The 72089-nt window shown below is 42.5% G+C and overlaps 2 protein-coding genes across 3 annotated transcripts in view; both read right to left on the bottom strand.

The window, feature by feature from the left end:
• The window catches only part of kcnj2b (potassium inwardly rectifying channel subfamily J member 2b), a 3134-nt gene extending 1271 nt beyond the window's left edge, over positions 1 to 1863 (bottom strand). The window contains exons 1-2 of one of the 2 annotated variants that reach the window (XM_067429019.1): positions 1746 to 1863; positions 1 to 832 (exon numbers count right to left, since the gene is read on the bottom strand). The exon at positions 1 to 832 is cut by the window's left edge and continues 1271 nt beyond it. In XM_067429019.1, coding sequence (XP_067285120.1) covers positions 1 to 594 — 594 coding nt within the window. In that variant the 5' untranslated portion in view covers positions 595 to 832; positions 1746 to 1863. The remainder of the gene's footprint in view (positions 833 to 1745) is intronic. The other variant, XM_067429020.1, reaches the window with a different exon arrangement.
• Positions 1864 to 18137: 16274 nt separating this feature from the next.
• Positions 18138 to 61126, bottom strand: LOC137049037 (uncharacterized). The gene is made up of 21 exons (XM_067427436.1): positions 61096 to 61126; positions 60014 to 60049; positions 58869 to 59126; positions 58395 to 58668; positions 58199 to 58323; positions 57761 to 57946; positions 57416 to 57694; positions 49793 to 50035; positions 49602 to 49701; positions 40565 to 40979; positions 38331 to 38542; positions 34950 to 35026; positions 34669 to 34841; positions 33009 to 33156; positions 23286 to 23366; positions 23086 to 23217; positions 22546 to 22713; positions 22184 to 22462; positions 21665 to 21931; positions 21493 to 21606; positions 18138 to 18268 (listed from the first exon to the last, which is right to left on the bottom strand). Exons 1-21 carry the CDS (start codon positions 61124 to 61126, stop codon positions 18138 to 18140), a joined length of 3729 nt encoding a protein of 1242 aa, XP_067283537.1.
• Between the last annotated feature and the right edge of the window lie 10963 nt (positions 61127 to 72089).

Genomic DNA, 72089 nt, shown 5'->3' with positions numbered 1-72089 from the left:
ATAGTGACTGAACACAAGGGTTCCGTTTCTTTTCTTAGGCTTAGCCATCTTAGCCATGACCGCACCAATGATGAAGGCATCAATGATGCATCCCAAGATGCTCTGGAAAACCACCATGAAGACAGCCATAGGACAGTCCTCTGTTACATACCGGTAACCATATCCAATAGTAGTTTGCGTCTCCACGGAAAACAGGAAGGCTGCTGTGAAGCTGTCGACATTTGAAATACAAATATGCTCTTGATTCTCCAAGTCCCCAGACGAAAGTGCAATAAACCAGAATATTAATCCAAAGAGAAGCCAGGACAGTAGGAAGGAGAGGCAGAAGAGGACCATCATCCAACGCCAGCGGATGTCAACGCATGTCGTGAAGATGTCAGCCAGGTAGCGTTGACCTTTTTCACTCATGTTGATAAACTGCACATTGCAGTGCCCGTCCTTGTTGACGAAGCGGCTTTGTTCTTGGTGCTGCGTGTGCACTTTGCTGCCCACATTTCCATTTCCGTAGCCGTTTTGCACGCCGATAGGGGACAGCTTCATCCCGCCTTCTTCCGAGGAAACTATGCTGTACCGGTGGGCTCTCACACTTCCCATCACTTCCGAATGAGGGGGCTGAGCCTCGTCTGCTTTGGACAACAGTCTGAGTTTTTGGAGGACGCGTTGGAGAAACACTTTCGACCTCTCACATGGACCAACACGCAAACAAAAATCAAGATTTCCTTGAAACCAAGCAAGCAATGAGAATGATGTTCCAAACAAACAATGTTTTCGTCGGGGCTACGAGGACAGCTCCTCTTCCGTGAAATGACTGGACATCATTTGCAAAACTGTGCTGAGAAAATAACACAAAGTAAGAGTCTGAAGAAATAAGCCGACAACAAAGCAAGCAGTTCAGTTTGCACAAAGATTGTGCTTGTGTTTATGAACTATGCCATTAAACTGTTTTAAAGATCAACTGTCAAGATCAAAACACTAATATATTTACATGCATGTAAATTAATTTCTCCTTTGGCCAAAATTAATACCATTAATACCAAGAGTGATGTAACACTTGGCATGACCTGACAGAGCTATCCAGAAACACATATGTATAGATTAGAGCTGCAACTGATACAACTAAAATATAATACCAGTTATATAATATATAATGACAATAAAATATTTATTTATAAATATATGGGTAGACATACACTTTTTTATATTAGGAAACACTGAGGTCAATTTTAAATGAAGATGTATATAATGTTATGTATGAATTTTAATAGTCATTGGACCACCATTATATACAAATAAATTTTTATTTTAATTTCTACAAAATAATTAACAATATTGTCATGTGATATTCAATAGCCTACTCTCTAAATTACATGATGAGATTGAGACGAATTGAAAAAGCTGCTAATTGATAATAAAAATAATCAAGTGGCTTCATCCCACATCTAGTTTTCACGAATGAAAGTAAAAAAATATTGAATGCCAAATATTAATTTTGTCCATGTTAAGATAACAAGCTTGAGCTAGTTTTAGTCAGGTGGAATCAAGGCATTGGCAGACATTGGATATCCCCTTGATCCTCTTTTTTTCTGAGGATATAAAATTTTAATTGGACAATTGTAAAAACAAGAAAAATGCATTAAAATGGCCTAAACTGCCCTTGAGACATGTTGGCAAAAATAACTGTTAATCTCTAATGAGCAAAAGCAGTTTTAGCTACTAGTAAGCCACAAAACTAAAACGAAGCTTACCTTTTAGAGTTCAAGAACAGAAGTTTAAATCAGCACATTTCCGCAGCTTGCAGTTGTTATTATCCGGTGGGAGAGATCAGTCAAACGTGGAACTTGATGGTGGTTTCGATCATCTCACTCAGTGTTGGCCAAAGCTCAAGCCGATCGAAGAACAGTTTTAAAAAGCCTGTTAATCTCCGCCCAGGCTGTCAGGTCATGCAGCTGTGATGATGATTACAGCATCTCTCGCCGTAATCACAGGCTGCCTTCATCATAACATGATGTAAGACAATGACCAGGTCTGAATAAAAGAATTCACGAGTAGAATATCATAATGTCTTTAAATGTTTTTTTGTGAAGTTTTCAAGACAATATAATGTGTTTTGATAAGTAAAAAGGGATAGTTCACCCAAAAATAAAAATTGTGTCATCTCACCTTCTTTCCAAACCCGTACAAACGAGAGCACTCTGACCCCTCCAGGCATATAGACAGCAATGTAATTAACACTTTCAAGACCCAGAAAGGTAAACAATGTTAAAATAATAAAGTCATTATTTTTGTCTGTTTTTCCGCACAAAAAAGTATTCTCATTGTTTCATAAAATTAAGGTTGAACCACTGGAGTCACATGAACTATTTTAACATAGTTTTTACTACCTTTCTGGGACTTGGAAGGAAGTGTTCATAACATTGATGTCTATGGGGGGGTCCAAGAGCTCTCGGATTTCATCAAAAATATCATAATTTGTGATTTGAGACAGACTTGATAATAGCTCATTTTCTCACTCAAACCACTGCCACCTGCTGCTGCTTCTGCTTTTAGAGGGAAAAGCTGCCCATAACTACTTGTCAAGGATATATAATCCTCTGAAAGAATTTGTAATAATAGCGTATTATTAGCGAAAAGGAGCTTGCAAAAGATCCAGTGTGTATCTGTTTTTGCACTCGTCAAATGATTACATTTACAGCGTGTTGAAATTAACATTATTTCTTCATTTCTGTGATATATCAGGACCATTTTATGATTAATTAAAATACATTTCTTACATAAAGTTCCTTTAAGTTAACACATGCATCAATCCTCTTTAAGTGCAGACATTGGGAAAATAAAAGATTCATCGTATACCATTAACTTGTATACCATTAACTAAGCAGCAACTCTTCTGCCACTCAGCCCCAGCTGAGGGGGCGTGTTTTCCCGGCGGGAAAATGACGTCGATGCATACCCTCTATAATAGAGGGAATGCATCGAGGTCACTTTCCTGCCGGGAAAACACGCCCCCTCAGCTGGGGCTGAGTGGCAGAAGAGCTGCTGCTTATCTGGAGTTAATAAAGGAAAACGCGAGTAGTAGAGCAAACGATTTTTAGTTTAAACTAAAGTTTGGACTCGATATAGTGGTCCTTACAACTTACCAAAACTTACCAAAGATTCAGTGATCCATGGATAATTACATGCAGCCAGGAATCTTGATTTCTACATATTTATAACTGTCAGTCATCACATTTTGCGAGTGAATCCCGCATATGTGGATGGGTTAGTGTATTGAAGCGTGTATGTGGCCGCTTGTCATGAATGGAAAACAAAAGTTTTATTTAAATTCTGAATATTAATACAAAATAAATACTAATTATATTGCCCAGGCAGTGCGCAAAGAGTGCACCCTTTATAATCACTTAAAGCTGTCACTCATTCAATAAACGCAATCTCACAGATTTCCGCAATGAAGCTGAATCTCTTATTTTCAGCTCTTACAGAGACGCACTTGATAACTGAACTCAGTGCTTGTACAAACACTCGAGCGGTGAGTGGATTCCAAGTTCAAAACCTGTGATTGGCCAATTCTGTTGTAGAAATCTACAAACATGTCTGTGATTGGCTACATTACTCACCGAAGCGAAAACATGTTGGAAATATAATCATTTGATGAGTACAAATACAGATACTGCATCATGTGCTAGCTCCTTTTCGCTAATAATATGCTATTATTACGAATTCTTACGGAGGATTACAGATCCTAGACAAGCAGTTATGGGCAGCGTTTCCCTCCTAAAGCAGATTGGTTGGCTGTGGTATAAGTGAGACAATTACATGCTATTATCAAGTCCGTCTCAAGCTCAGAACAGCAATGTCCATTGGGTCCATGGACAAGCCTCCACCACCCACCCCCCTGGTTCTGTGTGTTTTTGCTGAATTCACACTGTAAACCAATGCTGCCTCTCAGTCTTTTTGCCACTCAGTATGGCGTAATCGCAGTCACTCCAGCTGACGGTGACGTCACATGCATTCCCTCTTTTGGACTTTGTAGGACTTCCAACGGCTCACTAACCACGCCCCTGGCACGAGCTCACCACGCCCTAAGAAAGTTTTCCCATCATCACATGATGAGAATGGCTCAAGGGGGTAATCTAGCGCTCGGAAAGCGTTCCACCCCTAGGGGCTGCCATTGCTAACCAAGCCATCACCTGCTGTTAGCATCCCATTGACTCCCATTCATTTTTGAGTCACTTTGACAGTGAATAACTTTACATCTGAGACGTTTAAAGACTCCATTTGTCCATTGTTTATTTCTAAAGAAACACGACAATGTATAAAAGGCTCCATTACCTTGTATCTTACACTATCGCCCCGCAGAAGCTGTTTTTGTAAAAATAGGCTAACGATTGCGTCATAACCAACGCGACCCTGTCGCACAGTTGAGAAATTACCGTATAGACCTGAGGAGACGCTCCCAGGCAATCTTTTACTGTCTATGAGGCAGTCGGGGGGACGTGGAGACATGTCCTGGAGACTAGTCTGATAAAGTCAAGGGGGAAAAATGGGGAGAAGCCCATAGTGAGCCAAAAGCAACGGGAGAAAATATTTAAACAACGTGATTCAGATTTCGCTTTCCACATCTACTAGAAGACTCACAGCTGTCAGACAGGAGGCTCACGTCACATCTACGTCGTCAAGCTCAGTCTGAGCCTGCGCAGTTCGCTCAGCCATCAGGAAGTAAGTGCCCCTAGGTTGACTTCATTATTTCGCCGTAGACGTCAATGGGGTCGCTGTGTCCATTTCTTTTACTGTCTATGGAATGGCTTTACTCCATTATGAGCACTCATGCTACATGTAGAAACATGAATAAAACTTACTTGACACTTGCTTTAAACATTCTAATGAAGAAAATACAGATAAGTAATGCAGCTGTAAGTACACGTTAAGCTTTTCTTGTGATATTTTTGCCGCCCGTCATGTCTACAGATAATTTTCATACTTCAGACGCTTTCAGACAAACCCTGACATGCAAGTGGTTGGCTTGGTAACGTACAATAATACCATGACATGCTGGCGTATATACCGGTAATCTAACTTTTATTTGAGGAAATCTGTTTATTATTGGCTATTCATTTTGATAAATAGATTGCATGTATTTGATCTTTTTTTTGTGGCATTCAATATAAGGATTTGACAGTTCAGTGTTCATAGATTAGTTAGTGGTCTCTGTTGCGCATCTGCTTTGCTAGCATGAATGAATGTGTCACAATTCACCAGTGTGAATGCCCATGTTCACCACCAGAGAGCACTCCACCCCGGACTGTCATTCCATCACAAACTACATTACCCATAACCCTTTGCCTATGACTCATTGGCTTTTTCTGATTACACCTGTGTCTCATCACCTCATTACCTCTGCTTATATATACCTTGTTCACTCAGTCATTCAGTGCGAAGTCTTGTTTAGTGTCACAACTGCATTTCTGAGCGTTTCCCTGGTTTCATCTATCTTGGTCTTTGATTTCTTGCATTCTCCATGGTTTACCCTTTTGCCTGTTCCTTCTGTTTTGTTTGCCTTTTCGGACTGCTTGCCTGTGTATGACCTTTTGCGTGTTTTATGGGCTACGACTTTGGATCACCCTTCAATAAATACTGCATTTGGATCTTCAACCCAACCCTCTGTCTCAGAGCAGTTTGTAACAAAATGAAAGCATCGTTGGCATCGGGAATTAACGCAGGTTGAGCAAGGGGCTCTATTGATAAGGCTCTGTGTCTACAGACATTTTACCGTCCTCCACTTCAGGTGAAGGTGGGGGAGAAAAGTCCTCTACTTTAGATTAACGCTTTGTTGCAAAGCTATACTGGCGTCACTCCAGTCACTCTCCACACTGTCAGGAAAAAAGGTACGTTTCTGTCACTGGGGCGGTACCCTAAGGTACAAAACCGGAAAGGTACTAATATGTACCTTTAAGGTTCTACTATGTACCTGTAAGGTACTAATTTGTACTCTTAAAGTACTGATATATACCTTTTAAGGTACTAATATGTACCATTCAGGGGTGAGTAAGGTACAAAGATGTACCTTTTCACTTTCGTACCTTAGGGTATCGGCCCAGTGACAGCACTGTACCTTTTTTTCTGAGAGTGCATCTTTGCAACAGTTGTCAATTAATATGCCCCGCCCTCGGGTTCGTCCCGCCTGTTTACGCCCATAAAATATCTCTATTTGGATCACCCTTCAGTAAATACTGCATTTGGATCTTCAACCCAACCTTCTGTCTCAGAGCAGTTCGTTACAAAAGACTTCACCAACATGGATTCAATAGTATGTATCGTCCGTCAATGCCAGGGAACTCACTCACTCGAGGACCACATCATAGACTTTCTGAACATTGCAAACTTCACCAACCTCCCGGACTTTATGTGGATTGACTTTTTTTGCCATGGACTCAACAAACAGTTACAAAGCAAACTCATCCGTGATGGTCCTCGAGGGTCCCTGAGTGAGTTCCTTACATTATGCCCTTCAGGTAAGCGGCTCTGCTTTCCCAGTGGGTGTCATGGAGGAGGATCGTGACATTTCCACTGCATCTGCCGAGCCAGTGTCCTCTGACAAAATTGCCACCGAACCTGTGTCTTTGGACAAGATGGCCGCTGAGCCTGTGTCCTCGGACAAGAGGGCCGTCGAACTGGTGTCATGGGACAAGATGGCCGCTGAGCCGGTGTCCTCTGACAAGATAGCCGCTGAGCCTGAGACCTTCCAGAGCCTCGTGTCATCTCAGCAGACCTTCCAGAGCCTCGTGTCGTCTCAGCAGACCTTCCAAAGCCTTGTGTCGTCTCAGCAGACCTTCCAGAGCCTTGTGTCGTCTTTGCAGACCTTCCAGAGCCTCCTGCCACTGACCAGAGTCCCGAGAGGGCTCCGCCTCCTGCCCCGAGTCCAGAGAGGACTCTTCAAGTCCATCTGCGCTGCTGTGGTGGTCGTCTGCTCCGCCGTGGGGGTCTTCAAGACCGTCTGCTCTGCTGTGGTGCTCGTCTGCTCTGCCGTGGGGGTCTTCAAGACCGTCTGCTCTGCTGTGGTGGTCGTCTGCTCTGCCGTGGGGGTCTTCAAGACCGTCTGCTCTGCCGTGGGGGTCTTCAAGACCGCCAGCTCCGCCCTGGTCGCCTGCACCAGTCCGCATCCGCTCCACCTCCCTCCTGGACAATTTAGGAGGGTCTGGAAGCTGCTCCTTTGAGGGGGGGGGCTATGTCACAATTCACCAGTGTGAGTGCTATTGGCTATTAATTTTAATAAATACATTGCATATATTTGATCTATTTTTTTGTGGTATTCAATATAAGGATTTGACTGTTCAGTGTTCATAGATTAGTTAATGGTCTCTGTTGCGCTGCTGCTTCGCTAGCATGAATGAATGAATGTGTCAATTCACCAGTGTGAGTGCCCATGATCACCACCAGAGGCCACTTCACCCCGGACTGTCACTTTATCACAAACTACATTACCCATAATCCTTTGCCTATGACTTATTAGCATTTTCTGTTTACACCTGTGTCTCATCACCTCATTACCTCTGGAAGGTCTGCTGAGACGACACCAGGCTCTGGAAGGTCTGCTGAGACTACACGAGGCTCTAGAAGGTCTGCTGTCTTGTCCAAAGACACAGGCTCAGCGGCCCTCTTGTCCGAGGACACAGGCTCAGCGGCCATCTTGTCCAAAGACACAGGTTCGGTGGCCATTTTAACCAATAAACATAACCAATAAACAAATTTAATTTACATTTATTTAGCCTATTGCATTTACAATTTATATTTTAAACATTTCATTATTTTACCATTATAGTTGATCACTAACTAATAACTATCAAATCAAACAAGTGCAATTACAATAAATAAATAAAAATGTAGTTTTATTCCCTTGCAGTGCCATAACATGCATCTCGAAGTTATAAGTCTCTCACGACACAATGTGCATGCGCAGTCAGAACTGCTGTGGTAAAACTATGGTTGGGGTAAAACTGTGGCTCTGAGGCTCTGCATTCAGATCCTTCTCGTTGACACTGGGCTCTGCCCATTTTTCGAGCATTTTTCAAATATTGCCAGTGGGTGGAGTTAGACTCTGAACAGGGGTTGAGTTACCCTTTAAGGGGCAATGCGAATAATTTCGGCCATGGGCGTCTGAAACAAAAAAATGTGGGTACATTTTACTGGAGTAAATGCCAGTCTCTTATTCTCACAAAGGCTGCATTTATTAGATCAAAATACATCAAAAGTTGTAATGTGAAATACTGAAATGTAAATGTAATGAAGTTCGTAGAAAGGGGAAGGAAGGAGGCAGGAACCGGCGAATGTTTAACAACTTTAATTCAAAACAAAAAACAAAACAAAAGTAACGCGGGCAGCCCCTCACGGACAACTAAACAAAACTCAACATAAAGTCCAGGCCTGGTCCTCTCTCGTCTTCCACTGTCTTTGCTCCTCCTTTTATACTCCCGTTACACCGCCGTGGTGAGACGAGACCGATGTGTCGCGCAGCTGGCGGGCATTAGCCTTGTATGATCCTTCAGACATAATTCTAATATGCTGATCTGAGAAATATTTATCATCATCAATAGTAAAAAAAATATTTGCTGCTTAATATATATATATTTAAAATATATTTCAGAAAAAGAAAGTACACTTTATTTGAAATAGGAATATTTTGTAACACAAACATCCCTTTTGATCATTATGCCCTTGCTGAATAAATCACCACTGCTGCTGGTATTAACCAATGTTAATGCACACTGTGCAGTACTAAACAATAATGGCTTATTAAAAAATTCAAATGGAAAATGTACTGGTAATTTTCTGCCAGTACATTATCCAGTCATTTTACAGAAATTTCCATTAACCCTTAAAACACAAACTAATGCAATGTGTAATTCAAAATACAGGTAAAACACCTGTAAAAAAAAAAAATACAGAAAATTCCTTTGTATTTATACAGTATATTGTGTCTCCAGTTTTACGGACATTTTTACAGTGTAATGAATAATCAACTCATTGCTTTTCAAATATTAACAAGAAGGCTTACTAAAGTTACAATAAGTTCTGGTAAATTTATCTAAGTTCTGGTAAATCGAGTGATCAGTATCACAAAGATGATAGAGCACTGATGATCCTGGTCCTTCTTCATCAATTCTCAACCTACAGTAAATTCATTAGCGTCCTGGGATTGAATATCTCTCCTCCAGGCATTCATTTAACCTGAGCATACGTCACATCACTAGATCCAGCACCTAAAAATATATCAATTAATTAAAATGCACATTTATCATTTTTATATACAGCATTTAAAGGGTGTGTGTGAAATCTCATGTCAATCTTGAGTACCTATATTAGTAGTATTGCATCCTTCATATCTCCGAAAAGCCTTTAGTTTTATTATATTTATAAAAGAAAGATTGGCTGTACCTAGTCTTTCCGGGAAAAACTGAGCGGATGGAGGCGTATCGTGTGGGCGGAGATAAAGAATCACGAGCACGCGCAGCTGTTGCATTGAGAGCGTCTGAAAGCTGACATCCTCAAGCGTGGAGAAAACGTTACCCTAAATAAACCATGGCTATCAATCAGATTCAGCTAATACATATATGATCCAGAATCAGATCCGGAGGCTGAAATAAATTAAACAGGAGAAGCAACAACAGCAGGACGTCCGTCTCTGTGGTATGTACTGTATTTAGTGGCCTGTCAACATTTGTGTGCGTTTACTCGCGGTTTATGAGGACATGATTCGGTTTATGGACTATTGTATGCGACTAAACCTTAGCAGTAGCAAGCAAAACGGTTTTGCACGTCAGACTAGTGTAACGTTATATATAGAACAACAATGGAGTAAACGTTAACGCATTTGAATGACGAAGCACGCTTTGTGAGAACGCTAAGTTTATGTTTGGGTGGTTTTACAATAAACAAACTGACACCTATATTGGTCAGCTAAACAAATGTATTTAAACCCACACCATAGATCGCATGCTCCATTGATAAATTAGCTAACGTTATACATGATCGTGTCGTTTACTGATGTTTACTTACACAACTATAGCTTACTTAAACAACAGACATTTGAAGCAGGTTTACTCACCGCCTGCTTCCAAAGCACGACCGCGAACCTTTATTGCTGGGACTGCGCCGTCAAAAACACACTTCTTTGGTAACATTGTTGATTTCGTGAAGTCCTGTGACTGCAGTGAGAGCGATGTTTATGGGCGTGCATTTTTTTTTCTCTCGCTCTGGTCACGCGCGCACCCTTCTGGGAGAAGAGCCCGTACCGTACAAGTACATTCCGCCCTGTTGACGTCAAGCTGACCCATACTCGAAAAAACCTCTCCGCAACTTATGAGAAACCGGAAGGAGTATTTTTGATCTCCATCAAACGTTCAACTTAGTTTTTGAAACTTTGTCCATGTTTAGGATAGGAACCCAAGTCTTTAACAGTGTAAAAAGCTCTGTATGCATGAAACAGCTGTTTTTAGTTTGACTCTCACCATGATCTGTTTCCAGCTTCAGTTTAGAGTAAATGTCATCAGTCTCAGTGCTATTGCCTAGAAGATGCCAACAGTTCATATCACTAGTGTTTACTGTACAGTACATCCAATGATCAGTGATTCAGTGATATGAAATATGCCATTATAACATACTAAACACATTATTCCGTTGTCTATCTTAATTTTAATTTTATTTGTAATTAGACTTTTTTAGACAAAATAACCACAAAAGAAACAATTTGCATGCAATGACCTTTTTTTTTTGATCAGGTCAGTTTCACAGCGCAGAGCCATAGAATCAGTCATGATCATAAAATCATAAGAGCAGAAACTCAGTTTACCTGTGTTTGGTTTCTTGTTATTATGTTTCTTTGTAGATTTGAGCTCAATCTCAGCATATGTGATCTCAGTTGCACTTACACTGTCTAAAATGAACAGCAGCGAAAGGAATAAAACACTTGCTTTAACTGAATTTAATGTGCAAATATAACAGTGATACAAAATATTCATAATTCTCATCATAAAGATATAAAATGACATTGTTAGTTACCTGTGCGCATTTCTTTATTAGATGTATCAACAGATACATAAACACTTGCAGTTCCTGTAATAAATTAAAACATTAATTTCCAATTGGCCTAATACATATTTTTTTTTAAATTGTCATGAATCTTACAAGTTCAGTTCTACAGAAAAATAGACTTGATGTTGACAAAAACTTAAAATAAAGCACAAGAAATAATATTTAATGCACTATTAACATTCAAAATTGCAGAAAATATTTTGTTTTCATTTTGATAAAACCAAAAGTCAGGTTCAAATATGTATACATCTATCAGGCATAACATTATGAACTAATGTTTTGTTGGTCCCCCTTTTGATGCCAAAACAGCCCTGCTCCATCAAGGCATGGACTCCACTAGACCCCTGAAGGTGTGCTGTGGTAACTGGCACCAAGATGTTAGCAACAGATCCTTTAAGTCCTGTAAGTTGCAAGGTGGGGTCTCCATGGATCAGACTTGTTTGTTTAGCTCATCCCACAGACGCTCGATTGGATTGAAATCTGGGGAATTTGGAGACCAAGTCAACACCTCAAACTTATTGTGCTCCTCAGTCCTTTCCTGAACAATTTTTTTCTATGTGGCGCATTATCCTGCTGAAAGAGGCCACAACCTGCAACAATGCTTGGGAAGGCAGAATGTGTCAAAGTAACATTCACATGGATGGCAGGACCCAAGGTCCCCTTCGTAGATGACACATCGGGGGAACGCCTTCGACGTGACGCTGCTGAAGTTTATTTAAAAAAGCCCGATCCCGATTGGTGTTGCGTCATGACGTAACGAGTGACGGCGTACCCGGAGGTATAAAGGGATGCCGGCACAACAACCCGTTCTCACTCCCAAGGCGTCAAAATCCGAAGCATAGTCAAGTGCCTTCCGCGTCACAATTAAGACGCTAAAGGTCCCCCTGGGCGTCATTTTGCGACGCGCTGGGTGCTCCATTCATTACAATGATAAACCTTTGGCGTCATAAACAGACGCATTTAATTATTTGCGTTTATAAAAGCAGACATGATTTTATTAATATTTAAAGGCTACTTTTATATTTTGTAGCAACTAACTCCACTCCTACCCTAAACCTACCCATATCTAAACAATATAAAACACATACCAGGCAAATAAATGTACAGTCACAAGTATTTATTGCAAAAACTGACCAAAGCTGTATAAAAGTATTAACTCATGTTGCATTCCAAGTCTTCTGAAGTCATACGATATCTTCATGTGAAGAACAGTGTTGATCTTGATGTTTTAATCGCTGAAATGATGATCCCGCTGCCCCGTGAACGAACTCATTCATATCTCATTCAAATAATTCAAAAGACTCCTGAGCATGACGCAATCGGTCACAAGACACACGAGAGCCAATGACATTTTACAATCAATGCTGACGTAATGACGCAATTGGTCACAAGACATACGAGAGCCAATGCAATTTCACTATGAAATCTCACGTAACGGGCGCCAATATTTGAAATTTGATGTGTTTGTTGATGATCTTCTGCGGATGGAGATGCTGATCGCTTTTGGGGATTTTCTTCATACAAATCAATCGTTTGGCCTCGGAAAACTTGGATTATTTAACTTTTTGAATAACTCGTGGATGCAGTCGTATGTTATATCCTGTGTTTTATATCATGTTCAGACAAATGGGTAGGTTTAGGGATGGGATGGGGTTGGGTTACATGTTAAGCATGTCTAAATAGCGTAAATAAAATAAATGTAAATAAAATTATGCTTGCTGATTAAATTGAAAAACACACTCCAACATGTCATAATGGCATGTCTAAATAGCGTAAATAAAATAAATAAATAAAATTATGCTTGCTGATTAAATATAAAAAACACACTCCAACATGTCATAATGGCAAAATTATAAACTAATACAATTTCACCATGACGATAACATTACTAATACCCTACTAATACGCTGAGGGTGCTGCACTCGCGGCTGGCGGTCTTTGACGAGGCCGGCCAGCCTCGCGAACCTCGCGGTTCTGGGCCCGCGGTGGCTGAGGCAGCGCGGCGTCGCAGATCGCGGGGCTCGCAAATGGATCTGTCAGCAGGAGTAGGGACTGTTGAGGCATCTTCCTCTTCCTCTGACGATTCAGAGATCCTGCCGCCACGTGTGGAAGCCCACGGTGCGGCTTCTTCCCACGAGGCGGGGGATCCGGTGCTCAGGCTGTCCAACTCTGAGGAGTCGTTGACGATGAGCACCGAAGCAGGCACAGTGGGGCAGTCGCCACCCCACTCGCAGGCTATGGAGGAGCTCGTGGAGGTCCTGACTCGCGCTGTGGTCAAACTTTGTTTAGATTGGCCACAGGAAGAAGTGGACATCCAGCCACCCAATAAGCTGGATGAACGCTTCTTCAAGCGCCGGGTTCAGCCTCCACGCCGGGGTCTGCCTTTTTTCCCCGACCTGCACAATGAGTTGTGCAGGGCGTTGGAAAAACCCTTCTCAGCGCGCTTGACTACGCCCCCTGTGCTTGATTTCACCAATGTACTCGGGGCGTCTGAGAAGGGATATGTAGCGCTGCCTAGGGTTGAAGAGGTGCTTGCGGGCCACCTCTCACCTGAGACAGCGGCTTCATTAAAGGCGTTTGGGCTCCGGGCCACATCGTTCCCCCGCGTTCGCGCACTGCTTCGGCTGTCTCATACAAAATCTGCGGCGAAGCAGCGAATGCGTTCTACGCGAAATCTACCTCGACTAGTCCCTGCCGGGTATCCACTTCAGGGGGTCGAAGGAGAGGTTCTGTTGATACCCCAGGCCAGCCTCGAGAGGCTGGTTCCCTTATCAGAGTATTTCAGCGCATGGTCATGCCTTCCGAATATCTCTGTGTGGGCCCTGCTTACTGTAGAACGGGGCTACAGACTACAGTTCAGAGTCGAAATTTGGGGGGGGGGGTAGTCTGGATGGTGGTCGTTCCCCAGCAGGTGGGGGTAAAGGGGCAGGAAGTACATTCTCTGCTGGTAAAAGGGGCGATAGAAAGGATCCCCCCGCCGGAGAGAGAGTTCGGGTTCTACAGCCGGTACTTCATAGTCCCCAAGAAGGATGGGGGGTTGCGTCCGATTTTAGATCTCAGACATCTGAATCGATCTCTGAGGAGATACAGGTTCAGGTTGCTTACCATTCCCGTCATCGTGAGTCAGATCCAGTTCGAGGACTGGTTCGTCACGATAAATCCAAAGGAAGCATACTTCTATATCTCCATCCTTTCCAGTCAAAGGAAGTTCCTGAGGTTCGCTTTCGGGGGCGAAGCGTACCAATATCGGGTTCTTCCCTTTGGCCTAGCACTTTCACCTCGCACCTTCCCAAGTGCATGGATGCAGCCCAGGCTCCGCTAAGACTCCAGGGGATCCGTGTACTAAATTATAATCGACGACTGGTTGATCATGGCCAGGTCATACGATATGGCGGTTCAGCATCGAGATGCTGTTCTAGACCATATGAGGTGCTTGGGGCTGAGACTCAACGCGAAGAAAAGCGCGTTGACGCCCTCCCAGAGGATTACGTTCCTGGGGGTAGTATGGAACTCGGTAACGATGCGGGCACACATGTCACCCACAGATATCGACACTATACTAGCGGAAGTCTCCAGAATAAGGCTGGGCCACAGCATCACTGTCAAGCAGTTCCAGAGACTGCTGGGTCTTATGGCAGCAGTGTCCAGTATAAATCCGCTCGGCCTGCTCCACATGAGACCTCTACAGTGGTGGCTGAAAACCAAGGGGTTTTCTCTGAGGGGGAATCCTTTCCGTATGATCAGGGTAACGCGCAGATGCCTTCGTTCCCTCATCGTATGGAAGAAACCTTGGAATCGGAAAACCGTTTCAACAGATGCATCTCTTACTGGTTGGGGCGCAGTCATGGAAGGCCGCGGGGCGAGAGGTCCGTGGGTAGCTCAGCATGCCTCTTGGCAGCTCAGCATGCCTCTTGGGTTTCTTCCGGACCTCCGCGGGCACCATGTCCTGATACGATCCGACAACACTGCCGTGATATCGTATCTAAATCATCAGGGGGGTCTGAGATCGCATCCTCTGTACAGACTGGTGCATCGGTGTGGTCCCAGGGGAAACTGTCGTCACTCAGGGCAGTTTACATCCCTGGGGACCAGAATCAGGGAGCAGACATCCTGTCGAGGCAGGGGCTGAGGCCCAGGGAGTGGCGTCTCCATCCAGAGGTGGTGGAGACCATATGCGAGAGGTTTGGCCAGGTGGAAGTGGATCTGTTTGTGTTTCGAGAGACGTCCCACTGCCCACTGTGGTTCTCCCTCAGGCATCTGGCTTTATTGGGCCTGGATGCCATGTCACAGACGTGGCCGAGGCTGCGTCTGTATGCATTTCCCCCGATCGCTCTGCTCCCGGGAGTTCTGGAGCGGGTCCGCCGGGAAGGCATTCGCCTGCTTTTGGTAGCACCCCGGTGGCTGTCCAGAGTATGGTTCACCGACATCATAGACCTGCTAGACGGCCTTCCCCTGAGGAGGGATCTGCTGACTCAGGCAGGGGGCACAATATTCCACCCCCAGCCGGAGTTATGGAACCTATGGGTCTGGCCCCTGAGGGGGCAGAGCTCATAGAGGAGGGTCTGTCGGCAGGTGTCGTTGAGACCCTACTCAGCTCCAGGGCTCCTTCCACCAGGAGGCTGTAAAACCTGAAGTGGAGGGTATTTTCCACTTGGTGTAGAGACCGTGAGGTAGACCCTAACTGCGCTGTGGTTTCAGTACTGGAGTTTCTCCAAGATCGGTTTTCTGCCGGGCTTACCCCGTCCACACTTAAGGTGTATGTGGCAGTGATAGGGGCTTTCCACGCACCATTAGGTGAAGGACCTCTGGGGAGGCACCATTTGGTTGTACGGTTCATCCGAGGAGCACGGAGGATGAGGCCTGTGGCTCATTCCAGGATTCCAACATGGGATCTGGCAGTGGTGCTTGAAGGGTTGGTTGAGGCCCCCTTCGAGCCGCTGGAGTTGGCAGAGGCCAAGAACCTCACGCTTAAGGTGGCCTTTCTCCTCGCCATCACTTCTCTGAGGAGAGTGGGGGACCTCCAGGCATTGGCAGTCACGCCAAATTATTTGGAATTTGCCACAGGCAAAGTTATGTACCCAAGGTGCCATCTAATACGGTACGGTTGGTGGTTCTCCAGGCATTCCATCCCCCACCTCATGTGACGGCAGATGAGGGCAGGCTTCACCTCCTCTGCCTGGTCCGGGCATTGAGGATTTATCTGAAGAGGTCTGCCCAGTGGAGGAAGTCAGACCAGTTGTTAGTGTACTTTGGTCCACCCAAGAAAGGGCTGCCTGCGGCAAAACAGGCTATTAGTAACTGGATTGTCCAGGCAATAGCCATGGCTTATCAGGTGCGCAGCTTGCCTTCACTGATAGCCGTGAGGGTGCACTCTACCAGAGGCATGGCCTCTTTGGTAGCCCTCCTTTCGGGAGCTTCTTTGCAAGAAATCTGCGAAGCGGCTGGGTGGGCCACTCCGCATACTTTCATCAGACATTACAGTCTGCAACTCCCGACTAGTGGGTACTCGTTCCCTGATGTGTCATCTACCATGACGCAGTGCGAGTTCCCTCGATAAAGGGAACGTCTCGGGTTATGCATATAACCCATGTTCCCTGAGAGGGAACAAGACACTGCGTCTCGTAGCCCCGCCTATCGACAGAGCGCCCCGCTTCATCGCAGTAAGCTGTGTATGCTTGTGCCGGCATCCCTTTATACCTCCGCGTATGCCGTTACTTGTTACGTCATGACGCAACACCAATCCGGATTGGGCTTTTTTAAATGAACTTCAGCAGCGTCACGCCGAGGGCGTTCCCCGATGTATCATCTACGATGACGCAGTGTCTCGTTCCCTCTCAGGGAACATGGGTTATATGCATAACCCGAGACGTTTCCCAGCAAAACATTGCCCAATGAATCACACTGCCTGCGCCAGCTTGCATTCTCCCCAAAGTGCTGTAACAAAGAATCATCGGATTCGGAATCCATTTGTAGCTTTACAGAGTAAAACAGTACAGGGTCGAGGCACAGCAGAAATAATGGAGAAGGCAGGGCAGAATCATAAACAAGTACAGGCTCAGTTCAAGGCAGGTGGCATACATTCACAGTCAAAAACACAGGCAGAAGACCAGGATAAGCGGCAGAGAACCAGAGTCCAATAAAAGGCAATGGTCGAGGCAGGCAGCAAAGGTTCAGATAATGGGGAAACAGTCCAGTTACAAAACAGAGTAGCATTCCAAAGTAAAATACGCAGTTATTATCATCAAGGCAAATCACGACTTTGCAATGGTGGTGTGTGCGCACCGTGGTGCTTAAGTAGTGTGTGTGTGTGTGTGTGTGTGTGATGAGTTGCAGGTGTGTGAGTAATCAGTCCCAGGTATGAAGGCCTATGGGAAATGTAGTCCGAATGATAAACAGTCAGTATTCACGGAGAGCTCCCTCTGGTGATCCGGAGCAAGTGAAGAGGAAGCCTCACCCGTGACAAGTGTATCCTGGTGCCATGTGTTCCTCAAGTAAGCGACTCAAATGCTCCCAGCCATCCATGTGATGTAAAAGAAAACATGATTCATCAGACAAGGCTACCTTCTTCCATTTCTCTGTGGTCCAGTTCTGATGTTTTCGTGCCCACTGTTGGCACGTTCGGAGGTGGACGGGTCAGCATGGACATCCTGACTGGTCTGCGGCTATGCCTATTACCCTATTGCGGTTCACCACTGTTCCTTCCTTAGATACTTTTAATAGATACTGACCACTGCAGACACAGAACACCCCTCAAAAGCTGCAGTTTTGGAGATGCTCTGACACAGTTGTCTAGCCATTACAATTTGGCCCTTCTCAAAAACTTATGCTTGCCCAGTTTTCCTGCTTCTAACACATCAACTTAGAGGACAAAATGTTCACCTGCAGCCTAACATATCCCACCCACACGCACCCAATGAAGAGAAAATCAAGAGTTATTTACTTCACCTCATAATTTTATGCCTGATCGGTGTATGTAAGACACAAAATGTCATGATAACTTTTAGAAGAGTGAAATACTATCTAGTTATGGGATCTTTCCTGTTAGTTAAAAGTTAGGTGTCTTTTATGGCTTGTGAAGATTTATGTGTATTTATAAATGGGTAAAGACTGACCGGAGAGCGGCGTGTTGTATCCGGCTTCAATCTGCTTCTGCTCTGATGTCTGACCTGTGTTCTGCTGTTGACTGACAGTAGAGGGAGATTCAGATCTTACACCTAGTCAAACACAAAATGTTTTGAGAAAAACTGATGTTTAATCTCTTTCATGCTATACTGTGCATGTTTGAGAATGACAAAGTATTTAGTGACATGTTTTTATTTATTCACATTATGTTTGTGATCCACAATCTTATATGCCTCACTGCCTGCTGTCTTCATATGCAGCAGTTAAAACCTGATAAATTACTAATTTGGAGCGCTTTTAGGCCCAATCCTATTTCTACCCCTTAGCCTTTTACTTTCCCCCACCCCTTCGTTTTGCATGTTCACATGAAGAGTTAGGGGTGTCTCGATTCTCTTTTGGCTTAAGTGGAAAGGGCCAGATAGCCCTTCAAACAAAGATTTTTCAGAATCACACTTCGAACAGAGGGGTATGAGGAATTTCCCTGCATACACCAACTACCGTGCTGCTATGAAGTGAAGTATGAAATGCATGAAGGGATGGTGCTTCTGGATCGATCACTTATGTGTTGCCTGGATACAAGTTTCGCTGTAGACAGCCATTTAATTGATGTGCACTATTAAGACAACATTAAGAAGACATTCATTAATAAATAAATAAATAATTCAGTAAAAAAAAAAAAAAAAAAAAACCTGGTCATTCTTCATAACACAAATGATGATTTATATCATGTGTTGTCTGTAAACTCTTTCATCTCCAAGGCAACAACTGCAAGGCAACAAGGCAACAACCCAAGCTCTTGATCCAGAACGCTGCGGCACGTCTTATATTCAATGAACCCAAAATTGCTCATGTCACACCTCTATTCATATCTCTGCATCGGCTACCATTCACTGCCCGGATAGAATTCAAAGCTCTGACTCTTGCTTATGGATCTTCTACAAGGTCAGCACCCGCATACTTCGATTCACTCCTACGAGTCTACACCCCCACCAGAAGCCTTCGCTCAGCTAATGAGTGAAGGCTTGTGGTACCATCACAGAGAGGCATGAAATCCCTCTCCAGGACTTTTTCTTTCGTTGTTCCTGCTTGGTGGAACGATCTTCCGTTCTTCATACGCACAACAGAATTACTCGCTTCATTCAAAAGACAGGTAAAAACTCATCTCTTTCATGAGCACTTAACCTTATCATAAAAAACCCCTCTTCCTCCTCTATTTCTCTTTTCTTCTTCCCTTTTCTGTTTTTTGCTACTCTGAGTAGTATACAAATCTTGGTATTTAGGGCACGTTTTGCGTATTCTTTGCCTCTTCTTGATGGATCGCTACTTGTACTCATGAGTTGTAAGTCGCTAAATGCATAAATGTAAAATGTAAATGTGAACTGACTTGGCTTCACCAGTCTTGTATGTTCTGTATCATTCTGTATCATTTTGTTTTATTTTTTGCTCGATAGCTCATACGTTAAACAATGTTGGGAGTGACCTAATTTGTTATATGTTCTCGTGGCTGATTTCTGTTAGATATAGCCTAAGCACTTCATTGCTGTTCATATCAGTGTTTGTATCGCTGCCTGCCTCACAGACATTTCTAGCTGGATGAAGGAGCATCAACTCAATCTTAAAAGACAAGTAAAGTAAAAGACAAAGACATAACTACTTGTGGTCTCAACCACCCCAGCACTTCATTCAGCCACCCCAGCAATTCATTCATTCTCCATTCAGCTAGGTTCATCAACCATAACTTCTTCCAGGACAGCAGAACAGGCAGCTCAACGCCTGGCCCAAGCTCTTGTTCTCTCCAGACTGGACTATTGTAATGCTCTTCTAGCTGGCCTTCCAGCATGCACTATCAAACCCTTGCAGCTGATCCAGAATGCAGTGGCGAGAGAGGTCTTTTACGAGCCGAAGAGAGCGCATATCACGCCTCTTCATCAAACTGCACTGGCGGCCAATGGCCGCTTGCATCAAATTCAAGGCACTGGTGCTCGCATGCAAAGCAACCTCCAGCTCTGCACCAATATACCTAGACTCGCTTGTTCAAACTAAAGCTTGGAACATGCTCTCATACTCACATTTCTCAAAGAAATGTGTTCGTTTTCTTGAGGTGGCAAGAACAAGAAAAAAGTTTGTTCTGGCAGTACATTCCATACTTCACGAGAAAAGCAGGTGCCGATCATCTGCATTTCTCCGCATTAACCACGCCCACTTTAAATGTATGACCAATCACACAATATTTCTCGGACACCAGCAAGAAAATAGTACTGCTCAGGCGATGTGTCAAGAACAAGCTGCGAGAACTCCCAAACCAGGGCTGCGAGAACAAATTGACATCATTTTGTTCACGCAGCCCTGGGAGCGAGAACTTTTTTCCTCTGTTCTTGTGGAGTATGTTGCAGCCTTTACACACCTTCCAGAAGATTACGTTCTGTGGTTCCTCGTGGTTCCATCCTAAAGAGGCATGAAATCCCTCTCACAGACCTTTTCCTGGACCTTTCCCACCTGATGATCTCAATTCGAGCCGCCGAGTCTGTTGCCATTTTCAAAAAATATCTTAAGATACATCTTTTCCACCTGCACCTGACCAATAAAGACTAGCAATTAACTATCCAATTAAATTTTCTGTTTGTTTGTTTATTTAAAAAAATATACACAAATTTTTATGTGTACTGTGCTTGATTTACTGAGACTTGTTAAAGCACTTGCATGTTGTTGCCCTTGTTTGTTTAGTTGCTTCTATTGCTTTCCTCATTTGTAAGCCGCTTTGGATAAAAACGTCTGCTAAATTATTAAATGTAAATGTTCAAACTGTGTAAATGTTACAGAACATTAATAAAAGAAACAAGGTATGATGAGGTGTGATGGTGTAGTAGTGGTGTCCCATTTCTCATTGGAATATTTTCACCCCTATGCCATGCCACTTACTTTCAGGGGGAAAGGGTAGGCGTAGGGGTAGGGGTAGGAGAAGGGGGTATAATATAGAATGGGATTGGGCCTAACTCTGTGCATCGCTGTATGAGTCGAATGTGTTTAAATTATTTCAATACAGATTACATAAATATTTGTATCAATACTTCTAAGCATAAGACTAATTTAAGATGGTCTCCCAGACGGACCAGCTGGAAATCCTCTACTGCCAGCAAACATACCAGATTTACCAGGTTAGTAGATGAGCTAAGACCAGAAAAATACCTTAGACTGATGTAGGTTCTTCTGATGTAGGCAACTCACAAGCTTTAGGAACAGAGTCAGTAAATCTGTCACTAAATTTTAATATGTCAAATGACTAACCTTTGTTGTTTCTATAGCACCACAGCAGGACCAAGAAGACAATGATAAAAAATACAGCAGCCAGTCCTGAAGTCACTCCAATTATCATAGGATTGAGACCATCCGATTTTGAGGCTGGAGAAATTGAGATACATGTATATTATTGCAGTTAATTGTACAGGAACATTTCAACTGTGTTTATAATTCTTCCTCTCACCTCTGACTGAGATCCAGCTCTTGGGCGACTCTCCTCTCTTTGAGTGTTTGCAGTAGTAGAAACCCTCATGAGACTTTGAGACAGCAGGGATGATCATCTCTGTAGTTTGATTCTGGATGAGTGATTCATCTTTATAGAAATCAGCTTTGAGGATTGATGGGCTTGGAAACTGATATAAACAGCGTAGAGTCAGATTATCTCCTTCAGTCACAGGTTGAACAGGACTCTCCAGAATCACACCAGCTACAGAAACACAGGGAACAAGCAATAAATGAACAAAAAATGGTAACATAAAAATGAGACAAAATGACAAACCCCAGACTTTTATTTTCCACTGCGCACTGGTTTTTGAGTGTATTGCTATGATGCTCTGGCTGTTTGCTTGCATTAGTATCTAATCGTCCACTGATGATTTCGGCTCGTGTTTAATCAACCTGTTTATGCATTGATTGTAAACTGTCAGTGAAATGAATAAATACAGAAGCACAGACTCACAGTGTACAGTGATATTAACAGGATGAGATTTCTCTCCAGATTCAGACTGACACCAGTAAACTCCAGTGTCTGATGTGCTGGTGGATCTGATTGTACATTTAGATCCTGTTTTTAATCCCCACTGTGATGAACAATATTCCAGCCCCCAAATGTCTGTGTATCTTCTCACTGTCCATCCATCAGAGTTACTCTGGTCCTCACAGCTCAGAGAGAGAGAGACCAATGTGAAGTGTTGACTTCTGTTGGTATTGATGATCAGAGACACTGGAGGAGAAACACCTGACAAGGCAATTACAGCTATGATTTGCAAATTATCTTTATTAAACATGAATCAATCATTTAAACCATATGTGCAAACTCACCAGCGACCCACAGTAGTTGTGTGTTGCTGTACCGTATTTCATAGGCTGGTTTTCTTCTCTCTGCTTTGCACCCATAGACTCCTGTGTGATTTAGTCCAGCAGAACTGACAGTGTATTTTCCTCCAGCTCCTCTGCTGCTGTCAGAAAGGTCATAACGATTTCTGCTCTCTGTAGAATGTGAGAATGTGTAGTTAACACCTTAAGGAACTACTTCTATCTGGCCCTTATAAATTACATTTGTGACAAAACTTGAACCTTGTTATATTGTTATGACCCATATATAGGTTATATTGGTATAACCCAGTGTTTTCAGGTTGTTTTAATCAGGGTTTGATCAATGCTTTTATGGTGTTACAGAGGAATGACTGGTAATGGAAGACTGGGTTCTCAAATTGGGTCTCACTGTTTGGTTCCCATGGAAATTTTTGCAACAAAGCATGTGCCATACATATCCAATCTGTGTCTAGATTCAGACATATTAAATGATATATTTAACTTCAATAAAAGCAGTTAATTCAGATGAAGCACATTGTAACTGACCTGATGAGACAGTTACAGTGAACCAGCTGAATGTCCAGCCTGTAGACGCGTAATGAACCTCACAGATCAGATTCACTGAATCTCCTTCAGTCAACCACTTCTGAGGAGAAACACTTAAAACTGCTATGGGAACTGAAATTGAGAAATCACTCATTAGTAATACGTTAAACACATGTTTATGAAGAGATGATCAAACTCACCTGATACTCTCAGTCTAACTTCATCACTGATGTTTGATCTGCGTGATCCTTCAGTCTCTGTTCTATAACAGTAGTATTTACCTATGTCAGAAAGAAGTTAAAAACAAGTTTGTACGTTTGAATATACCTTTGGGCATTTAAGACAGATTAAACGTAATCCTAACTTTTTTAATGATAAGTTTTATATGTTTTAAGAACATTCTTTTCATGATTATGAATCCTTATAAAAAATGTGGTTTGGTTGAGGGTTAGTTTCATGTAATTATGCATAATTTACTGTTCCTTTTCAGTCAGTCACGTTCGAAGTATGTTGGATGTCACCGATGACTTGGGATCACTTGTGGGAGCCCCTATCAGATTCGAGTGTATAGAGAACGGGCAAGTTCAGTCACATTCACTCACATTCCTTGCCTGCTCAATCTTGCAGCCAACGAGCTCCAGTGTTCCCGGGAGAGTGGAGACTCCATCCACAAGTGGTCCATCTGATCTGGAGTCACTTTGGGACCGCACAGGTAGACCTGTTTGCCACCCCGGACACGTCTCAATGCCAGTTGTTTTATTCCCTGATCGAGGGGACCTTCGGCTCGGATGCACTGACACACAGCCAGCCTATGCGAATATGCGTTTCCCCCCATACTGTGCAAGGTCAGGGAGGATGAGGAGCAGGTCCTGTTGGTTGCTCCATACTGGCATGGTTGTGTAGTAAGACATGGTTGTGTAGTAAGTTGTGTAGTAAGTCATGACATGGTTGTGTAGTAAGTCCTTAGTGAAGCACGATCTGAACGTCAGGTTCCTGAAGGGTACGAGGAGATTAAATCCGTCTCACCCTCACTCTATACCCTCTTGGGACTAATCTCTGTTGCTAACAGTACTACACTGAGCTCCCTTTGCATTGGCTTCCATCAAGAGGGTAGGGGGACCTACAGGCATTTTTGGTCGATGAATCGTGCATGGAATTCGGGGCGGGTAACTCTCAGGAAATCCTGAGTGCCTGGCCTTGATATGTTACTAACCATAGCTTCGGTGAAGAGTTGGTTTCTTCCCATGTGCTTGCTTCAAATAGAGAGTAACACCCGTGCGTCGGCTTGCTGTGCTATTCCCCTCCTCATGGACCGGATACGTGCACTGAAAGGCTCCAGTCGAGTTCCCCAGTGAACCCTGGCGAACCCTGTTGAGTTCCTCTACAACCCGTGGTAGTCAGACATGGCGGAGTGTCTGACACCAAGTGTAACACTCATATGTATTGGTGGAATTTGTGTTAGGCTGGGTTCCATGTGTTGTGACCCCCACGGTTGACTTTAACATTTTGTTATTTGTTTATAAAGCCCTCAGTGACCTAGCACCTCGCTATCTTACTGATCTGTTAGCTCCATATAGCCAGACAAGAGACTTGAGATCACGTGATCGTGGCCTACTGACAGTACCTAGAGTTGGACTTAAAAATTGCGGCGATCGTGCTTTCGCTATTGCCAACTTTGGAATAGCCTTCCCCCCTATATTAGGCTCGCTCCTGCTCTAAAAATGTTTAAATTTTATCTCAAGACATTTATTTTCATTGGCTTTTAACACTGCTTAGTATGCTATCTTGGCTCTACTTGTTTATTGTTGATTGTTTGTTTGCGTGCATGTTCTTGTTCTTTTACTTCTTTATTTTCTTGTTTTACTTTCTTTTCTTGTATACCTTGTACAGCACTTTGGTCAACCTTGGTTGTGTTTAAATGTGCTCTATAAATAAACATTGATTGATTGATTGATTGATTGATTGATTGATTGATTGATTGATTGATTGATTGATTGATCACAAATGTGTGCTGCATCCGTTTCCTGTTTATACCTGCAGTGTGAGATACAAATCTCGCATAGCAATGGCCATTGGCCCATTCACTATTCATTCAAAGCTGACAGGGTCTCATAAAAGTGATCCCAATTCGTCAGTGACGTCCAACATACATTTCCATTCCTCCTTCAGGGAGTGAGGGTTACAAGCAGGGGCGTAGCCATCTTTTCAGAAGTGAGGGGGACAGAAACGTCATCGAAATACCTTTTCTTTTTTTGACCGATATAATTTATCGCATCTCTTGCTTTTAATTCGGTAATATATCCAATACACTGCTGAACAATAACTACTAATATCTATAATTTTTTTCTAATATATTTTATGCCAATTGTATGATTGGTTTATGTAGCCTACTACAAACACTTGTGCATTAAGTCTCCATAGATTTTATGCAATGTAAAAAAAAAGTTATTGTAAAAATGGTAATACAGTGAAATATTATTCTGATGTAAATCAGCTGTTCTCTATGTCAATATATAGTAAAGTGCAATTAATTCCTGTGATCAAAGCTGAATTTATCATCATTACTCCAGTCTTCAGTGTCACATGATCCTTCACTAATCACTCTCATATGAGGATCTGATGATCAACACACATTTATGATGATTATCAATGTTGAAAACAGTTTTGCTGCTCATGGTGCTGCTTAATTTTTGTGGAAACCATTCAAACATTTGTGGTAAAAAATTAAAAAAAAAGAGAGAAATTAATACTTTTATTGATCAGACATGCATTAAACTGATCACAAGTGATATTTTTAATATTACAAAAGATAATAATTTATTTAATAAGTGCAAATAAATGCTGTGCATTGAACTTTCTATTCATCAAAGAATCCTGAAAAATGAAATGTATCATGGTTTCCACAACATTTTTAAGCAGCACAACTGTTTTCAACACAGATAAAAATCAAAAATGTTTCTTGATTATAAAATCCTCATATGAGAATGACTAGTGAAGGATCTTTGAAGACTGGAGTAATGATGATAAATTCAGCTTTGATCACAGGGATGAATTACACTAGGCCTACTATATATTCACATAGAAAAAAGCTGTTTTTAATTTTTAATAATATTTCACAATTACTTTTTTAACTGTATTTTTGATTAAATAAATGCAGCCTTGGTGAGCAGAAGATACTAAACATTAAAAAAGCTGTCAGTTAGCACTGCATTATTCATATGATATACTTATTGTCAATAAATAGCCTACATTGAAAAACACACAAAGCATATTGTCGCAATCGTCTGATTGTCATCGTCATGTTTCATCATTCATAACGATTGTTTTCCTTCAGCTGCAGCTCCAGCGTGACAGTGTATTACTTCTACGAATCCACTTTTGGACTTTCTGTGAGAAAGTCGCCCTCTTCATATTTAAATACGAATAAAATGACAGGTCATACATGCATTTTTTGTCCCTGAATGTGCTGTACTCACATTGGTTTCTATGTTAATACACTTGCCATGGGCCGTGTCCCAAGAAGCGCACTATCAACCGAGGTTGATGACAGCTGTCTTTAACGCCGGTCCGAATCTCGGTCGGAGCGGGTCGACTAGGATCGGTGAGACCCAGTAAAAGTGCGGGGGACGAAAATACATTATTAAAATTGCGGGGGACACGCAATGTATTAAATGTATTAATCAAATTCTCTCACCTTCAGTGTTTTCAGAGTGGATGACTGAAATCAGCACTAAAATACAAAGTATAAATAAACAAATAAATAAATAAATAAATAAATAAATAAATAAACATGAATGATTGTGTATGTCTAAATGTTTCTATAAAGATCATCAAACTCATCCATTGATATTTTTTTCTTTTATCTTATTGCAAAAGTCTCCCATGAGGCAACCCATGATGTTGTTTACTTGTTAATTAGCTTTAGGTTTAAATGTCAGAAATTTGTGTTCAGATTTTCTAAATACAAGCATCAACACTGAAGAATGTGCTGCTCTGATACCTTCAGTAAATTCTTATCTTCATAAGAACTCTGTCAAAATTATTTATTTAGAAAAATCTACTACACTGGTAAGCTACCAAAGTGACAGCTCAGACAAATACTGGAAAATGTAACATTCATTACAGTGAACATTTAGCTGATCCAACTTTGTATTATACTTAAGGTATTTTATAGATACAGGCCCTTCTCAAAAAATTACATATTGTGATAAAGTTCATTATTTTCCATAATGTAATGATAAAAATTTAACTTTCATATATTTTAGATTCATTGCACACCAACTGAAATATTCCAGGTCTTTTATACTGATGATTTTGGTATACAGCTCATGAAAACCCAAAATCTCAAAAAAATTAGCATATTTCATCCGACCAATAAAAGAAAAGTGTTTTTAATACAAAAAAGTCAACCTTATTCAGTTATGCACTCAATAATTGGTCGGGAATCCTTTTGCAGAAATGACTGCTTCAGTGCGGCGTGGCATGGAGGCGATCAGCCTGTGGCACTGCTGAGGTGTTTTGGAGGCCCAGGATGCTTCGATAGCGGCCTTAAGCTCATCCAGAGTGTTGGGTCTTGCGTCTCTCAACTTTCTCTTCACAATATCCCACAGATTCTCTATGGGGTTCATGTCAGGAGACAAATCTTCATCTCCATAAAGCTTTTCAGCAGATGGAAGCATGTAGTGCTCCAAAATCTCCTGATAGCTAGCTGCATTGACCCTGCCCTTGATAAAACACAGTGGACCAACACCAGCAGCTGACATGGCACCCCAGCCCATCACTGACTGTGGGTACTTGACACTGGACTTCAGGCATTTTAGCATTTCAGACTGGGGAGAGGTTCTCCAGACTCTGGCACCTGGATTTCCGAATGACGAAAAAAGTACTTTGGAACACTGAGCAACAGTCCAGTGCTGCTTCTCTGTAGCCTAAAAGTGGCTTGACCTGGGGAATACGGCACCTGTAGCCCATTTCCTGCACACGCCTGTGCACGGTGGCTCTGGGTCCACTGCCTACTCCAGACTCAGTCCACTGCCTCCGCAGGTCCCCCAAGGTCTGGAATCGGTCCTTCTCCACAATCTTCCTCAGAGTCCATTTTTTGCCACACTTTTTCCTTCCCACAGACTGAAGTGCCTTGATACAGCACTCTGGGAACAGCCTATTCGTTCAGAAACGATGTCAATGATGGCCTTCTGGACAGCAGTCAGGTCGGCAATCTTACCCATGATTGCAGTTTTGAGTAATGAACCAGGCTGGGAGTTTTTAAAAGCCTCAGGAATCTTTTTGTTTAGAGTTAATTAGTTGATTCAGATGATTAGGTTAATAGCTCCTTTAGAGAACCTTTTCATGATATGCTATTTCTTTTCTTTTTTTATAATCATCAGTATTAAAACAATAAAAGACCTGAAATATTTTAGTTGGTGTGCAATGAATCTAAAATATATGAAAGTTAAAAAAAAATCATTACATTATGGAAAATAATGAACTTTTTCACAATATACAATTTTTTTTGAGAAGGACCTGTATATTCTTACTTTCCTTGTGAAACATCATGATTTCCCTCTTACATGTTTATCAGCTTCACAACACAGAAATGTCTAATTTCGGAGATTGAGAGTTACCTGGATGAGTGTTTCTGTAAAACCTTTCTAAAGTGTGAAGACTAACCAATACATATCTAGTGAAGACTAACTAGTGAATATCTACTTATTGCATCATAGATAGAAAACTCTATAAAACACCATTGCAAAGCATTAAACCAAGTGACTGAACAAACAGACTGACCCAAACACAGCAAAGTGCATTTCTCTTTCAAAAACAGCACTAACTGCACACTTGCTCTCTCAAGCTTGTCCTTCACTCATATACCATAGACTAGAGCTGGACTTGAGTCTCTGAGAGCAGCATGAAAATAAAAAAAATTTCATGAACACAATCCCACTCATAATCTAAATGCAATTCCACCGAAACGCATCCCGGGGAAATAATACTCACCGAGAACAAGAGGAAGTTGACTGAGCTCCATACTGACTGAATAATGACAGACGGTTAAAGACACTGTCTGAGTTAAAGCCTCAAGACTTCCTGATACCTATAGATCTTTAGCAACATAAAGACAGACCATAAAAACATTCATAAAGACAGAAAACAGTTAAAAGACAGATTAAAGACATACAAATGAACTTCATGTGTGAAAGAAAACCTTTTGATGAAATTGATAATCTTGTAATACCTTTTCAAAAATATCAAACAAGTTTCCTACTGAAATGTTGTCCGTCATTCAGTATCAAACTGAACAGCATGATAATACTTGATAATCAGTTGCTGACTCCAAAAGGGAGGATTCTGAGACACCAAACATCGTAACACTCTCTGGTTAGCTCGTTCTGCTTGACCGTTACTCTGAGGGTGGAACCCAGAAGATAGATTGATTAAATGCTTACCCCTAATAACTGACAAAACGCTCTCCAAAATGTGGAAATAATCCCCAGTCGGAAACCACGTCTGTCGGGAGGCCAAGAATGCACAGGTAATTTAGGCAAGGGGATAAAGTGTGCTGCCTTCGAGAACCAGTCCACAACGGTCAAAATGACCATATTGCCCTGGGAAAGAGAGAGGGTGGTAAAGAAATTTAGCGCTATGTGGGACCAGGGTCTCAAAGGGACAGACGGCAGGCACAAACCATAGACACAAACAAAGCAAGCCAATACAAAACCTTGAATGTCACGAGCCACGGAGGGCCACCAAAATCATTGTTTGACCAAAAGCTGACGGCTGACTCCTGGATGACAAGATACATTAAAATCATGACCCCACTGAACAGCATTGAACCGTAATTCCTTCGGCACAAATAAATGACCCAGTGGGCACTCGGGAGGAGGCGTCACCCTTTTTTAAGGCCGTGTGGACCTTTGATTCAACCTCCAATGTGAGTGTGGAAACAATGAGTTTCTCAGGTAGATTGCACTTGGGAGTAGATGGGTGTTTGAAACAATGAAAAAAATAGGATAGCACGTCGAGTTGGATGTTCTTAGAACCCGGACAGTATGAAAGTGAAAAATCATAACGACGGGAAAAAAAGCCAACCGAGCCTGACTGGTGCAATTTCTACAATGCTAACTTGACTACCAACAACTCTATGTTAGCAATATTGTAATTACATTAATCAGTTTATAAACAATGAGAAAAAAACGTGCATGGGTGCATCTTCTTATTCATGGCAGTATGCTGGGAAAAGTACTGCACCTACCCCCACCTCTGACACGTCAACCTCCACCACGAACTGATGAGATCAGGGACTAACAAGGATGGGAGCCAAAATTAAGTGGCTCTTGAGGTTAGTAAATGCAGCTTTCTATGAATTAGACCACCGGAACCCCATCCCGGTAAAGTCAAAGTGGTCAGAGGAGCAGCTAGTTGCGAATGAAACGCCTGTAAAATTTGGTGAAACCCAGAAATCTCTGTAGGGCCTTATGGGAATATGTAATGAGCCAGTCTACCACAGCCCTAACCTTGTCAGGATCCATGCGTATTCCCTCGGACAAAACAATAAACCATAGGAACGGAATTGACTGTGCATGAAAAACACACTTCTTTGCCTTGACAAAAAGCCCAGTGTCTACTGAACTAAATCACAGACAAGATTAAATAGACTTAAAACATATAGACACAAAACATGCATGGCAAGAGGCAAAGCCAAAGTGGTTCAAAGAACCGGGTCAGTACAGATGGATTAAGTTATGCAAAGACTAAGACCTGGGAGAACCATCCCTGATAAGCTCCTTTGTCAGAGCAATTTGTATTTCTTAGTACATTACTTGCATTTGCCATTGAAGGCATCCAAAGATACATCTGATACATTACAGGTCTTGATTTGTTCCTTCTGATGATTTTGCAGTTGTGATGGTTTCCTTCCATGTTGAGGGAACCCATACGGAAATGTAATATATGTGTATATATGAAATATCAATATATGTGATATATAAAGTAAAATCATATATGAAATATATTAGAAATTAGAATACATATTTTGACATATAGGTCTCATATGAAATATCCTAATATGCTCATTTAGAGTAAAAAATACATGCACATATATGCACAGCATCAGAAATTCCATATATTGGCATATATCTTTAGTCCACATATTATATATGTTTAAATTATATATGTGACAAATCACTATCACTGTAAAATGTTGTAGAGTCTTAAAATATATACTATGTATAAAACAATTGACATTTAAAATATTAAATATTTATAATGTAACTTTTGTCAGGTGAGGCAAGAGATGAAGGACTCAAGGGTGCAAAGGTTAATGGGCTTTTTATTAGACTTCAAAAATAAACAATCGAAACAAACAAACCCCTTCATGCTTGTAACTGGCTCGCCTTAGTTTTTTATACAATAAGAAAGCCTCAAAAAACGGGAATTCACTTTTGCCAATAGTTTGTGTTCAAACTAACTGTAAGATTTTGAATGTGGGAGTGAAAATAAATTGTATCTATTTAACCACTGAATTAGATAACATAGTAACAATTAGCACATGGATGGAAATCCAAGACAGCATTGTGAATATCAAAGCTCAACACTATAAGTAAACAAAAAAAAAAGTAAATCACTTCCAAACCCAAAATACTAGTGATACACAAACAAAAAACAGTACCAAACAATTCAAAATGCCGTAGAGGGAAAGTGATGTACAGTCTGCAATGCAAGTCTCTTATGTGAGTGTTGTAGAAGTCCCAGTCCCAGCAGGCAATTAAGATATACAATCCTTAATCCTAGATTAGGCAGTTGCACAATCCAACACAGGTAAGAAGTAGGTATCAGTGCACTCAAGCCCTATAACAGGCCTCTGCAAGCTTCTCTGCAAACTTCCAAACACTATGAATTAACATTTTTATGGGTACATAAAAATGTGCATTTGAATAAGATAGTGAAGCATTAGAATGTACAATTCACTTAACTCTTAAACCCAATGTGATTCCAGGCATTTTCACCCATGCTCCATAGCCATGCCTCTCCTCTATGCTAGTCGTAACCTTAAAACAGCTTCCTCCCTTTGTTGCCCTCTAGAGGACAGGATGAAAAATGTCACCCATGTACCAGGGTAACCGATACATGCTACACAGAACAAAACATGACACGCCATGGCTAATAATGAGCACAAGCCGCATGCTAAACAAACAACCCTAAACAAATGGACAAAAGAGTGTATACTGCCCAAGCAAAACGTCCCCGGTTACGACTGTAACCTTAGTTCCCTGAGAACAGGGAACGAGATGCTGCGTCAGCTGACGCTATGGGGAACGCCTCCAGCGTGACCGGTGTCTGAGCTACTATCAAATCACAGCAATCCTATTGACCGGCGACAGCCTATGATGTCATCAAGGTGTGACCAGGAAGTATATAAGGGCGCCTTGCAAACATGACACCAGCTTCTTCGTCTGAAGGGACTGTTCGCAGGCAGGCCCCGAGGCATGGCAAAGTGACGCAGCGTCTCGTTCCCTGTTCTCAGGGAACTAAGGTTACAGTCGTAACCGGGGACGTTGCCTTTCGAAAGGGAACTCGAGCTGCATCAGCTGACGCTATGGGGAACGATATACCCACGCCGCCATGTCGAGGGGAGTGCATGCCTACTGGCAGTGACAACTATCAGGACAAGCAAATTCAACTGAAATGCCTGAACCACTCCCCCTCTGGTCACATTAGATTGTCAGTGACAGCATTCCCTATGGTCATAGCCCGAGCCATGGCCTTGGGGCACCTTCATGTACCCTACCCTGGCCGCTCAAAGGCCTGGAACCAACCTGTTCGACAGAAGGGGTTCCTTTAAGGGAATGTGGCTAGGGGACCCGAGGGCGCCCCAGCCAGTCACTATTCAGGAAGAACTTCACCGAATGCCACCAGGTAGGCCTGACCTGGCGTCACTATGCGGGACGTTTCTGTCGGCCCGCCCTGTCTGTTAAAAAACAGAGCCTCTGGAAACTCGCCTCTGGAGAGGCATCCAGCTGAGGGACTGCAAACTGGCAGTGTCCGCCTCAGGCCGGACCTCAGAGACGGGCTATCCTGGAGAACAGCGCACAGCGTAGTGCCTTCCGACCCTTGCTAGCGAGGGGAGTCAGCTGCTCGATCCTAGGATCTACCGAGCACATACTTTACAGGGGTGCTCAGGAGGCCTGAGAAGGCCTACAGGCTGATCTCACAGGGAGGCCCCGAGGGGCCTACGACCAACTGATCAGGCCCAGGCGGCCGTAAGCTCACAGCCGACCCTCATAAGAGGGGAGCTCTTAAGCCTGCCTGATAGGTACCATGGTGTAGGCAACCTATGCAGGTCCCCGTTCCTGTAGGGACCGCATAGCAGCAGCGTCATCTCGTCGTGCTAGAGTATGCGACCACCATCAGGTGCTGCCGGCTAGGACCGAAGCCTGATGGCTAGAACCACTAGCTGTCAGCTTGAGCCAGTTATGTGTCTCCGTCCAAGGAACTCGTTCCCCCCAGGGATGCCCGAAGGAACCTCTACCTGGCACCGTTGAGGCCAGCTATTAAAGCCACAGGACTAACGGCTAGCTTGTCACCGAGACCGGATCCGGGAATCCCTCCTCAGGGAGGCCCAAAAGGGGCCTAACACCTGACACCACGTTAACCGGTTAACCAAGCGTCCAAGCTCGGGGGCTAACCCACAGGCAGGCCAGGAGAGGCCTGATACCTGCTAGCCGGACGTGCAAACCGTCAGAAGTGACTGCGGTCCCGGAGCTCGCCTCCAGGGAGGCCTGATTGAGACCTCCCGCACAGTAGCGAGTCTTAGGGCGGCCTGGAGAGCCCTATTGCCAAGTGGCAGCCCAATGTTAGAGGCCCGGTGACAGACGGTGCTATCCAACAGAAGAACCCCCAGGGAGGCCCCGCAGGGCCTACTACCTGCCAGCTACTCGTAGCCGGCACTGGGGCCGGGGATCGACATCAGGGAGGCCTGGTGAGGCCTGCTACCTGATAGCAGACCATGCTATCCGCCCTGGCTAGCAACCATGCTCACTGTCATAGGAACTGGGAACCGGGGCTCACCCTCCGGGAGGCCGAGAGAGGCCTAATCCCTGTCACCCAGTGGCCGAGGCCCTGGAGTACCCCCTCAGGGGAAGCCAGATGAGGCCTGCTGAATCCCAGCAGGCCCTCAGGGAGGCCCCGCGGGGCCTACTACCTGTCATCCAGTGACTGAAGCCCAGGAACAACCCCTTGGGGGAAGCCAGACGAGGCCTACTGCTACCACAGCAGGCTCTCAGGGAGGCCTGGTGAGGCCTACTACCTGCCGTCTAACACCTGAAGCACGGGAATACCCCCCTCAAGGGAAGCCCGGCAAGGGAGGCCTAGGGAGGCCTACTAACTGTAGGCCTCCCTAGCGACGAATGCCAGCGACGAATGCTCGCTGGCAGGTTGGATGAATGCTGGCCGCTCCAAGTCGGGCTGACAGTGGCTGTCTGCTTGGCTGACGAAGAACTAGACATCCAGTTACCACCTGGGGACTCACCCCAGGGAGGCCATGATGGGCCTGCTTGTCGACGAGGTACTGCTGATGTGGCGACTCACCCGCAAGGAGGCCTGCTGAGGCCTCCTGCTCAGAGTCCACTGCCAGGACTGCCCAAGCTGGCTGCTCACAGCCACCTTGCAACCCATGCCCCTCCCGGGGCTGGCTTCATCCCAGAGGCTCACGGGGTCCTCCATGCGATGACGCAGTCCCAATGTGGCGGGCACAACAAGCTCTGGAAAGCGGGGTTTTCGCAAAACTAGCCCACCCGCGTACAAGCGTGGGACGCCAAACCCCGCCCCACAACCACTGGCTATCGCTGTTCATTCTGCTTAACACCAACCTGCATTACTAAAAAACCCAAAACGCAGAGAAGGGGGCTGGCCTTGGCCGGACGACTCTAATGTAAGAGGAGGCTGACTAGGGATGTGAAAGAAAATGTCCTGCAATATTCAAACAGAGGGCCTCAGGCGATAATTACTTTCCTTCTTTGGAAAGAAATGCCCCCCATCCCGAAAAAGCCTAGGCCAACAGATGGAGAGGGCCAGCCTACATAAGAGTATTATCCGCGGCTCGGGGGAGCGAAAAAAAACTCAATAATACTCCGTCCAAGTCCTGCGAGGCTAGACATAAATCTGTAGTTCGTGCGTCAGCCTGAACTCACCCTCCCGTTTATGAAATTCCACGAGGGGCAACGTTGACCGCTTTACCCGGGGGGGCTAAGAGCTTCCTGTTTGATTAGGAGAGCACACTCGCCTAAAACAACAGCACATTCCCACAAGAATGAGCGGTTGCCTCAATACTGCTTCATCACACAGAGAGAAGGCAAAAACTGTTCGCACAGCTGTACATACAACGGCGGCTATTTTCTCCTAGCAAAGCTAGCTCTAAACATACCACATAATGGCATCTAAAAAAATCGTTCTAGCCACCGGACAGGTGAACTACAGGGCCCTATGGTGTCCTCCATCGATACCGTGATCCCCAAACCCTCGGCAGGGAGCATGAAGTCTCACACAACATAAAGAATAAATGTTTCCCTCACAAGGGGGAACTTACCAGCTCGCCTCCTGTGCCACAGGCCCTGCTATCACTGATATGGCACACAGCTGCGCAGCGCGTCAGGAAATTTTCCCTGATTGAGATCCCTCAGCAGGTCTTCCCAGTATACTTGCAACATACTTGCAACACCGACATGGTGTAAAAGTAGCACCAGGCTGACCCGCTGCCGTGTATGCCCCCCCATCTACACTTCTTGAAACATAGTTGAAAGAACCTCAGATGGCAGGGTTGGAGCTCTTAGTGTCCCCGCCTACCCGGATCTTTCTAGATTATTCTTAACAGCAATCCGGGGCGAGAACACATACCCATATCCACCCATCCTCCAAACATCAGCGTTTACCACCCGCTGATGTCAGTGAATACACTGAATATGGGTTCTTCCATACCCTCACGATCTCAGTCCGGAGATCAGGAAGGAATGGAAAAGCTCAACTGAGCCAACGGTTTCATGGCCGAGGAGAAATTGATCGTTCCGTTTAAACGAGCGATCTCTCCTCTAATGCGCCATGCATGACGGCCGCAGCCTGCATGCAGCGCACTCATTACAGCCATCAGCTCAGCATACACGGTCAGGATGGCCGAGAGATTAATTTCCCTTCTCACCAGCCATCTCTACAAGCATTCGTGATTAATCTCGTCAGTCGCTAGATCGCCGGAGGGAAACATCCCCTCGCGGCGATCGGCGACCCCATCCGAGGGACTGTGATGTGCATCCGCGCTCAGCCTCGGCGTGAGCGGGGATCACATCACTAATCTCAGATGCAAAAACGCTCTTCCCTCAGGTAGAGCGCTAGACGAGAATGGAGCGATCTCGGATTGAAAACTTCGCTCACATTACACACAATTGAACAATTGACTCCACAAGAGCTTGATTGTGCATGCTCTTAATCCCAGGCAGAAAATAAATGAATTTGGATTACCTTTGACTTGAAGCATTCAGACAAAAACAGTCCCTGAAGACGAAGCAGCTGGTGTCATGTTTGCAAGGCGCCCTTATATACTTCCTGGTCGCACCTTGATGACATCATAGGCTGTCGCCGGTCAATAGGATTGCTGTGATTTGATAGTAGATCAGACACCGGTCACGCTGGAGGCGTTCCCCATAGCGTCAGCTGACGCAGCTCGAGTTCCCTTTCGAAAGGGAACTAGATGCTCACACGAGACCAAGCAAATGCTCAAACTGTACACTCACAACGGGGAGAAAACACACATGGAGCTTTTAATGTCGGAAGCCTGAACCCAAACTAAATTAGAATGAAAGGCCAGGATTAAAACACCACTATATAAATCCATATAAAATCCCATACAAGCATACTGAATGTTTGCATATATTATGTTTAGATCAACTTACATATATAAAGTCGACATATATTGTTTACATATATGGTATTAACATACAGTTCCATATAAAAAGTCATCATATAAATAATTTTAATATATGTATATATAATAATTCTTCTATGGGTATTTCATGCATGGTATAAACCTAGATCTTCATATAACGTGAGAATGTATATATGTGCTAAAAATGTATTGCCTTATATGAAACATATATGTCATCACTACTCAGATATAGGGACATATATGTACATATATTACATTTCCATATGGGAAGGAATGACTCTAAGCTTGCATAGTTGCTTTGACTCAATCGAGGTTGAAGAAGTTGCACATAGTGCAAGGAGTCATGGCCGTTGGGTTTCCTGTCCCACACACGCAGGTTCCGTGTGTGTAGACCTACCATGTTTGATGGCCTGATTTTACAAACCTGATTCCAAAAAAGTTGGGACACTATACAAATTGTGAATTAAAAAAGGAATGCAATAATTTACAAATCTCATAAACTTATATTTTATTCATAATATAATAAAGATAACATATATAATGTTAAAAGTAAGACATTTTAAAATGTCAAGCCAAATATTAGATCATTTTGGATTTCATGAGAGCTTAGAAGCCTATCAACTTTGAGATCTAAGAAAGTGCTCGAGGGCAGTGCCAATGCCATGGGCATGCGGAATTTGCATAGTGGACTCCGCCCCACTGTGTGGGTATAAACAGGAAGTCGCTGGCATGTTCGCATTATGTTACCTGCTGAGGAGCCAAGACTGAATTCCCGGCAGTTTCAGCGGTACAGCGGATGTGGCAGAGGGACGTTACGTCTCCATTCCCTCCTCAGAGAACGAGGGTTACATACGTAACCTAGACGCTCCCTTTCGTTCAATCACTCCGAGTAACGTCAGTGACTGACGAATGGGGGTCTCAATAAAATCACGCCACTCGGCTGTCTTCCAGTGCCCTGCGTAGATGTGAGGTTCCTGTCGTAAGACTAGTATGGACAAAGGACTCCCATCTAACACAAGAATACCAAGGTACACTTGGAAGCATATTCCAGTTGGAAGTATGCTACAAGATGCCTAACTTTAGGAAGAACTTAAGAATACACATATGACCCGCGAGGGCTGCATATGGAAGGACTTCTGGGGTACCAGCCGAAGGTGGATTTTTAACCCCAGGAGGGGCAAGGCTGCCAACCTTGCCAAGGGAAAGACACCTGTTTAGGGAAGCTTACGTTGGAAATACACGTGTGGGGGTCGCCCTGAGGGGCACACGGTGGCACCTAGCCAGACACGAGGACCTGTGCTAGATAGGGCAGACTTACTGGTGTCTGCGGGAGGAGCTCAGGGCTTCCGGGAAGTTCACCTGAGGAGAATATCGCACATATCCAGTCCGTGGAGTGGAATGGTGACCTAAGCCTAGCCCATTACTGGCCACTTGTAGAGGTGAGTACATAGTCAGACACATGCTCCACTCGGAGATTGTAAAATCTGGCGAATGTGTTTGGTGTCGCCCAGCCTGCAGCTCTGTAGATGTCTGTTAGCAGAGCGCCATGCGCTAAAGCCCAAGAGGACATGGACGCCCCTGCTGCTGGTATGCCAAAACAATGGTGTCCATTATTCAGTGAGACAACCTCTGCTTTGAGAGAGCCTTTCCCTTCAGCTTCCCACCATAACAGACGGCGTAATTTAACGCAAAGGATAACGTGAGCACGGCTACCAAAGGAGGAGACAGAGCCACGACATTAATGCAACCAAAACTAGGTTTCTCTCCACCGCAAACTCTTTTCACACAGACAGAATTTAACAAAATATTATTTAGATATATAGTTGAGGAAATGCTGCCGTTGTCGGCAGTTGAGTCGGATTCTTTCCGGGCAATCATTGCGAAAATACCCGCGAGAGAGTTGGGTAAGCTCGCCATACAAACAAGACTTGAGGGCACTTGTTAAACTGTTTACTTTTGTGAGGAAGAAAATACTTCAAGCAGGCTACAGTATGTCTACCAGTTGTGAAGTTGTGTGACAGTTTTAGAATTTGAATGTGCACTACAAAGAGTGTAGGTTATGTACATATGTAAATTAGGCTAATATATTTTTATTATTATTATTATTTTCTATTTTTGGTATACTTTTCTTAAGGAGCATCATTTGTTTTTAGATTTATTTGATGGCCAGTTGGGGTCTGTGCAATAAATATTACAGTTCTAAACAATCTATTTTGTTTTATTGTTCCACTATATTACTGATATTTACAATAATGTATTGAATTTGATAGGTGTCTTTCACATTGTCCCACAGCAACATTAAAATAGTGTAGATTAGTGTACAATGTTTAATAATAATAATTTATTCTATTTAGTGTCCATTTCATTCATTTAACATTTAATATAGGGGGCATCCAAGTTATTTTACATATTTGAACATTTTAAAAAAGTTACTTAAAGTTTTTTAGTAACGTCGGTACTGACCAAATGGGGGTTTTGCTTAGAAAGCAAGCTGCCTTCAATCTCAATCAAAATGATCCAATGACATGAAAATGTCATGGGTCTGCGGAATTTGCCTATTGCAACCCCGCCCCACAGTGTGGGGATAAACGGCGTTGCATAGCAGTCACGCATTTATGTTTCTGCTTCGGAGCTGAGTTCTACTTGCCTTCCTAAGTGTTGTATCTCTTCAAGACAAGTGTCTCCCCAGAGTGTTGGTGATACGGCGCATTCCAGCGAGTTCCGCATTCCTGTCCAATCGGTGCAGTGATCTGTGCAAGTGTGTGTGTTCTCCCTGGGCGTCTCAGCACTCTGCCTGAGTAAAACTCCTCTCTAAAAGAGCTGCACACGTTGCATCTTTTTAACGATTTTTCGCCCGTGCTCCGTTCCTGGATGTGGTCGATATGTTAGTCCGTCTGATGGGCATGGTCGCTGTTTGTTGTGCTTGGGCCTCACGCACCCCGAGCACGCATTCATGGATGCATCATGTTCTCACTGCGGAAACATGACCATCGCAGTGCTGTGATCAAGACTCAATGATCTCCGTACTGGAGTGGGAGTCAGTATCTCAGTATATGTGGAACCTTTACCACATCCCCGATCTACTGTCTCCTCGCGAGGCAGTATTTTGGCTGGTGGTCAGGGTGATCTGAGGGTGTCGAGGCTACTCAAAGCACCCTTCTGAGGCCTGTAGGTTCTCGTCCTCACTAGTGGGCGGGGCCTATAGCGCCGCGGGCCAGGCCGCGTCTGCCCTACATGTTTTGTCCATCCTTCAGGTTTATCAGGCCAGGATGCTCAGAGACATGCACGAGCGCAGTGCTGACCCTGCCTTTGTGCATAAGCTGCGCGCGGCCACTGACCTCATCCTACGGGCGATGAAAGTGACCGCGCAGGCTCTCGATCAGGTGATGTCCACTTGTGTGGTCAAGGAGCGCCATCTATGGCTTAACCTGGTTGAGATGTGTGAGTCTGATAGAACACGCTTCCTAAATGCTCCCATCTCCCAGTCTGGCCTATTCGGCGGGGCGGTTGAGGACTGCTCCCTGGCTATTAAACACATTAAACACGTCCTGCCCCGGCGGCCTGCTGCTCCTTCCACTTTGCCGCCAGAACAGGCGCCTCAGTCCGCTGCCCATAGAGGCCGCGCTCCTGCCCCTCCCGCTCGGCCGCAGCAGCAGCCTTCACCTGAGCCGAAGCGCGGAGGTGCCCAGTAGGGCCGCCCAGCCTGTCTACGGTTGCCTTTGAGGGGCGGGCATACCAGTACGCCATTCTCCCATTTGGGCTGGCCCTGTCTCCTCGCGTCTTCACGAAGGTCGTCGAGGCAGACCTAGTGCTACTCAGGCAACTTGGGGTTCGCATCTTGAACTCCGACTGAATCTCGATGACTGGCTGATCCTCAGCCCCTCTTGGGAGCAGGTTTTCGAACACAGGGACTTGGTTCTCCACCACCTTGCCCATCTGGGCCAACTGGGAGAAGAACAAACTCTGCCTAGTGCAGAGAATCTCTTTTCTCTGTATGGAGATTGACTCGGTTGCCATGTCCGCGCAGCTTACGAGCGAGCACATGCGGTCTCTGCTGACCTGCTTTCGCCAGATCGAATGCAGGAACGTGATCCCACTGAAACTATTTCAGAGGCTCCTGGGGCATATGGCGTATGTGGCCACAGTAACACCACTTGGGTTGCTCCATATGAGGCCGCTTCAGCATTGGCAATAATTTTTTATTCAAAAACAGCAAAAACCAAACAGGTTAAACAGGTTAACATCTATGTTTCTTGTCAATATGAATTAAAAATTTACACTTTCTTAGGCATTCTTAAGTTTAAATTATTTTTCCTGGTGCATCAAATCAAATGCGAATGGATTCAATGGAAATCAAAGGGGTGGGAAAACTTGTTAATATTACTTTTAAACAACCTTAAAATGACAAATGTTCAACTGGGTCAGAGTCTGCTTCACGCATGTGCACTACGGACATGCAATTTTTTCGACACCCAAACTATTTCAGATTACAAAGAATCTTTTCAATAATCAAAGTCATTTAGGCAAAATGGACCAACGTTTGGATTCTGCATTCTGCATTGGAGAAGGCAGCAATTAGTTTTATTTAGGTAAATAGATATCAGACCAATGTAGGCTAATATAATATTTGTTCTGTTTTTTGAAATTTGTGGTATTAACGTGTATTTTTTTTTTTTTTAAACATTTAATTTTATTCTCTTTAGGTGCATGTCATATGACATGAAGACTGGTGTGTATAGCATTCAGGGGACTTTGGACATTGGTTCAGTTCTGCTGACTTGTACAATGATGTTGCTGAGGCCCTTGACATGTTCTTCAGTGCAGGATTCTGTTTTCATTTATGCAGGACATTCATACATTTCATGAGCTTGTACACAGATAAGAGATAATTCTAACAATCTACTGCTGAACGGGTACAAAGCCTTGGTTTCTGGCTATTTAGAGTAATTGATAATTGTTCAAACTGTGCATCAATCATATATTTTTTGTTTCATTTTGTTGTCATGTAGCATGTATATTTCATTAATAGCAATTGTAAAAAATGTTATGTTTCATACTGGTTACATAAGTGTCATGTTTTATATTGCCTAATTTTTGCATTATATAATTATTTACTAAATTCATAACAATCGACAACTGTCTTCTTTTTGGTCTCTTTAAAATACTGTTGTAACAATCATACTGAATGTTACAACAGAGGCTGTTTTGTGGGCTTCCTCTTGTGGGCTTTTCTTTCACTCAACTGTAATAACTTGTAGCAGAGGTTGTGTTTTTAATGGTCTGTTAAGTAATATATGGTATGACAGTGATTATTAAGTAATACAAATGATCATATACAAATACACAGTTTTTTTCAGTTTAATTAGTGTCATGCATTTTCTATTTTGATTTAGCCCAGAGGAAAAAAAATAAAATAAAAATAGATCTCTTTAACATCTCAAATCTTTCTCCAAGACAAAAATGAGGTTACTTTAACATCAAATGGAGATTTTCGCTTGAGACTTCTTCACACACTTGTCTTTTTAGACAAAACCTCTAACAGTTTGCAATGGTCTCCTTTAAAGTTTTGGAGATCTCAACATCATCACACACTGTGCTTAGATTTTCTCCCCAGCTAGAGACACTAAATCACTCACATTTGCCTCCTGTTCCATTTGCCATAATTTCCTGCTCTTGTAAGGGTATTGCCTCTTCCATTGTTTCCTGTCTCATTACTTCTCCTACTGTCCTGTCTATTAAAACCTGATTCCAAAAAAGTTGGGACACTTTACACATTGTGAATAAAAACAGAATGCAATAATGTGGAAGTTTCAAATTTCAAAATTGTAATTAGAATACAACATGACATATCAAATGTTTAATCTGAGAAAATGTATAATTTTAAGAGGGGTAAAAGTTGATTTTAAATGCCATGGCATCAACACATCTCAAAAAAGATGGGACAAAGCCATGTTTACCACTGTGTGGCATCCCCTCTTCTTTTTATAACAGTTTGCAAATATCTGGAGACTGAGGAGACAAGTTGCTCAAGTTTAGGAATATGAATTTTGTCCCATTCTTGTCTAAAACAGGCTTCTAATTGCTCAACTGTCTTAGGTCTTCTTTGTCGCATCTTCCTCTTTATGATGGGCCAAATGTTTTCTATATGTGAAAGATCTTGACTGCAGACTAGCTATTTCAGAACCTGGATCCTCTTTCTACACAACCATGATGTTGTAATTGATGCACTATGTGGTCTGGCATTGTCATGTCGAAAAATGCATGGCCTTCCCTGAAAAGGACAATGTCTAAATAGGAACATATGTTGTTCTTTAACTTGGATATGCATTTCAGCACTGGTGGTGCCTTTCCAGATTAGAGTGCAGATCGGGCTACATTTTTCTGTCCGAGCCCGGCCCGCGTCCGACAGAGCAGTAACCAAACCTAACCCGAGCCCGACAGGCATTAAGATATTTATGTCCGAGCCCGATCTCATTCATCCCATTGTCATTGTCAGGAAATGAATGAGGACAATACCTGCCGTCATCCAGTTTTATCCCAAAAATGTCTGGGCACTCCTGCTAACCCAAAGCCTGCGTCTAATCCCTCAATGGACCTTACCACCAGGACCTTCAATCCTTTCCAGAAATTCCAAAGTCCATTCCAGAGAAGGAAATTCCTGTGACAGTCCCAGAGAATGAAATCCCAGAAACCACTTGAAAGGGTGAAAAACCTGAGCCTGTTCCAGTGAGTGCAATTTCCGAGTCAGTTCCAAGAACTGAAATTCCCAAGTCAGTTCCAGAGAGTGCAATTTCTGGTCTTATTGAGAGAATCATAAAAGTCTTTCAGATAAACAAAATGACTTGTAAGTTGTGTGTTGGTTAAAACTAAGAACAATACCTCAGAAAAGCTTGTTGATAAGTTGTGCCTTTTCTGTGAAAAGGACTCAAATATTAACTATAATTAACTATTCAGATATCAAGGAGTGTTTCTCTGCCATACACAAAATATGGACATTTCAGAAAATAGAATAATAGACACTTAATGTCTCTGATGCATAATTATGCATAAATGATGCATAATGTACATTTTATATCAGTACGACTCTGAAATGTTTTTGTTGAAATGGTAAATGTCAGCCTGTATGTCTGTCAATTAGGGGGTGGAAATGTGAGATCCATGTATGCAGATCCATATTACATTTATATTTTCATATTTTTATCACAAATTTGGTATTATAATTATTTTTCTTACTTAGTAATTTACTGTGGAATTTATGTTTTGGGGTTATATTTGTTCTTAATGCACATGTTCAATGACACAATTTTTGTAACACACATGAAAAGTTATTAACACATATTCAGTAAATTCAGATGCACCGTGAGGGATCACAAAGCTTTTGACTATGTGTAATTTCTAAGATACAATGTTGTTTGTTCTTGATGATTATGATGTAAGAAGACTATACAACATTTTTATACAAGATTTTTTTCTTGACCAATTATAGACTGCTAGTCGTGAATAAGAGAAGATAAGATGACAAGCATCAAAAGGTGTGGAATAACTAAAAGACAATCACATGTTTCAATCATATCTAGCTCCAGGATACTATCAAGATAAAATTCTAACTCCATAGGAAATTTCAGAGGAAATATAAGGATCAAGAATGCCTACAGTTGTCAATAACATTCAGATCCTTTTTCTTGTTTGGCAAAAAAAAAATATATTTTGGGTTTTATCTTTTATCTTTTTATCTTTTATCTTGGGTACAGTACACTTTTTGCTTCAGCATCTGTAACTTACTGAACTTTTGAGTGAATATGAGTGCTCAAACTTCTAAAGTACCCACATTTCCCCCCACACTTCCTTTGGCTTTTAGTTGCCAAATGGCGCCATACAGACAACAAACAGGTTTCACACTCTGAGGTCTCAAAAAATACACCACTGGCTTTCAACATTTTCTTCTCAGCTGATCGGACTGACCTGGCCTTTTTGAAACATCACCAGTTCCTTATTTGAATACATGGGTCTGCACAGCTCTAAATGTCTTTCCTTTCCACTGAGCATTCTGAACAATTATTAAAAAGAAACTGTTCTTAGTTGTATGTAAAGAGGTTTTATATAGAGACATCAGTTATACAATGAAAATATTTTCTTTTAGACCTGCTGTACAGCTGTGATAAACAAAATATTTGTGTGAGATTACAATCTGCCTTTGCTTAATTATATATATATATATATATATATATATATATATATATATATATATATATATATATATATATATATATATATATATATATATATTGTGGTGTGACAGGCAGCGGGGCGAGGGACCGCGAGAGCGGGCCGGTGATTAGTGTTGACAAGTGCCAGCTGCATGACAAACCGGTCTCGTCTCGCGGCCATGTGACGGGAGCATAAAAGGAGGAGCAAGGATAGCGGAAGACGAGAGAAGTCCAGGCCTGGTCCTCTCTCGTCTTCCGCTGTCCTTGCTCCTCCTTTTATGCTCCCGGGATGCACATCCAGGGCACAAAGCTCCTATTCCACCATATCCCAAAGATGCTCTATTGGGATGAGATCTGGTGACTGTGGGGGACATTTTAGTTCAGTGAACTCATCGTCATGTTCAAGAAACCAATTTGAAATTATTTGAGCTTTGTGACATGGTGCATTATCCTGCTGGAAGTAGCCATCAGAGGATGGGTACATGGTGGTCATAAAGGGATGGACATGGTCAGAAACAATGCTCAGGTAGGCCGTGGCATTTAAATGATGCCCAATTGGCACTAAGGGGCCTAAAGTGTGCCAAGAAAACATCCTCCACAACATTACACCTCCACCACCAGCCTGCACAGTGGTAACAAAGCATGATGGATCCATGTTCTATATAAAGATTATATTAACAACTCATTTATGAACTATAGAAAGATAAACTGATGTAGTTTTCAGATCTTTTTCAGATCTTGCTTTATTTGTGCTTCATGCTGACTGACACTCAACACCCTGTGTTCATTTAATTGAAAAATTTAGCATTAAACTCCATCAGGGACACACAACCAGCAGTTCTCGTTTAAACAATTCACATTTATTCGTATAGCGCTTTTCACAATACAAAGCTAGCCTAGAAATCTAGACGCACCCTAGCGGCAGCAAATCTAATCTGCCGCGAGTGTCGTCTAGCAACTCTCAATACACTTCTGAGCTGTAAACGCCAAACTCTGGTCAGGCCAATCACATCGTGTATAGAGTCTGGGCTTAACATAATGACGGCTGAGTTACGTGTGCGTGCTTCTAGTAAATACTGAAGCTGGCGAACAGCGGTCTTTCGAATCAACTTTGACCGCGACTCTGGACGACTTGGAGTTTACATTTAGATTTACATTTAATCATTTAGCAGACGCTTTTATCCAAAGCGACTTACAAAAAGGGGAAGAGTAATAGAAGCAACGAAACAGACAAGGCCAACAACCTGTAAGAGCTGTAAGAAATCAAAATTTGCACAGTACACTATTTTTTTAAAAAAATTAAGGAGTTAAGCTTTTCTCTGAGAAAAGAACAAAGAACGGCACTGAAGTCATTCTTAAAAAGGCAAGATGTGTTTGGAGTTTTGCCAACCGGATACAGCGAAAGTTTAATCTTTCAACTAGCTCTGCTTCACCTTCATTGCTCTGGTTGGTTGTAGCGCTATCCAATTGCATGCACGCAGTGCAGAGGGAGTTTGAAAGACAACCGTGTTTCCCGCCCCTAGGACTGAGCTGTCAATGGTGAGTTTCCAGACCAAACATCTTGATGTGGGTCTGGCTTGTCAGGCTAGTTCAAAGCAGCTTTACAGAAAATGCGTGTGTCTACATTACAATTTTGAGGGATCTGATAACAGAGGTGACTGTCCACATTATGTATTTCAGAAATGTACATTTGCATATCATGCAGTTAGCAAACAATGTGTTCATTTAATGTATTAAAGACAAAAGAAATACAAAAACAATAAGCTTATTGAAGTAATGAATATAAATTAACAAATTATTAGGATACATATACATTTTTTTTTGCATTGCTGCATGTTGATTTAGAGTTGCCATCATCTGAAGTCATCTCTTCACAGAAATTGAGGCGTCTGAAGTCTTCATAAACGGCTGGATCCAAACTGGAGCTGACACACTCTCTACTTAACTTGGGATGGGCATCTCAAAATAAAGCACCAAAACAAACGGAAAAATTAGCATAGCTGTAGTCCATAACATTAAGCAAAGATAGATCACATACATTTGATTTGATATAACTGGAGTACAAGTTTATGAGATGCATTATGTGAATATTTACACACCAGTCATTTTCCTCATAACAAACTAAATGTTTGTTTCCTTTAATTTTGATGATTATAATTGACAACTAAGGAAAATCTCAAATTCAGTATCTCAGAAAATTAGAATACTGCGAAAAGTTTCAATATTGAAGACACCTGGTGCCAAACTCAAAAGACAACCATTTACACCAGGGCATCGTTTACAGGGCAAGACACAAAAAGTCATTGCAAAAGAGGCTGGCTGTTCACAGAGCTTTGTGTTCAAGCACATTAATAGAGATGCGAAGGGAAGGAAAGGATGCTATAGGGGGGAAAAGTGTACAAGCAATAGGGATAACCGCACCCTGGAGAAGATTGTGAAACAAAACCCATTCAAAAATGTGGAGGAGATTCACAAAGAGAGGACTGCAGCTGGAGTCAGTGCTTCAAGAACCACTATGCACAGACATATGCAAGACATGAGTTTCAGCTGTCGCATTCCTTATGTAGAGCCACTCTTGAACAACAAACAGCGTCAGAAGTGTCTTATCTGGGCTAAAGACAAAAAGGACTGCTGAGTGATCCACATTTATGTTCTCTGATGAAAGTAAATTTTGCATTTCCTTTGGAAATCAGGGTCCTAGAGTATGAAAGAAGAGAGAAGCACACATTCCACGTTGCTTGAGGTGTTTCGTTCGGACCTCAGCCTCATCAACTTGCTTCTTCTATTGCCTTTCCCATAGTGTTTTGATGTAAGATAATTTATTTTAATTTGTGCCCTGTTTTAGAACTGATGCAATGACCAGTATGTCTTCCCAATGTAGAGAGTTGAACTGTGTCCAGTTGAAGTTCACTAGATGCTCCATATAGTTTGGTCCTAGGCAAATCATTGTTTTCCTGACAGAAACTATCATCTTTAGTCATCTTTGTGTAAAATTCAGCTATGGCATTCCCTGGTTTTATGGTTTGTGAAATAACAGGAATAGATTGCACAAGTTTGACTGCATGGACCATCTGCATAGATATATTTTGAGTGCCATGTATGAGCCTTAACAAATAATCATTCTTGTCCTCAAAATGGAAACACGAATGAGTCCATAATGGACCAAGGGCCTTCACACTGTCTGCTAGGTGCACACCCTTACGCAACAAAAATATATTTCTCAATATATTAGTTGACAATATATTTCATGTGTCTCCATATATTGTGAAATTTACATGGTAATATATCATATGATATATTATATAATAATATATTATATATGCAAGTTATATATTGCAATATATGGGACAATACTGCAATTATTGCAGTTTTCATATATTGAATATATACATATTATTATACTATTCAATATATTGCTATGTATATTGATATTGAATATATGAAATTATATATTGGAAGAGTCATTGTATATATATGTAAATATACATGTAAAATTATATGAGATAATATACCTCAATGTACTGGATAATATAATCAGATTTATATGGGAACATATGTCTTAAATATATTGATTTATATTACATAGTATATAATTATCATATATATTGTATGCATGGTAAATATGAAATAATCTAATTTACACTGTCTGTCATATATTTTAAAATATAACAGATTAAAATATAATATAAATATTTTCTAAATATAGAAAATATATTGAATGTCATGCACCATCTGATTTGGGCTATTGTTAATCAACCTCTGTAAACATATGCAGGAGCTTGCTTAACTCATAAAAAAATACTTTGTTTCAATAAACATACATGAAATAATTCAGTTTTGTTTGTATATCAATGTATTTTAATATATGAATCAAGGTTGTCCATCCATATATTGCTATATATTTTCAAGTATAAGAGGAAGTTTCTGATACATTGAAATATATTTTCTAATGTATTGCAATATAAATTCTAGTATATTGCAATATATTTTTGTTTCGTAAGGGAATGCAACAGAGAGAGAGAGTTTGTGAATGAGACATTAATAAGCATGCTTGTTCAACTCTTACAATGATTTTTTGAGTAAAAAACGATGTAATAAGCTTCATAAACCATCAGTAAAGTTTCGTCATCATTCAGATGGGGTATACACTACATTCTGTGTCCAAAAACATATTAGGAGGAGGTTTTCACACTGACAGCAGTCATTGTAAGACATAGCAAATCCATTTGTTTGTCCGAGTTAGCAACAGTAACTAAGGGGGGTGGGGCTTACAGATAGGTCAATTGTGACATCACATCATATTAATGATTATTTGACTGATTTGTTGGTCAATTAAATATAATGATAACAATGACTTCTAATAAATAAGTCATATGTTTTACCTCTCATTCTGCAGCACGACTGTCACTAGCAGGTATGGACAAGCTGCAATTACAGAACTGAGTATCTTGAGGCCAGAGATCTGAGAGTCTGAATGAGACCCTGAAAAAAGACACACAAACACTTTATCATGCACTATATCTGAACGAGGACATATGAAGAAATAAATCAGCTCAGTTTTATTTAATCTCACCTCTGACTGAGATCCAGCTCTTGGGCGACTCTCCTCTCTCTGAGTGTTTGCAGTAGTAGAAACCCTCATGAGACTTTGAGACAGCAGGGATGATCATCTCTGTAGTTTGATTCTGGATGAGTGATTCATCTTTATAGAAATCAGCTTTGAGGATTGATGGGCTTGGGAACTGATATAAACAGCGTAGAGTCAGATTATCTCCTTCAGTCACAGGATGAACAGGACTCTCCAGAATCACACCAACTACAGAAACACAGGAAAAAAGCAATAGATGATCAAAATGGTAAAATTATTTAAAAAAAAATGGAAAACAACAACAACAAATCTTTATATTATATTAGGTCTATTATGTTCCAATACACACTGGTTTCTGAGTGTTTTAGTGTATTGCTATGATGTGGCTTGTTTACTGGCCAAAGTCATAACTAATGCTTTCTGCTCTCGTTAAATCATTTAAATCAGTTTATGCCAGTGGCGAAGCTACAGGTGGGCCCAACCACTTTGAATTGTAGTCCACCTAAAACATAGTTGGTAATTTTCCTAAGATATATGAAATAATTTAATAAGTGATAATAATGAACATCCAACACAAACATCCAACTTTATTTAGTTAAAAGATAAATGCAGTTCCCTTTCGGGGAACTCGAGCTGCGTCGAAACGCTGTGAGAACACCTCTGCGTTAATGCGTCGTGAAGCGCGTGTAGAACCATTCCATCGGAAAATCGATCGATCGTCGGTGTGACGTCATCAAACGGAAGCTATAAAGCGTCTGTGAAAACAAACAGGAACTAGCTTCTGTGCCTTCAGCAAGCGATCTGTGTGAACCTGTCTGTCTATTTGGTGTTTTTGTCTGTCTATATACAAGAGTTTTTCCACCCTTTTGTTAAATATTGTTATATTAACAAAAAAAGAGAAAATAAATAGATAGAAAAATGGCGAGTGAAAGCAGCAATTTCAAGAGGTGTGTTCATCCCTGCCCACGCTACATCACGGGTGGGGATACACACTCTCTGTGTGTTGCCTGCTTGGGAGCGCAGCATGCCCAGGCAGCCCTCGAGGGGGCTGCTTGTGAGCATTGTGAAAAGCTACCATTAAGAACGCTGCGCTCTGGTCCCGCTGCTGCCGAGGCAGAGCGGAGGCTGCAGTCGTGGGGATCACAATTGGACGTTGCAGAGGGGTTAGAGACGGGCGCTGCCTTATCTCTGCCTTCACCTGCACCGTCCAGCGGCTCTTCTCGGGGCATGGAAGCACGCATGGCGGTTTCTTCCCCCCCGAGAGAGTCGCCGGTGCTTCAACTATCCAGCTCCGAGGAGGTGGACGTTGAAAGCATTGAGACTGAAGATTCGCCACTTCAGTCCCCTGCGAGCGAGGAGCTCGTTGAGGTTCTGACGCGAGCAGTGGCCAGACTGAACATCGACTGGCCCACTGAGAGATCTGAGGCAGGAAAAAAGCGTTGCAGTAAAGTAGACGAAAGTTTCCTGCCTCCTCGCGCTTCAGAGCCTCAACGGCGGGGCCTGCCGTTCTTCCATGACTTGCACACTGAGGTGGCAAGATCATGGAGGAGACCGGCATCTTATCGTGTTTTCAGCCCGCAGACTTCGGTCTAAAGCAACAGCGCCGGGCTGAAAAAGTACGGTTATGGGGCGATGCCAAAGGTTGAAGAGACGCTTGCGAGCCATCTCTCGCCTTCCTCGGCATCGTACCTGAAGGGCGACTTTGCCCACCAGACCCTTAAAAACAACGTCGGCATTGGTGGGCAAAGCGTACTCGGCAGCAGGTCAGGCTGCCGCATGCCTGCACACGATGGCAATCGTGCAGGCGTATCAGGCTGACCTGCTGAGGGACTTGGATAGTAGTGATGTTGTGGGGGTAGATATTATAGCTGAGATAAGAACATCCGCTGATTTAGCTCTCCGGGCCACCAAGGAGACGGCCAGATGTGTTGGCCGCTCTATGGCAGCCCTGGTGGCCACGGAGAGGCACCTTTGGCTCAACCCCACAGACATCAAGGAGAGGGAGAAAAGCTTTCTGCTTGACGCGCCGCTTTCTCCTGGTGGCCTCTTCGGTGACGCAGTTCACACTGTCACCTAGAGGTTCCAGGAGTCGAAAAAGCAAGCTGCGGCGCTGAAGCAGTTTCTCCCTCTCCGGGTCCAGGTCCCTGGGACTGCTGCTGACACCAAGCAGCCCAAACCGAGTACCAGCTCATCGCACAGGGCTCAACAAAAGCAGAGCGTCGCCACCCGAACTCCCCCTCAGCGCGGGGACGAGGGGCGGCGCTCTCAGGCGAGGCCTTCTAGGGGCAGGGCTGATATGAGGACAGTCCTGATCGCAAAGAAGGCCTCGTCTAAGCGTTCCTGACGCCAGAAGCGTCAGGACGCTGAGGGTGGTTCCCCCCGTAGGGAAACGGTGTTTACCCCTGCCAACGGTACCCGTTTCCCTGCGGCACCCTCTGGGGGTCGCGCTGCCAACCCCGCCGCAATGCCGGGGCGCAGTCAGTCTCCGCGGGCCACCCGAGGGTGGTCCGCGCCCCCCTCGGGGGCTCCCGAGCAGTCAAGTCAGTTGTTCCCTGCCGGTTCGCCGCTTCAGGGCGCTGTGCTTGCTGTTCAAAGTACACCAGAGGCCAGCCTCGAGAGGCTGGTTCCCTTAGTAGATTTTCTAGATGAATGGAAACGTCTATCAAATATATCTCGTTGGGTCCTGCAGATAATCGAAAGGGGGTACGCCATTCAATTCAAGAGGCGGCCACTTCCTTTCAGCGGTGTCCTACCTACAGAGGTGGGCCCGGAGCAGGCTCTGGTGATGGCACAGGAAGTAGAGACACTCCTCCGAAAGGGGGCTATAGAGAGGGTTCCTCCTCCCGGCAGGGAGTCTGGGTTTTACAGCTGTTACTTCATCGTGCCAAAGAAGGATGGGGGCTTACGCCCGATATTAGATCTGCGTCTATTAAATCGCTCAGTGGCCAAATAACCCGGCTCCTCCTGAAACACAGAGACAGAAGAAACAGGAGAGATAGCAGACACTAAACATTTAACATGACACGAGACATCTGGGGGTTATGTTCGACGAGCCAGGGATGACCCAGAACCACTGGGGTAAAGGGAGACTGGAATACTAGGAAGGAGATTGTGTCTCGGTGGTTTCTGGAGACGGTGAGACACACCGGAATGGTTGTGAGATGAATGTTAGCAAGAACGCTACCATCAAGTGCGGGTGTGGCTCCTTGGCATCTAATCAGGGGAATACCTCGTGCACGAGCCCAGCTCTCATCAATTAAATTCTCCTCCGAACCTGAGTCAACGAGAGCTTGACAGGAAGTGGAAGGAGCCCTGCCAGTGCACACTGACCGGAAAAGTAGTGCGAGAGCGTGTGAGAGAGGATAAAGTAGAGGTGCTCACCGGTCCTCCTTTCTTCACCGTCGAACGTTGGCTTTTACTGGACAGATCAAGAAGAAGTGACCTGCAGCTCCGCAGTATAGAGAGAGACGGTTGGAGATTCGCTGCTGCCTCTCTGTTGCCGAAAGGCGAATTCCCCCCAACTACATCGGCTCCATTGAACTCCTGGTAGATGGATTCGGTGGAGTGACCGGACTCGGGGTGGAGAGTAGTGCCTTCTCCAGACTATGCGCTCTCTGACGTGCCTCAAATCTCCTCTCTTGCTGCAGGGCCAGGTCGATCAAAGGGTCCAGAAAAGTGGGGATCTCGTCTTTGATGTCTGTGTTAAGCCAGTCTAGAAACCGGGCGACCAGGGCAGGCTCGTTCCATTGGCAGGAAGTCGCCATGTGGGCGAAACTCGATCGCAAAATCTGCGACCAACCCCTTCCCCTGACGGAGGGTAGACAGATGGCGGGAAGCCTCTGCACCATGCACCAAGCGATCGAATACCCACAGCATCTCATCCTTAAAGCGATCATAATGCTCTAAACAGTCGGCCTCAGCGTTCCACACGGCCGTTCCTCACTCCCGAGCTCGGCCTGTCTCGAGCGATGCGGGAGCGGTTCTTGGCATACGTCTGAGGGTGCAGCGAAAACACAACTTCACATTGAGTCAGAAATGAACGGCATTCAGTGGGAGGATTGTTGACTCGCGGCTCATGCTGCCCGGACTCCACCGCAACAGCCAGCTCCGGGTGAGAACAACCCAGTCGGGAGGAAAGATCGGTCACCTGGGCAGTCAAGGATTCGATGGCCTGACGGGCCGCTGACAGCTCCTCCTCGTGTCTGCCCAGCATGGCTCCCTGGAAATCGACAGCCGTCTGAAAGACGTTCTCCCTCGCTGGATCCATGGGTTGTTGGTCAGAGTATTCTGTCATGTGGGGAAGGGGAGAGAGAGAAACCCCAGGCGAGGAAGCAGGTAAACAGTTCTTTAATTAACTTAGGTAATACTGCCGCTGCAATAATGTAACGAAGTCTCATGTAATAGAACTCAGAAGATAACAGGTCCCGGTGGTCGGCGGGTCCGAAGGCTGAGACCGGTGTGTCCGGCAGCGGTGGCCGTAGATAAGGAGAGCCTGGGGCGCAGTCGCCGCAAACGGCAGGCGGCAGCAGTTGGTGAGGATAACCCCCGGGTACAGTCACTGCAAGCAAAGACTGGTGAGCTGGGCAGAGGACAGACACAGCAGTCTTGAGATGTTAAAGCAGCACTTGGCAACTTTTGCTCTCGGGGTCCCCCTACAGTTGGGAAAAAATAATGTCTTCAACTACTGTCGTAAGATCTGTCATCCTACAAGAGGGGATGCCATCGCACGTGCATTTGTTGACATGACAACCCTGATAGCCCTGAACTAGTAATGCGCGGGTCGTCTCATAACCCCCGGACCCTGTATGTCTATTTAATGGCCGCGGGTGCGGGTTGTAAAAATATATACAGTGGTGCGGGGCGGGCCAAATAACTTCATAAAAGCGGCCCGCGGGTTGGTGCAGCACTAACAGTTCCCCTGAACACTGCAGGAGGAGTTCACATGCAGGTGTTCTTCTGGCGACGCGTGTGAAGTGTCTTCATTCCAGGTACAGTCAGTGGCATATGTTTTAGCAGGTCATATGAATAGAATTTCATGGGCTTTATTTTTTTCAAACGCCAAATAATCACGATGCTAACGTTTACAAGCCAGCGTCATTATAATAGTCTATTGGTTACCGTTTTACAGAATCTATTTGATACTTCAATTCAATGTTTGAGTGGTAGGTAATCACCATAACAAGCATGACAGCATCGGTCGGGCACGCCTCCTTCAGCTCACGCCAACGGGCAAACGCTGGTCCAATGTTGAACCTCATTCTGCCTTTAATTCCATCACTTTTTAGTTTCCTCTTATTGCTTTCCTCCAACAAAACCTTTTCTTTCTTATTTGTCTGTGCTGCTTCGGACATGACTATATTATCCGACGAACAAAGTTGGGCTTGCACGTCCGAATTTAAGGAAGTGTGGGTATTGGTGGAAGTGAGGTATATGCCGTAAAGCAGTCGAATTTTGTAGTTATTTTTGTTCTCGGGTTACTACCCGAAACCCGAAGTTTAAAAGTACGATTAAAAACGATACAGACCGCATCAAGCTATGGCAGACGTGTCATTCAACCTATTGTAAGTCGATGTATCATCACAAGAGTCTTGAAAATATTATGAAGGTTGAAAAGTTACCTAGTGCTGCTTTAAAGGGTCATGAAACCCCCCTGCTGCAGCTGTGTTTTTTCACACCTTCGATTTGAAAAGGCTTGTTAAAAGGGGAGTGGTCGACTGTGAAAAGGTGGGATGGTATTGTGTGGAAAGAGGGAATGGTTTGCATAAATAGGGGAGTGTCATTAGGTGCATTAAGATTAGCGATCCCAATAGCAGCAGTTACAGCGGTTCTGAGACATGTTCTTGGGTAACGTTGGCATAGTTTACCACAGTGAGATTAAATGAGGGATGAGTACAGCGAATGAGAGAGCTATGAGTGGCGTGCAGCAGAGATTGCAAATCATTCAGCTCTTCAAAGTTCAAACCAGCATAATTCAGTGAGAAATGAAAATAAATGTTATTCTGCATGACGAAATTTTTTGCAAACGTGATAAAACTATATTTGTCCAAATATGCACGCTGTTTGGCAAGATGAACAACGCGCCGACGTGATAAGAGAACGTGAACGACCCAACATGCGATGTGATAGAGATGTGTAATTCTAGATCGGGGTAAAAGCGAAGGGGTTTGAGGCTAGTCTCGACTGCGCATCTGAAGCACAGAGCAACGCGCGCTGGGTTGCCGTGACGATCCGCGCTGTCTAACTCGGCAGCTAAATCTATATCTGTCCAAATATGCACACTGTTTCACTAAGAGCCCGAACACATGCGGTTTAGTGCATGGCAGTGACCACAAATAAAACGGAGAGGACCTGGCTTTTGTTCATTAGCCTACAGATTACAGATTGGTTATTTTGCACTCCTGACATAAATTAGATAGTCAACGCTTGCAGGTTCGGCGTGCGATTCCTCAGGTGAATTTTACTTTACCGAGCCTTTGTAGCAAGGCTTCCACAGACGGCGCCGGTTACAGCTCGCTCGGCGCCCTTACGTTACTTCGTATCAGCACAACGCCTAGCTTTCCTCCGTGACTTTTCCGCACGCTGCTTCCAAAACTTCCCCACCATATCTCTACAATAATGATGGAAGATAATGAGCCTGACAGAAGTGACCGTCTCATGCATATTAACTAAATTATCTTGTATGCATACTACAGCGCAGGGATTGGACTGAATGAGCTTTATGTCATGAATATATATCGAGAATCACTCGGAGCAGTAGACGTCAGCATGTGCCCAGCAGCCCATACTTGGGCCGAAAAGCCCGAGCTGACGTCAGCATTTGTGACGTTGCTCCGACTAAGCTTTTCAAACCGGAAGACAGAAATCGCTCTGAAAAATGCAAAAATAACTATTTTCACATATGAATACCATTAATGAGTACCCTTAGTGTTTTCAATGATGTGCAGCCTATACATATCTGTTTACATCTCAAAAAAAGTGTTTTGGGGTTTCATGACCCTTTAACAGATAGTGAGACACAGCCGACCAACACGGGACAAGACAACACGAGAGGGATAACTCAGATGACATACGGATAAACTGCACAATACTCTGACAGAGAACAAAGGGAAAACAAGACTAGAAATAAGGGAGAGTAATCAGGAGGAAAGAGATAGCAGGGGGGTGCAGTAGGAGCCTAATGAGCCAATAATGGGCACCAGCTGACAGCCAACAAATGGAAAGAAAACCCAGAGGGACGGTGTGGGTAAACGGCAGGCCAGCAGGAGGTGGAAAAGGGAAGGATGGAGCCGAGATCATGATACCAATAGTTTTAAACTTCAACAGAGTTCCAAGGAAGTAAATGCTTGTCAATGGAGAGTGGCCAATAAATGTTCAAATGTCAATAATATTAATGTATTAATTCATTGCTCTTTTGTACGTGAACTTGAAACTGTGCTGTGTTTATTTCCGACCATTTAGCATGGCGTTTTCATAGCTACTTGATAAGATTTGCCCACCCTGTTTTATGAAGGAGCATCTATCTGTCTGAACATTTCTGGCCTCACCCCTGGTTTATGCATTTATTGTAAATTGTCAGTGAAATCAATAAATACAGAAGCACAGACTCACAGTGTACAGTGTTATTAACAGGATGAGATTTCTCTCCAGATTCAGACTGACACCAGTAAACTCCAGTGTCTGATGTGCTGGTGGATCTGATTGTACATTTAGATCCTGTTTGTGATCCCCACTGTGATGAACAATCTTCCAGCCCCCAAGTGTCTGTGTATCTTCTCACTGTCCATCCATCAGAGTTACTCTGGTCCTCACAGCTCAGAGAGAGAGAGACCAATGTGAAGTGTTGAGTTCTGCTGGTACTGATGATCAGAGACACTGGAGGAGAAACACCTGACAAGGCAATTACAGCTATGATTTGGAAATGGTCTTTATTAAACATGAATTGAACCTTTAAACTTTGCGTGAACTTACCAGTGACCCACAGTAGTTGTCTGTTGCTATACCATATTTCATAGGCTGGTTTTCCTCTCTCTGCTCTGCACTCATAGACTCCTGTGTGATTTAGTCCAGCAGAACTGACAGTGTATTTTCCTCCAGCTCCTCTGCTGCTGTCAGAGAGGAGGTCATAACGATTTCCGCCCTCTGTATGAAGTGAGAATGTTTAGTTAAGACCTTAAGGATCTACTTCTATCTGATCTGACCCTTATAAATTACATTTGTGACAAAACTTGACCCCTAAATAGCCTACACATGTAACCACTGTTTGGTTCCTATGGAAGTTTTGGGCACCAAAGCATGTACCATACATATCCAATCTGTGTCTAGATTCAGACATATTAAATTATGTCACTTCAATAAAACAAGTTAATTCAGATGAAGCACATTATAACTGACCTGATGAGACAGTTACAGTGAACCAGCTGAATGTCCAGCCTGTAGACGTGTCATTAACCTCACAGATCAGATTCACTGAATCTCCTTCAGTCAACCACTTCTGAGGAGAAACACTTAAAACTGCTCTGGGAACTGAAATTGAGAAATCACTCATTAGTAACATGTTAAATGTGCATTTATGAATAGATGATAGAACTCACATGATATTTTTAGTGTAACTTCATCACTGAGATGTGACCAGCGTGATCCTTCAGTCTCTCTTCCATAACAGGAGTATTTACCTGCGTCAGACTCAGAAACAGACCTGATTGTGAGTTCCTGTAGTTCACTGAAAATACGGGTTGAACCAATTTTTTTCCAGTTGTACTGCCAGCCAGTGACTCCTTCAGCATTAATGTCACATCTGAGAGTGACTGTCTCTCCTTTGAATACATGATCAGGTTTAATGGTCACTTTGGGTTTTGGTCTTTCTGTGCAACAATAAACAATAGAACAATAATTTAAATAAATTTAACAGGATATGGTGTTTTTACTGAATTAACTTTATTGTAAAACACACATCAAATCAGGTTACACTGAAGTGTTCAGCTGTTAGTCATGTATCCAGTATCTTATAAATCAGCTTCATTGTGTTCTCAGAGCAGTTCATAATGTAAGTAAAAACACTTGCCATGTATTGTCACTGCTACTGGGTCACTGTAATCTGTGTAACGTCCTCCTTTTCCTGCTCTGCACCTGTACTCTCCTCCATCAGAGACTTTCACAGGATTGATTGTTTTAGTTGCAGGTTCGGTGGATTCAGTGTTTGAGTCTTTTCTCCAGAGAAACTCCCATCCAGTTGTTTGATTCACCACACATCTCAGAGTAACTGAGTCTACAGTGAACACTGAACTCTGTGGCTCAACAGTCAGAGTTGGTTTGGGAAAATCTGTAAATATAAGATCAGTGGAAGCATGAGATGTGAAAGTTTTTCCACAGATTTCGTACTCTCATTGATTAAATTTCACAAACAATGTAATAGAGCTGCTGGCAGCAATGGTGCAAAGATCACCCTATATGAGGATCAAACCCACATTCTTTAGGTTAGTAGCCCAGAGCTCTGTTTTTTGCTAGTTTCAGCCCCATGTAATTTTCATTTTCCCATCCCACGCCACATTGTTTAAACAGCAAATGCATTTGTGCTGGTCTGAAAATTTAGGTGCATTGTTGGAGCATTGTTATTTTCTATTTTGAGGAGACGGAAACTGACTGCACCATTGACCAACTAAAACGTGGTCTAAAGTCAACAGCTCATATATATATATATATATATATATATATATATATATATATATATATATATATATATATATATATATATATATATATATATACATATATACATATATATATATATATATATATATATATATATATAATTGTTATTTAAAGAGCGTGTTCATAATATGCATCTATAAGAGGGTCAACAATGTATGTACACTTTGCTTATTACACACTCAGGGACAATAAAACATTTTAAATATGAAAAATGTAATTATTAAAATGTACACAATTACTATTGTGTACAGAAATATATAACTGCCTACATCCCATAATGAATAGTCATTGTATGTATCAGAATCACAAGCAAGCAGGTGTCATTGGACAAGCAGATGTTTCCTCGCTAAGAGAAGCGGTACATTTTTTATAAAATGTTTGGTTTCTGTATTCTTCATAACAAATGAATCTTTTATATAACTTGTTAGCTGTATTTAAAATCAAGTCGCTCCTTTTCACAGAATCACCCATATTTTATGAAATATATGATTCACTCACCTTCAGTGTGTTCAGAGTGGATGCTTGAAATCAGCACTAAAAACACAAAGTAAAAAAACAACAACACAAAAACAAAACAAAACATGATTGATGTTTTATTTTTGTGGGATCTCTTCCTGTGAGGCAACCGGCTGTGTTTCTCTGCACTGATACCTTCAGTAAATTCTTTTCCCCACAAGAACTCGGTCAAGCTTATTTTAAATTCAACAAGGTGACAGCTTGTAAATTGACAGCTTGTAAAAGTAACAGCAAGAATCGAACAATTATTACATTGTGAACATTTAGCTGATCCAACTTTTTATTTTTGACACGGTTAGTTGCAATGAAGGATGAGATCTAAATACAGTAGTTTAAAGGTTAATTAACTCAGAAAACAAGAAACACAAACAGAACAACAGCAACAACAACAACAACAACAGATCGTAAAATTGACAAGTGAACAGAATAAATAGACAGCAAACAGAGGAACTGAGATTAATTAACAGGACACACCTGAACTGAAACTCCAATTAATATGTAACTATATGGTGACAAATGGGCAGGAAAAACTATGACCAATTAACACACTTACAGCAAAACACAAGACTAAAGACAGACATTAACAGAAATGATCAAACCAACAAACTCAAACCATGACAGTTTTATACTTGTATATAGATTTTATAAATGTATATTCTTTCTTTCCTTGTGAAACAGTATAATTTCCCTCTCATGTTTAAACAGAGCTGTTCAATTTCTCTTTAAATCTTTCTTTTGTCTAGATCTAGAGGCACTATAAAGACTAACTAATATTAAGGTATTTAGTGGGTTGTATATGTGTCCAAATAAAAACTGAAACATGTTTGATATTTCATAGATTTTATCATTACAGCAGAGACAAAATTAACTTGATAAGGGAATGTGAAGCTAATAGTCTGATCTAAAAACTTGTGAATATCTCCTAGATTCTCTTTCTTAAGATCCTATTTTACATATATATCATGGACTAGAACTGGATTTGAAATAACACTAAATCCCTTTATCTTTTTCATAATGTAAGAGCAAATTAGCATCTACTGACATCCAGAGGAAATAATACTCACCGAGAACAAGAGGAAGTTTACTGAGCTCCATACTGATTGAATAATGACAGACGGTTAAAGACACTGTCTGAGTTAAAGCCTCAAGACTTCCTGATATCTACAGTCAGATCTTTAACATAGTGACACATTAAAGATATACAAATGTACTTCCTATGTTACAGAAAACCTTTTAATGAAGTTGATAATCTTTTAACACGGTCTCCAAAAAATGTCATGCAATTTTCCTACTGAAATGTTGTCATCACTCATTCGGTATCAAACAAACAGTATCAGTTTGCCATTAAAGGTGGGGTAAGTGTTATTTCAAAACTGTTTTACAAAATGGACTCAGGCAGAGTCCAATAACAAACTTGTAGCCAATCAGCAGGTAAGGGGCGTGTCTACTAATGATGGTGAGAAGAGAGCGTGCTCAGTGCAAGTCATTATTCAAAACATTGGCTGATATGCTGGCTTTGCTTGAATACGCTCGTGTGTCATGTTCGCTTGTTTTTTCATTTGCGATCGTTTTGTAGCTCCCTTCAGCAATGATAAAGACCTGTTCATCATCGTTTTATCAAAATAGGGGCGATACCCTTTTTGGGGTAGGGGCGTGTTTGTTTTGGTGATTTGAAATATCAACAACGGTTACCAGAAAGCACTTACCCCACCTTGAAGAGAAATAATATTGTTGTGTGTTTAATGGACAAGGTGTATCTTTTGATAAGTGCATTGTGATTGTCAAAACATTTGGTAGCCTAACTAAACAGAATTTCATTAAAGCTGCAGTTAGTGCCTTTTTAAGCTCTAGCGGTTAAAAAAACAGAACTGCATGTGTCTTGCGGAAGAACATTGTAGCCGGAGCTACTCTCTGTTTATGTCAATGGTGAATCACTCAGGGACTGTGCTCCTCCACTGCGGTTCTTACCAGACCGGTATGAAATAGTCCCAATATAAACACATATAATAAGAGTGCCATAATGATTCAGGGTAAGACAAAAACATGGTTTGGAAAATGGATACGTGTATATTTGTAACAGAGACCAGCTAGTAGTCACTGTGCGAGTAAACCTCACTCTAGCGACTGATGCTAGGGGCTGCAGCATTTAGCCTCCTCGTTACAGCATCCGACTCTCATGCCGGCGGACCCTGGTTCGAGTCCCGTTTGGAGCAGGCGGTTTGAACAGGAAGGGTTATACATTCTCATTATATAAATTCTCCTCATCGTTTTTGTAAATCTTGAACAAACAAAAAATTACGGACAGCAGCTTTAAGTTTAGTGACAACATGTTACAATGTTTACATGGTACTCACTGTACTGAAAAGTTTTCTCACTGCTCAGTGACACGTAATGATCAAATTAACTGGGATCCCTACCAAATTGCCATGTTGCTGGCCCTTCCAGTGCTCTGCATAAGCCTCTTAGAGCTGTACATGTTTGGGGTGGAAGCTTATGCAGAGAAAGTCAATCACTGCTTTTCCATATGACTTTAAATACGGTCAGTCACTATATGCAGCTCAACCTTGGCTCTTCCCTAGTGCATTAAGAGTGCAGGGCAGAGGTCAGCCTGCCATTGGCACTGCCACCCCACCATCAAGGGTAGTGAGAAGGGGGGAAACTTTTTATGCAGATTTCGGCAGCTTTGGAGTTCCTTATTTTGGCATCAAAATAGTTCCATACTGCTACGTTTTCTGCTACGAGACAGTGTGCGTGGCCATCAAATTCAAGCCCTTGCGAAAAAGTCTAGATGAACAACATGCCGATGTGATCATGCTTTCATTAAAGAACATAAAGAACATAAACCACCCACAAGCACAGTCTCAGCATGCTGCGATGTGATAGAGGAGTAAGGTTCCCAAGGAGGTGGTCTTGTCAGGAAAGCCCTCACAGTGATCCTTAGGTCACCAAGGTTTATTAGCCAAAGTAACCCTTTTCTGGAGCACCAGAAGAGGAACTAGATTGGGGAATAGGTGAAGGAACTCTGCACTGTCAGCCCACTGCTCTACGGCACAAGACACACTTAAGCCCTATTCGGACGGGATTAGATTAACATGGGGACATGGGGGTAAAGTCATTTTACCTCAGGACGTCTGTAATATTAATGGCCAATTCGCACGGGATAAGACATCTCAGTAAAACTAGCAGAAGTGGGAGGAGTAACTCGCTTTACGCACCTCCTTGACGTCATGTGCGTATGACGTTACCGTTATAACGTGAGCAAACACAACCTGAGCGCCAGTCTGAACTCCGTCTCCAATATATATGTGTGTTTTAATAAACAGTTATGTCCAGTCTAACGATTCTGATTGGATTATGTTGGTAATAGACACTTTCCTAGAGCTAAAATGTGTTGTGCCTCTAATAAGTGCTTTTGATCTTCTTTTTGCTTTAAATGATATGCGGAAAATACTGGACATTTTCCACAGATTTGTCCCACCCATAGACATCATATAGGTAGACGCCCTATTGGCTGCTGGGCGCCGAGATTTGCGGCGGCCATTTTGAACCGGTCGTACTCCTAGTTTCGTTGCATAGCAGCAGTTAAGATGCCAGAGCACTGTGCAGCATTTTCCTGTTCTAACCGGCGAACCATCGCAGGTAGGGCTCGCGGGATGTCTTTTCACAAGTAAGATTTAACTTTGCCATCGTACTATTGGTTGTATTTTGTCTTTAAATCCAGATAATTGAGAAGGAGCAAGGATCTTTGATAGTACTGTACTGAAATCGTAGCTAGCTAATGTTAGCTAAGCTATGTATCTCCCTCAACTCAAGTGTTTTCCACATAACTTAAGTTACTATTCAGATCAAAAAGATGTTAGAAAGCACTTGTTAGATGCACGAAACTTACTTTTAGCGTTTGGTAACATTATGTGCCTATTAGTACCAACACAATCCAATCTGAAGTTAATACATGCATTGCTGACCGGGCATAATAACTGTCGTTGTGTTGCAGATGAAGGCGAACAGAACAATCACAATCACAAAGGCTGATGCCGGAACTTTATCGGAATATTATATATTTAGTGTGTGTGTGTGTGTGTGTGTGTGAGAGAGAGAGAGAGAGAGAGAGAGAGAGAGAGAGAGAGAGAGAGAGAGAGAGAGAGAGAGAGAGAGAGATGAGTCACAAATCATTATAAATTGTTTCAACTTATTAAAATATCTTATTTTACTTCAACTCTCTGTTTCTACTTCTTTATCATATATATATTGTGTGGTTTTATAAATCCCCGTATATCCTATATCACATATTTTGATTCTGGACACTTTATATCTTATATCAGAATATTATGTAACTGTTAAGCCCACTATAGCCCTATTCGGACGGTAATTGTTTCTCATGTGGACGAATATTAATATTAATATACGCTGAACCATGTGTCCTGTATCATAGCTACATTAATGACCTTTGCAGCAAGAAAAACCGCGTTAAAATCGGTTATGTATTCAGTGAGATGTGATTAATTAAATGCGCTGACAGCTCACTGCACCTGGCAAACAAGTTACACTGAGTGGAGCTGGCGACCGGTTCAAGATGGCGGCTCCACGGCTCGACCGTGCCAATAGGCAGTAGCGCTCGATAGGGCGTCTATCTATATGATGTCTATGGTCCCACCACCTACAATGCAACCGAATGCTTCAAGCTTCAAGGAAATGACGGAATTTTACCATACATTTTTACAGCGGGTCTATTCGAACGGGATTAGTATTACCTGAGGTAATTTTTCCGGACCTTTTTACAGAAGGTAAAAGTCTCGGTAATCTTTAATGACGTTGTCCGTAATGATTACCGAGATGGCACATTCGGACGGGACTAAAATCACAGAGAACCTCTGGTAATAATTACTTTACCCCCACGTCCCCATGTTAAACTAATCCAGTCCGAATAGGGCTTTAGCGTCTCAGCCCTTGCGAGAAAGGAAAGACGAATAACATGCTGACGAGATCACGTTCTCCTGAGAGAACATGGACCACACATGAACGCAGTCTCAGAACAGTGATCATGGCCATCAAATTAGGACAGGAAATGACCACATCCAGAAACACACGGGTGGAATGATGTCTTTCAAAAGATGCAGTGTCATACTTGTGTAAGCTCTTTTAAGGAATGAAATGCTCTCTCTATGTTAAGATGCACAGGGAAATGGCTGTGGCACATCAGACAGGGAAAAAAGTTGCAGCCTTCTCTGTGCACTCACTCTGATGAGAGCTGTAAAAACAGCTGTATGCTCCATAGTGAGAGTGTGACTATACTTGCTGCAGCGTCATCTTGCCAACACTTCCTGAAAAGGCTTCTTCCCGAAAGAACCAAGCTCGTATAGAGAAAGCCAGGCTCAGAAGTGGAATGCAAAGATGCGGTGCATTCACTTACTTATTTATACCCGCGGGGCAGATCGTGTGATGCAAAGTATGGATGGTAAAATGTATTGGCTCATTTAGTTTCACTCAAAGTGTATTGGGCTCTCAAGCAAGATCCCATTTCATCGGATCATCTCTCGGAGGAGACTGACCGACTGAAAGGAAAAAAGTGTTTCCATGACATGCTCGACTGCCGTAACTAAGTGTAGATATATGTGTTTTAAGCACAACTGTTGTAAATGAAAAAATGGCAAGACTCACTTTTCACATAAGTATTGTGACCTCATCGTTAACAGACCAGAAAAAAAATGGATTTTATTTCCAAAAGATTCCAAAACTACTGAACTCATCATAATGTCATAAAATACTTTAAATGACATTATTAGTTACCTGAGCATATTTCTTTATTAATTGTATCAATCAACATAAACGTACAATTCCTGTAATTTCAATAATAAAGATTTTTATCATGCATCTAATAATTTCACAGAAAATGATTGATTTCATGTTGACTAAATACAGGACATAATATTTCATGTGCTATATCATATCCTAATTACAGAAAATGAAGTATATTTTGTTAAGCAGTTTTTGATTAAATAAGACCAAATGACATCAAGTTAATTATATTATGTTAAACTTTAGAATAGTGAAATATTACCTAGTTGTGAGATCTGTCCAGTTAGTTAAAAGTTATTCCTTAGAGTCTTTTATGTCAGCTTATAAAGATTGGTATTTATAAATGAGTAAAGACTGACCGGAGAGCGGTGTGTTGTATCCGGCTTCACTCTGCTTCTGCTCTGATGTCTGACGTGTGTTCTGTTGTTGACTGACAGTAGAGGGAGATACACCTAGTCAAACACAAAATGTTTTGAGGAAAACTGATTTTTAGTCTCTTTCATGCATACTGTTTTTATTTATTATGTTTGTGATCCACAATCTTATATTGTGAGCCACTGGGGCGGCTGAGCCACTGGGGCGCTCAGTGGTTCATGTAGGTTGTCTACAAACCGAAAGGTTGGTGGTTCAATCCCCGGTTCCACCTGACCAAGTGTCGAAGTGTCCATGAGCAAGACACCTAACCCCAGCTGCTCCCCACGAGCTGGATGGCGCCTTACATGGCTGACATCGCCGTCGGTGTATGAATGGGTGAATGTGAGGCTAAAATGTAAAGCGCTTTGGATAAAAGCGCTATATAAATGCAGTCCATTTACCATTTACCATATGCCTCACTGCTTGCTGTCTTCAAAGGCAGCAGTTAAAACCTGATAAATTACTAATTTGGAGTGCTTTAACTCATCATACAAATAGTACAAATAGTGGACAAAATACATAAATATTTTAATCAGGTAACAAGACGGTTTTTTATCAAGATGTTTTCCCAGTGTGACCAGCTGAAAACCCTTTACAGCCAGCAAACATACGAGCTTTACCAGATTGGGAATTGAGTTAAAACCAGAAACCAAGCTTAGACTGATGTAGGTGTGCAGATCACAAGCTTTAGGAACAGAGCCAGTGTCTGCTAGCCTAGAAATCTAGACGCACCCTAGCGGCAGCAAATTTAATATGCCCGCGAGTGTCGTCTAGCAACTCTCAATACCTTTCTGAGCTGTAGTCCCCTAACTCTTGCCGGGCCAATCACATTGTGTAAAAAGTCAGTGGGCGGGGCCATAATGACGATGGCCGAGTTGCGTTTGCGTGCTTCTAGTAAACACAGAAACTGGCGAATGGCGGTCTTTCGAATCAGCTTTGACCGCGACTCCGGAAGACTCGGAGTTAAGCTTTTCTCTGAGAAAAGGACAAAGAACGGCACTGAAGTCAAAATTTTATGTAAATAAGTTACTTTGTGTAAAACAAATGCCAAAGTGATGCTTGTCTTCAGAAAGTAGAGACTCTAAGCTTTCAAATGGTACCAGATATGAGGTCAGAGCTCTTCCACGGACACTTAAAGTATACTTAATGATGTAATTAATTTATCAAATGATGAACCTTTGTTGTTTCTGTAACGCCACAGCAGGACCAAGAAGACAATGATAAAAAATACAGCAGCCAGTCCTGTGGGGTATTCCAGAAAGCTTGGTTAACTTACCATTTGATAAACTATAACCTCTGGGTTGATTTACCCCAAACGGGCATACCATGAGTATGTCGGTTCCAAAACACCTGAGAAGAGTTAGTTTAATCAACCTCTGACTGGTTACCCAGAGTTAATGCGCGTGCACGGTGCATGTATAAAGACATTTTCAATGGATCGACGATTTCACGAGTCACCATGGAAACTCAAAGCGAAAAAAAGAGAGCGGCGTATTTCACAGAGGCGGAGTTGGAAGTTTTAATGCATGCTTATGAGGAGTTTAAGCCAATAATATTAAAAAGAAGCAATACAGCTGCATCAGCTAAAGCAAAAGAGTTGGCTTGGCAAAAAATAACGGAAAGAACATGCATCTGAAATTGTTCAGAAGAACAGCGTACTTTGATTAAAAAGTTGATTAGAGAGGGGAAAACCTATAAAGAGGTGCAAAAAATGATAGGCTGTTCAGCTAAAATGATCTCCAATGCCTTAAAATGGAGAGCAAAACCAGAGAGACGTGGAAGAAAACGGAAGACAACCATCAAAATGGATAGAAGAATAACCAGAATGGCAAAGGCTCAGCCAATGATCACCTCCAGGATGATCAAAGACAGTCTGGAGTTACCTGTAAGTACTGTGACAGTTAGAAGACGTCTGTGTGAAGCTAATCTATTTTCAAGAATCCCCCGCAAAGTCCCTCTGTTAAAAAAAAGGCATGTGCAGAAGAGGTTACAATTTGCCAAAGAACACATCAACTGGCCTAGCAATAAAAAATATACTAAAAACCTTGATTATTCTGGTTAGTCACATTGTACTGCTATTATTTTGAACAATACTGTACATCCTTTTGAAAATGTTAAATCAATATGAAAGCATTTACTTTTCCTGCCATTTATTTCTTAGCTTGAAATAATAATGTATATTTCTTATTTAATAAGGTGTAATCCTTCTGGAGCCACAAGAACTTTAAGCCAAGTCAAAATGAAACACAAAAACATTCTGCAAAAAGGTAATATTTGATTACACAATTACTGAACTATTATTATAACAGGATTTAGTATATTCATTCTGTCATGCAGCTAACAGAAAGAAGACTGAAGCCCGTCTAACTGGCGGGGGGCCACCACCACCTCCCCTCACCCCATCTGAGGAGCTGGCTCTGTCCCTTATAAAGGCCGACCAGTGGTTGCGGCATTCCAGGGGGCAGTTCATCACACATATGCACCACAAGTGATGGTGAAAAAAGGGTGACATGTAAGTTTACTTCTATGATTTGTTTTCATTTTTTGTCCTGATAAATTACTTTCTCTGTCACTTGAAGGCTTTTTGAACAAGATAAAACATTTTATGTAGGCTTATTTTATTTAACTGCATATGATGTATTATTTTCTTTGATAATATTGAGAATTTAACGGGTTGTGTGTTCTTATAGATACTGATGGACGGATTGTATTATTGGACTCTCCAGAAAGAAGACAGTCTGACACAGTTGTAAGTGATTTGTTGTCAGGTACTTTTAGGTTTTTGTTTTTTTTGCCAAATAATGTATACTTGAATATTTGTCTTGTAGGATGAAGATGTTGATGACGATGAAGAGACCACATCTGCTGTGACAGAAGTGGACAATGCTGGTAGATCCACTGAGGTATGATGCATACCATAATGATGTATGGCCCCTTTTTGCATTAGCGTAACAAACTGTCATTGTCCTTTCATAGTACATACCTAGGGATTTGCCCACAGATGAGGGTCCTTCAGCCTCAGCACACAATCTAAGCAGGGTAAGAATTTGTGTCCATGTGTCCATATTTGAATTTTATTGTCTGACCAAACAATCTCATTTATTACATTTTTCCACCTTAGTGGCCAGCAAAGGAGCTGTATAAGGTCCATCTTCAAAAACAAATAAGAAAAAGTGACATGGAGATGGACCTTATACAGTTTCAAATGCAAGAGAAAAGGCTCCTCATTAAAAAAGCAACACTTGAAATAGAATTACTTGAGAATCGCCTTAAGGTGAGAACTTGTCTGAATATTAATCTGTTGCATGTTAAAAGTGGTCTGTTTGTGTCTGTCTCTGTTGGTCTCTAAAATCTGTCAGTGTTCCTCTGGGCCATCTTCCTCAATACAAGGAGGGTGGCTCTCTCCTCTTATAGTGGCTATATTGTGAAGCACAACACAAGCCACAATAATGTCGCATGCCCTCTCTGGACTAACCCGGAGCCCATGCAGACACTGAAACCGAGATTTGAGGATCCCTATAGTCATCTCCACCTTGGCCCATGTTCGGCTGTGAGCCAGGTTAAACCGTGTCTGTGGTCCAGGCTCAGGTTCAGGGTAGGGTGTCATTAAATAGGGCAGACAAGGGTATCCTCTGTCCCCCAGCAAGTAACCATTGTACTGTCCTGTAATGATTGAAGTGTACAACACAAATATAGTAAAAACGAAAAAACACAAATTGTATAAAGCAAATCATACCCTGCTGAAATGTCTGGCATAATGATGACTGGTGGAAAATTCTGGCATCATGCACAGATCCTGGCCATTTTGCCTCGACATTGGTGATGATTTGGGTTGCCTCACATATTACCTATAGTTAGTGGAAAAAGTAATGACTTTGATGATTTTAAGAAGGGGAAAAAATTAAGTTGTTACCTGCACATTGATACTATGAATAGATTTCCTATTAACATAGTCTCCCTCATTTATTGATGGAGCTTTAATAGGAATGTGAGTGCCATCAATGCACCCAATTACATTTGGAAACCCTGAAACAGAAAGTTATGGAAGTATGAAGTGTGTGCATAATGAATACATGTATAGATATTAATAATATGACTAAATATTACATATGCGTCATATATTTTACTACAAAGGACAAACCTGCCACTCTGTGGAATTAGTCTTTAATAACAAGCAGAGGTTTATGGCCAGGGAATTGGGTAACAACTGTTTAAGTGCCAGACACACTGTACTAACGGCTCTACACACAGTTGCCTTTCCCACATGCTCTGAATCGCCCACACTGTACAAAAAATGGCCAGACGCAAAAAACCTAAGTGCTATGCACAGAATGTTTTCTGTGCTAAGCGCAGAGCCGCGGTTTGTCACATTTGCGATATGCGGTTTTAAAAGACGTGTTAAATAAACTAATGAATCTTTTGAAAAACGATAAAGCTCTTTTAAATATTCATTAGGGTATGCAAACACATCAATGCGCGGTCTTATAACCCTCTCCCGACGAAAAAAACCTCGTATAATTTGTGCTTCTACGTCCACAGGATCCTCGTCAAAAGGGCACGCCATGCTCACCAACCTTCTGAAACAAAGTTACACTGAAACATAACCTGCTCTCGAGCAGGGTATCTTCAGAGAGTCAGTTGCTATGGTTACATACATACCCAGAAAGTTACCTCTGTTTTTGGAACCGAATGTTGAGGTTATCCACGAACTTACCCTTAAACGTACCCAGGTATGTCACATAACCTGCTTTTTGGAATACCCCCCTGAAGTCACTCCAATTATCATAGGATTGAGACTATCCGATTTTGAGGCTGTCGTGGTGGTGATGAAGGGGAGGACTCAAATAGCGGGTGAAAGAACAAGTTTATTCAGGCCAACCAGAGACACCAAAAAATAAACAAAAGACAACAAAAAGACTGGAAACTGTCTGAGAAGACTGTCTGGTGCTCCCGCTGTGTCAGTGCACACCACAGCTGACACGCTGGCTGGAAAGACCACCGAGAATACAGGAGGCAGGAAGAAACGAGACCCAGCCAGCAAGGTAACAACACTTGCTGCAACTAGTGATGGGACATCTGAAGCGAGGCTCCGGAGCTTGTGTCGAGCAAAAAGGGGCGTTCCAGATGAAGCCCCGATTCGAGGCTTGTATCGTTTCCGTGAAAATCACGTGACGATGACAAACGAGGCCTCGTTTTCTGTTGAATACGTCATTGCTTCATTCTGAGTATCGCTTTCGGATAAAAGTGGTTTGAAACCTCGCGCCTCTTGTGGGGTTTGCAGTAGGCATTTGCATTGGTGTTGAGGTGTTGGTTGTATGTAGTAGCGATATCATTATATATCATAGCTTGTATTATATATTATATTACATTATACTTAGTTTAGTAGCTTATTAGAGTAAATTATACATAGTTCAGTAGATTATTAGAGTAAATTAACCTATATCTAGTTGAAATAGCCTACCTATACTACGTAATTATATATATATCCTATATTAGTAGTAGGCTAGTGTTATTATTATATATATATATTATTGCTATTATTATTATTAATAATATTATTATAAGACTAGACTGTATTAGGGAAAGCTTTCCCATCCCTGCAGTTTGCTGTTCCACAATTCCAGTCCCATAAGCACTGCACTCACAATAATTTATTTACAATCATTCTGGGCATTCACTGTCATCACTAACCCAAATAACTACTGAATAGCTGAACACAAAGTTGTGTGTTTGTGTGAGTTGTGTGTACATAGGTTAATACAAGCAGAGTAAAATACTTTACTAATACACAGGCAATAGAAAAAGGGTGTTCCCACATGACAATTTGGTTGCTCAGGATGAATAGATT

This window comes from Pseudorasbora parva, chromosome 2 (genome assembly GCF_024679245.1).
Source record: "Pseudorasbora parva isolate DD20220531a chromosome 2, ASM2467924v1, whole genome shotgun sequence".
In the NCBI taxonomy this organism is placed as follows: Eukaryota; Metazoa; Chordata; class Actinopteri; order Cypriniformes; family Gobionidae; genus Pseudorasbora; species Pseudorasbora parva.
This window is presented reverse-complemented; position numbering and strand designations above follow the sequence as displayed.

Excerpts from the sequence above, each read along its gene's own strand:
- LOC137049037 (XM_067427436.1), bottom strand. The coding sequence starts at position 61,126 with ATGGAGCTCAGTAAACTTCCTCTTGTTCTCG. Across the intron at positions 59,127-60,013 it reads CCACTCTGAACACACTGAAG|ATTTTCCCAAACCAACTCTG; the intron begins GTGAGTGAATCA and ends TTATATTTACAG. Across the intron at positions 49,702-49,792 it reads GAGCTGGATCTCAGTCAGAG|GGTCTCATTCAGACTCTCAG; the intron begins GTGAGATTAAAT and ends GTCTTTTTTCAG.